Source organism: Prunus avium, chromosome 6 (assembly GCF_965620075.1).
Source record: "Prunus avium chromosome 6, drPruAviu1.hap1.1, whole genome shotgun sequence".
In the NCBI taxonomy this organism is placed as follows: Eukaryota; Viridiplantae; Streptophyta; class Magnoliopsida; order Rosales; family Rosaceae; genus Prunus; species Prunus avium.
Window position 1 is genome coordinate 28670080 of NC_142289.1, and position 66685 is coordinate 28736764.

At 39.7% G+C, this 66685-nt stretch overlaps 5 protein-coding genes across 6 annotated transcripts; all 5 read right to left on the reverse strand.

The window, feature by feature from the left end:
- Window positions 1-277: 277 nt before the first annotated feature.
- On the reverse strand, window positions 278-3682 carry LOC110763290 (fatty acyl-CoA reductase 3-like). Its single transcript, XM_088254069.1, has 10 exons — window positions 3472-3682; window positions 3277-3380; window positions 2956-3158; window positions 2701-2801; window positions 2232-2427; window positions 1797-1958; window positions 1363-1444; window positions 1008-1274; window positions 796-923; window positions 278-706 (listed from the first exon to the last, which is right to left on the reverse strand). The coding sequence occupies exons 1-10, from the start codon at window positions 3590-3592 to the stop codon at window positions 547-549; spliced, it is 1524 nt and encodes a 507-aa protein (XP_088110195.1). The 5' UTR covers window positions 3593-3682; the 3' UTR covers window positions 278-546.
- Window positions 3683-5709: 2027 nt separating this feature from the next.
- On the reverse strand, window positions 5710-11786 carry LOC110763289 (proteinaceous RNase P 2-like). The gene is made up of 6 exons (XM_021966043.2): window positions 11075-11786; window positions 9944-10045; window positions 9654-9829; window positions 9181-9301; window positions 7395-7463; window positions 5710-6431 (listed from the first exon to the last, which is right to left on the reverse strand). The coding sequence occupies exons 1-6, from the start codon at window positions 11618-11620 to the stop codon at window positions 6147-6149; spliced, it is 1299 nt and encodes a 432-aa protein (XP_021821735.2). The 5' UTR covers window positions 11621-11786; the 3' UTR covers window positions 5710-6146.
- Window positions 11787-14640: 2854 nt separating this feature from the next.
- Window positions 14641-18097, reverse strand: LOC110763292 (fatty acyl-CoA reductase 3-like). Of its 2 annotated transcripts, none has more exons than XM_088254909.1 (11): window positions 18031-18097; window positions 17815-17902; window positions 17624-17727; window positions 17320-17522; window positions 17128-17228; window positions 16648-16843; window positions 16255-16416; window positions 15836-15917; window positions 15408-15674; window positions 15187-15305; window positions 14641-15097 (listed from the first exon to the last, which is right to left on the reverse strand). In XM_088254909.1, exons 1-11 carry the CDS (start codon window positions 18034-18036, stop codon window positions 14938-14940), a joined length of 1488 nt encoding a protein of 495 aa, XP_088111035.1. In that variant the 5' UTR covers window positions 18037-18097; the 3' UTR covers window positions 14641-14937. The 2 variants fall into 2 exon arrangements, with proteins under 2 accessions (XP_088111035.1, XP_088111034.1); XM_088254908.1 differs by having other exon boundaries at window positions 14643-15097; window positions 15187-15314; window positions 18031-18094.
- A 1958-nt stretch (window positions 18098-20055) lies between these two features.
- LOC148293983 (proteinaceous RNase P 2-like) lies at window positions 20056-26607 on the reverse strand. The gene is made up of 6 exons (XM_088254907.1): window positions 25414-26607; window positions 24282-24383; window positions 23992-24167; window positions 23510-23630; window positions 21720-21788; window positions 20056-20754 (listed from the first exon to the last, which is right to left on the reverse strand). The coding sequence occupies exons 1-6, from the start codon at window positions 26317-26319 to the stop codon at window positions 20470-20472; spliced, it is 1659 nt and encodes a 552-aa protein (XP_088111033.1). The 5' UTR covers window positions 26320-26607; the 3' UTR covers window positions 20056-20469.
- A 10589-nt stretch (window positions 26608-37196) lies between these two features.
- Window positions 37197-38175, reverse strand: LOC110763300 (alcohol-forming fatty acyl-CoA reductase-like). Its single transcript, XM_088254672.1, has 4 exons — window positions 37931-38175; window positions 37664-37802; window positions 37439-37566; window positions 37197-37356 (listed from the first exon to the last, which is right to left on the reverse strand). Exons 1-4 carry the CDS (start codon window positions 38173-38175, stop codon window positions 37197-37199), a joined length of 672 nt encoding a protein of 223 aa, XP_088110798.1.
- Window positions 38176-66685: the final 28510 nt, after the last annotated feature.

The window sequence follows — 66685 nt, forward strand, 5'->3', positions numbered from 1 at the left end:
AGCTTGATTGTTTTCTTCAAACTCTCATCTACAAATATAAATAAATAAATAAATATCGAAGGAGAATGGATATGGTTATAACTGCCAAAAAATTAATGAAGAATATACATGTATATATTCTATATATAGCAAAAGGTAGAGAATGGTAAAACATTCAAAATACCAGAAAATGCCTTTGGTTAATGCAAACATTAAGAATTGAAATTATTAATTAAATGAGTATAATATGGTAAATTCACACTTTTTCATATTTAAAAAATTAAAATTAAAAGAAAAATCAGATAATGGATTCTATTTTTATAGAACACAACTACATATTATCTTTTTTAATTCTAAAAAAAAATAATAATTTTAAAAAAACCAATTGGCACACGTGGGTGCCAAGGGGCTAGTACATATGATGCTTCTTCAATACAACTGTCCACGTCCTCTTCTCTAGTAATCATTTTTGAGTGAGAAAGAGACTAACAGCGTTTAGCTTAACGCCATGTAGAAACTTCAATATGATTATTGTGTACAAGTACAATTAATGCGTGAACCTCTCCATTATCGTTTCAACATAACATGTTTCTGGAGGCCAGGTATGTGTGTGTGCATAATGTAGTCTTCCCAATCAATGCATTTTGGATCAAAATTGAAAGTTTCCGATTCGACGAAACTCTCCCTTGTTATCCTTCGCAGATCCTCGGCATTGTTGTCATCAAAGCTGCATTAAATCAAAGTAATTAACTTAAATGCATTATTACTGATAAAAGTACTTATGTTTAATTGACAGCCAAAATAATGCATACGTACATGCCCTTGAATAGCATATAGGGCTCGTATAGCTCAACCAAGCGCATCACCAATTTGAGTTTCTGATTATAGTTGACATACAGATCTTGGAAATATTCGCCAAATGCTTTGTTCACGAACTTTAAACCCTTCAAACAAGAATTAAAAGTAATATATATGAATATACATATACATATACTATATATATTCTGTTAATGGTGGAAATTACAAACCTCCAAAGGTAGCATGAAGCGAATTTGCATATACATGCGAAAAGTAGCCATAGTCTTGAATATTTTACCCTTGCCAACCTTGACAGGCTTTCCATCCTTGTCAATCCATGGATCTTTTGTGAAGTATCGGAAGACAAAACTGTGAATATTAAGGAAATTGATAGGATTTCTCAAAGAGCTTCCCACATGGTAAATGATACTAGACGGTTTATTTGCATTTGCCACCATTGCTACAGTTATTGAATTTACCACCATATCAACAGGAACCTGCATAATTTCAAAATCGATAGTTTTGATTGTAAAATTACTGTTGTGTGCTTGTACCTATGAGTGTTTGGAGAACCATGAAGTTTACCATATCAAATACTGACATAGGATCCACAAGCAAACATGTCAGCTTCCCTTTACAATAACCAGCAATTACACTATCAATGGTTCTGCAACAACAACAACAAAGATTGCACACATGTTGAAGTTTAGTTATAAGACCCTACCAAATAAAAATCATTGTACCATTAAATTTTTCTGAATCTGCACAGAGACCTATATTAGTGCACACAATTAGCCTTTTCTTTACCCAAAATAAAATAAAATTCGTAGCCTTTAGTTTTCTTTCCCACTCCCCGATGAAAAATTGAAAATTTGGGAAACAATATAATTAACCACTGATCTATTGTATCAGTTCCAGTGTCTCATAATAAGCTTATAATTTTGTTAACAAACAAACTGAGTTATGCGTGTTTTCTGAGTAAACCTAGTCAAATTTTACAGTGCTTGCAAGCTTCATACCTGAAACCTTGGACCCAACCTGGAAATGGCTCTTTGTAAGTACTGGTGACTACAGTCGGACGTATGATGACGACGGATAGATTATCTTTTGAGTGTCTTAGAAGTATTTCTCCCATCGCCTTTGTGAATACGTACGTGTTTGGCCATCCATACAATTTAGCCCTGAAAGAATATAAGAAATAATAATGAGAAAATTCTGTAAGGATATTAGCGAAAAGCCCCAGAGAAAAATAGACCAACAATTTCACACTGCAAAAAAATTATTTTGGCACTCATTTTATCTCAATTCAATGAATGAATCGGTAGAGCTAGAGAACTGCAGAAATAACTTCTTCTTTTTTTGCTTATTGATAAAATTTGGAGAAAAATAAGTCCGAAACTGAGAATCGTGCTTGTGGTTTTATAGGGCACAGTTGGATGAATGCTCGAAAAAACCTTTCAATGCCAAAATCCTTCATCGTGGTTGTAATAACTTCTTCTGTCGCATTTTGTGCTTTTAGTTCATTCAGTTTCTCTTCCACCAAATTCTTCTCTTGCACTTTGAAATCAAATTTAGTGATCTCCTTTTCCATCTCATCCATGCAAGATGAGTCCTCTAGTATAAGTCCATCCCTTTCACCACATACATAAGCTGAAAAGCAATCAACATATCAGTGAAGCAAATCAAAGGAAATTGAGACCAGGAAAAAAATTCTGAGATGATAAATAAAGATGAAACTTAGAGAAGAAAAAAAAAAAAAACATGTTGTGGACGCTGTAATAGTACATAACTCTTCTCCTCTCCTTTTTTGACATGAAATTTGAGCATATAAAGTTTAGGATATGGAACGGCTATATATATATATATACTATATGGTAGCCTTGTAGGCCATGGGAAACCAAGAGAAGAAAAACAAACACTAACCAGTTGACACATGGAGCAGCATCTCTAGCTTTAGACATTTCTTTGCAAAGCTCAGTACGTGTTGAACTCCAAATGTATTGACACTTAGTGCAATATCATATCTGCAAACCAAATTTATGGTCAATTGTAATTACACGTTTCTTTTGAGTAGTTTTGGGTAACATATAGGGATCTGCAACTGACACTTCGAAATAATTATCATGCGTACTTGTCTTTACTATTTATATATGCATATATTATATAACAGCTATATACCTTTCATCAAAATTTGTGGTTCCTGCAGAGTTAAGTATGATTTCAATGTCAGTGCACATTTCTTCTCTCAACTTGAACTCTTTCACTCCTAGGTCATCAAAAGTTACGTCTCCTGGTACAGCCACAACTTTTTTTGCTATGAAAGAATCAAACTCCGCACCCCATTTCTCTCTAAGAACGCTAAACAACTCCTTCCCTATTATCTTAATATATATATATATATATATATATATATATATATATATATAAATAAGTAAACATTAATAAAATGTACACAATAAAATTATTTGGCTATTATGAAATACGTATTTATATATAAACCTGATTATGCAGGCGATCTGTGGCTGACTTGGTGTCCGAAGCTCTTAAAAGAAGATAAAGCTTTTTCACATCTGGTTGAACCCTTAGTATTTTCTCCACAAATACTGCATGTGCATTTGTAAATTAAGTTACTATGAGAGAGAGAGAGAGAGAGAGAGAGAGAGAGAGAGAGAGAGAGAGATGGAATTAATGTACCCATTCCAAGGAAGCCAGTGGCTCCGGTTACTAAGATGGTCTTGTTCTGCAAATATCCTAGTATACTCTTCAACTCCATTGTGAAAATCTGAAGGATAGGTTGGGTAATATCAGAGTGCATATATATATATATAGAGAAAGGCTTGCCTACTTATAAAGGTTGTACTTTTTCTTTTCCTTTTTTAATTTTTTTTTTCATGAGAATGACTTTAACCTACATGCATGAGCCATGTGGTTGGGTTTCTGTTTGTTGTTCACCGTCCCTATAATTTATAACTATTAGTAGATTCATGCAGGTGAGCTAGCCGTAAGGTATGCCTTAAACATGAGAGAAAATGAGGGGAGCGTACATTATTCATCAAACATATCTTCTGGGATATGCACTATTGCTAAGCACACATTGAATACGTACACAGTGGGTAGATAGTAGATGGAGCAGACTGATGTAGACATAAGGTTTCTCTTCACATGGGTGGCAGATAGGCATTATTAATGTGCAAAAACTAATTTTGCTTCCTCTAGTTTGTTATATTTTTCACTTTCGACTATGTTGTTTTAATTTTGGCAATTTGACTCTTGTAATTTGATGTCCTCGTAAATTAAGGATATGTCCAAATTTTCATTCAAATTTGTGATTAGGTAAGTACATGTCACTGACGTGGAGGTGTATATTTTGGATGGCATTGGAAAGAATTTGATAGAATTTATAAAGTGTCCTTAAATTGCAAGGAATTTGAAACTACATAAAATTAACATAATTGAAACTACGGAGACCAAAGTGATAAAACAGACAAACTACAGAGACGAATAATGACATTTTGCTTTATATTAACCACAAAGAAGTCTCACCAAAGAAACAACGGTTAAAGTGGTTATAATTCAAATGGTGAATAACATTTTATGTATAAACAAAAATTTTGTTTTTTGTTTTAGCAGAAATTTTTTGCCTTTTAAACATAGTTATGGAGGTGGTTGATTGGCTATCATTTTGGGAGCGGCTGGTGTAGAGTGGACCAGTGTTTCCTTCGTAAGCTAACCTAGTGCATCGTAAAAGGAAAATACTTGGCTACCTACACGTGAAAACTATTATTCTTTGCTTACCAAAAAAAAAAAAAAAAAACTATTATTCTTTAAAGACAAATCACAATCTAACATTGCATCTATAAATTTTTATTTTTATAATTTTGATGCGTTTTTCTTAATAAACAAATAACAGTTTGACATATATGCATAAAATTTTCTTTTTATAACATTAATAATTTTTTTTGTTTTTATATATGTTAAACCGTGATTTATCTATGGAGTGAGTGAGATGTCTAACAATGAATACTTTTTTCTTTTCTTTTTTCAGCACAGCCGCCCATTGTCTTAAATATCACTTGTTTCGAGAAAATAGAAAAAAGAGCAACACCGCCCATACACATGCAAGTAGTCGCGTCCGCCGTCCATCATGAAACTTGATTTGGCAAACTATGAACGTCTCTGGGGGAGTGACACCCACGTAGGCGACGTATTTGTACAGTGTACCTAACAAAAATTCAAAGACAAAAAAAAGGCATTAACTGTTGAGCTACGCAACCTTTTTCCCACCAAACGTTACTTATCCAATTTGGAGGTAGCCTGCTGACATAATCGGATACATGTCGACGTCAGCTCCTAACGATCCACGCGTTTGAAACAAATGTTAGGTTTGAACTTCGAACAACCCTCGATTTAAGAATAATGAAGGACCATACTTCGGAAGGTGCCAGTTGGGTTCAAACATAAGATCACTGTTCTGCATATTATGGACCCGTTATATTTATAAAATAAATGCATTCGATACTATGTCAACAACAAAACGTACCCGATAATATCACTGCCGTTAATATATCAGCAACAAAACGTACCCTATAAAATCACCGCCGTTAACATGTCATGTTAACAGACATGTTAATGGCAAAATGTACCGACACTTTACCCATGCATTATCAATAATAGTGCTATCCGCGGTGCTGACACTTTGTGAGAGCTTGTTACAGCTATCAGGCAATTTATGTCCTACACCAAGAACAAAACCCTAACTTTGACCATTGGATATGAACGCATTCATGTGCGTACCACTAAACACACAGCGACCTTAAAATTGAATGAAACCCATATCTCAGTTTAGCTGAATCTTACCACTTAACCACATAGCTGCCTGCCGACAACTTCTATTCTTCTCGCAGGGTTAAAAATTACAAGATAGAAGAAGGGTTAACCTTGAACAAAAAGATCTTCATTCAATTAACCAAAGAAAAAATCTTTTATTCAGCAAACCAAAGAAAAAGTTTTTCTTCAGCAAATAGTGAGGGCAGGAAATATGAATCCGATTTGTTGCAATTTCTCACTCAAATCACACCCCGGCCCTAACATTCGTAACAATCAAGTCCACTATCAATAATGCGCCAAAATCTACAAAACTTCGTAGGGAACAAAGCTTGCAGCATGTTGGTGATACAGTATAACATCAGAGACACTGCCCCTACAAGGGAAAACTGGGCTGAAAACTTGAGTGTTACAGCGAGGGGTCGTTGTCATAACTCATAACAGGCCATCTTGCTTGTCCAAGACTCATATTACTCAGCCACAACCATTTCCATAAGTTATGATCTCCACAAGCAGCACGGAAATGAAGACTTGTGCAAACAGTACTAGGCAGAAGAAAGATTTAGCTGGGAAGGAGATGGGGACCTCTCTTTTCTTTTACCTGTCACAACTATGGTTTTCTCATTGTGACTGGCAACAAACTCTGCCGTACATGTGTTTAGTGATTCAAGGTTCCTGCAGACACCGCCATTTTGAGATGTTTCCAAATTATGTGAGACTTCACCAGAAGCTTTAGAAACACTTGGCCGGGTAATGCAGAGCCAGGTTCTTGCAGGCTCCTGACAGCTGTCATCTGCTACAGGCACATGCCAGGATCCAATTTCTGATTCCTGAAAAAGATTGGCATCTCAATACTCTATAGTATAAAGTAAAAGGGATCAGCTTCACACGAACACTAATCACCACTAAGAATTGATGCACTTATAGGCCTCGCTCTGCCTTCGAACATTTAAAACAATCCCGAACTCGTGAAGATTATCATTTTATTACACAACTAATTTTTATTTAAAGAACATTTGAATGAAATATTAAGCACTCAAAACAGCTTAGATAAAAAGGCAAACTAATACAGAATTTTACGATTCAGGCGACATTTTAGAGGGAACTTAGGGAACATAGACATCTATAACAAGGTTCAAGCCCGGCATAAGTTCACTTAAACCAAGGGGCCATTTTCTTAAAGCATCATCTGTAATTGATAACTATATTCCTATTATCTAACTGATGCTCAATAGAAGACTAAACGAACTTTACCAAAAGAACTATTTCCTTCCAGCTTGAGCACAAAGACATGGTTGTCTTCACAACTTTCACATTAGCATGACAGAAAGATTATGATCACAGAAATAGACACCTAGAAGCATTATATCCAACGCAAGATAAACTCTATAAATGTATTCCAAGCAACATGCATATGAATCACCCGAGTTTTCATAACATTCTTTAGATTTTAGGTTTACCCATACAAGTGTTTCTCCAAAATATCTGGAATGATTTATCTTGTACAATCTGACAAGAACTTATCTATTTCGTATGTAATATATTTCTATATTCAACATTTTCTGTTTTTTGTCCCCACATTAATTTCCTATTTGCACCCTCAAATTCCACGCCTAGCAAAGGTGCCCCAGCATAGCCAGGGCCACTGTCCTTTTTCCTCCCTTCATTTTTTATTTTGAAGAACAACAGTGCTCTATACCACACTAGATAAACCAGATTATATAGAAATGGAAGAAGGTCACGGTTAGAACATGCCAACAGAATGAACCAATATGAAATATTTAAAAAAGTACCTGGATGACTGAAGAATATGGGGGCGGCATCTGAAGTTTCAGATTGCCTTTGACAAAAGTATATCGAACCTGTACAACAGGATACATGAGAACTTATAGCATAAAAGATAGGCGTGCATGGATCAATTTCACATTTGAAGCAACCACAGACCACTCAATCAGGTTTCAAAAAAAATTAAAAAGATTAAAATCAATAGAAACCATCCAACGTATCACAAAACCAATTTGCAGAGACATCTGGTGGTATTGATTTTGTTGATTTTATGGCAGAATGGAACTTTTCTTTTTAATATAAGGAGTGATTCTTTTCCACAAAAAGTTTAATACAAGTTTCATTATTTTCCTTTGACAATAAATATCCAATGCCATAACAAGGATTTTCCCTTGTTATCATCCTTTGAGATTGAACAAAATTATGGTAATGTAGAATATGGGGAGCACAAAAACTCTGGCTAGAGACGGAAATAAAAAGGAAAAAACATCTCTGCATGTTTTCTAGAGAGGAAGAGTTGCAGGCAAAGAGATTGTCAGAGGTAACAGAAAAACTTGAAAGAGAAAACTATTTGAAGTTGCTTTTAGTTTTTAGTTTTTGGTTTTTACTTTAGGTGCCATTCCAAATACATTTTGTCACTCCATCCCTCCCCTTACCTCCTCCCTTCTTTGTCCGAGTATTTCCTCCCTATCTTTTACTAAAAAATAAAAACTGAAATCTTAAAAACAATAAAAAGTTCAATTTCTGAGAGGCTGCCTTGACACTTACTTAAACCTTGAGCCTCACCTTATTATCTCTAAACCAAACTCTTCAGGCATGCACCCCTATTAAATAAACCCCACTCAACTTTCTATCGAGTGATTTGACTCATCAACAGGGTCCATCTACACGGCCCTTTTATACTTTGTGTTAGCATGTCATGTGATTTTAGGATTCGTCTAATGCACCAGTTAACGCTAACTCACTAATTTAGTGTTAGGTGTTTCAAGACAATACAACAGAAGCAATCGACAAGTTTGACAATTTGGATTAGAACTGCAACTGTGGAAAATCTTCCTTCTGCTGAAATGAACTGACAGCCACTGTTTCTCCGTATAAGAAAGTAAAAAGGGGTGCTATTCGTACTAGCTTACTCAAGTCATAGAACCAACCTGATCCGATTGGTTCAGATCTCAAGCCTCTGAATTTACAAATGGTGCATTTATGTGCATTTGGGTTAATCTAAACCATTACAACAATCCAATGGTTAGAGTTGTTGCCACATGAGCTACCTTGATTATCTTCAGTGTTGGAAATAAAAATGCATTAAAATCAAGGTAGCTCATGTGGCAATAAGTCTAACCATTTGACTGTTGTAATGGTTTAGATTAAACCAAATGCACATAAATGAACCATTCGTAAATGCCGAGGCTCGGAATCCAATTGGTTCAGATGGGTAAGGAAGGTTAGACACGCCTAAGACTTCTGAATGAATACAAGTGCCAGCACTGAAAATGAAAAAGCTCAAACTATGAAGTCATGATAGAGATGGACATACAGTTTTTGATAGAACTAAAAATATGACAGCAATACAAAGAGTTTCATATCATCATGCAAAACCACATGAACTCTTCCATATTAGGAAATAACTATTTTCTAGGTTTTAAAATGTAATTAAAACGAGGATAGCATCTATACTGATACGTTGGATGAGATTGTGAAAGAGCAGAACGAAATAAAACTATGAAAAAACAAATAAATAAGTTTAGAACATATGAAATAATATGTTCAATGAGGTCGTCCAAGAACACATACTTGGTGTCTGTCTTTCCACTTAAGAAAGAAGCTGCTTCCTAGGAGTTCAAAAATGTGATCTCGCATTTCATCATTTGTAACGAGCAAGCACTTGAGCTTCACAGCAGCATAGAGCCAATACCTGAGTCATATCAAAGAATTAATTTGTGTGTTCCAAGCACAATAGTAGTGATGTTTAAAGTGATGAACACACAGGCCACTGGAGGGAGAAATGGTACTTCATAAATACATGTTTTTTTTCTCAAAATATTCCATGTACATGTTTCTTTCTTCTTTTTTTAAGAGAGCACTTAAAAGGGGAATGTTGTTGGTGTCACTGTTTTGAGCAACCAAAGTCCGGAGAGAGAGAGAGAGAGAGAGAGAGAAACTTTCAACCAAAAGCTTGCACAATCAGCGGAGCTGATATAGTTCATCAACATAAATGTAGGAAACAAGTAATAACATTTAGTAAGAAATGGATCGCAGGCTCATACCAATCGTCATTGGAACCACTTGGTGTGGCATAAAGAATGCCTTTATCCATCCACTCCTCAATCAGTTTTCTGTGGGAAGGATTTTCCACAAGTCCCCGGAAACGTCTATTATGCATGACAACAAGTGGCCATTTCTCTCCACTCTTATTATACAATTCTTTCACAACAGCATCAAGCTGCTCTATATAGAACAGAAATATAAGTCATGATTAAACGTGACTAAAGGGCCTATCAAATAAAAGTATAAATTGACAAAATAAGAGAGCAACAATCCTCTTCAGATGTACAACCTGAGAAAGACTGAATCCACCATCTGCAAAATTCTGCTGGTAGAGCCCAATATTAGCTCCATCCACTATAGCTTCATACTCAGCATGTTTGTCCAGCCAATCCTTTATTAGACATTGGGGAAAATAAGAATTACAATATGTTTGCAAAGTAACGTTGACCCAAATATAATCAAATTGAACACATAAAACATTGGATTTGCTACTTTAATCTTCTTCATAGCCTCAACAACTCTAAATCGCCTCATTAATTCTGATTTCTGTCATTTCAAGGCAAAACAAATGTGCAAGACTAAATGCCAATGCAATCAAAAATTAAAGAAACACCACCACAGATTTTGCAGCAGCATCTCGATGGGCAATCAGGCCCACATTAAAGTTTATAACCAGACTAAGAAAAATTGAATACTCGGCCCAATTGATCTGGTGGGACCATGGTACAGCAGGCCCAAGCTGGGAGTTCAAGTAATACCCAGCCCATAGGAATGAATAAATGCTTCAGAGAGTTTCAAGAAAAGGAGTCACATAAGTCTAGAGGTCTAGAAGCTTCAAATAATTATAAACTTTGCTGTACCTAGGAAAGGGTCATCCTTAGGAGTTTAGGAAGTTAGTTGGGACAATAAAAGAGGTCTAATTAATGTTATGAATTTCAGTAATGTGTGGAAGGCTACTAGTCATCGTTACACTTGATGTGAGTCTGTCATTTTGGGGTAATGAGAAGTACTACGAAAATCACATAAACCCTGTTATACATTTACAATTATAGTAAATCTATGAATCTACCACTAATATGACAACCTAACAAACAGGAAAGCATCCCAGTTCCTGCATGTTTTATTATTAAAATCCCAACTTATCTATCAGAAATAAGAATGTCCTTATACATTGAGGGGAACCAGCATCAAAATATAACATGTTCATCCATATCTGCTGAAATCTTGAACTCTGATCTCAGTTCCCCAAATTTGAAACCATGAAATTCACTATCCCGTTACCAGCACCCCAAACAAAAACAGAACATTCGCATTATAAAGCTAAAAACAAATGTGATACTATAGTCTCTGTCCATTACATAAATTCAAATTGGAAAAACAAAAACACGGCAAATTTGACTAATCAAAATATTTGGCTCACCTGGAACTCACTGAAATTTGACTTAACCTCCCGTTCCATTGCCAAAGCAGCAACCGACTCCGCAAACCTCTGGGTCTCCCCACAATCAATGTCAACACAAACCAAACGCTCACCACAAGAGCAACACTGGCTGCTGCTCATATCCGCATTGGCTCTCCTCACATCCCAAACCCCCTTCCCAATGCATCCCTGCCCATGCCACCCTCCTCCATTCCTCAAAACCGCCTCTTTCACCCCACCCGAATCCCAATTCGCTTCACCCAGCTCACAAGCCACTCCACCCAACTCAATGATCTTAGCCGTTGATTCCCCAACACACCTCACTACATTCCTCAACTTATGCAAATAACCATAAACCCTCTCCCCATTCCCTGTCTCCGCACTCACCTTCAGCAACGCCGCAATCTCCGGCTCCTCCAAGCTCACCCCCACCATACCCATATGCTCCTCCACCTCATACGCCTTCTCCGCCTCCAATTTCTCACAAAAGCAAAACAGCGCCGGGTCACACGTGCGCAACCTCGGCAACACATTATACTTATCCATACCCTTCACCAGGCCAAATGCGTGAACGCCGTCCCCTTTGGCGGCCGCGAGCCGGCCACGGCGGTAATCGTGGCCTCGTTCGGAAGGGTTCCGATAGACAACATCTGGTCGAAGACGCGGAAGCCATTGTCCAAAGCCAATTGCTTCAGAGAGGGGTTCTGCTGAAATGAACTGACAGCTAGTTTTATATTTTATATTATTATATTATATACTTATATAATTTATACAAATCTTAAGCCATACTATTTATTTATTTAGTTAACTTCCAATACATGTATAAACATTCTTATATTGTCTTATAAGTAGGGGTGGGCATCAATTCGGCCGATCCGGTTACACCGGCCGAACCGATTATATTGGTTTGGTTTGATTTGGGTTTGACCAAAGAAAAAGTCAACAGTTTCAAAAACCGATCCGAACTGATTTGGTTTGGTTCGGCTGCGGTTTGAGCATTTTGTAAACTGTCCTAAACCGAACCGGACTAATTAAAAATAAATTTATTATTTGTTAAATATATTTTACATGTGGCAAGACTTGAGTGGTTCTTTGTAATTGTTATCATGCACCATACCGCACATGATTGGACTCCAAAAGCCTGAAAAACTCATACAAAACTAAAACTCACGGATCTAGTCTTTCTCTACCTCTCTCACATTTCTCTCACCCTCTCCTTCGTTTCCTAACCCTAGCTGCACACAACACTCACTCACTACTCTCATCTCATCTCATCACATCATTCATCTCCATCTTCATCACCTTTGGCAGACAAGGTCATCACCTTTGGCCTCTTCGTCTCTCCAATGTAACCTCTCTCTCTCTCTCTCTCTCTCTCTCTCTCTCTCTCTCTCTCACACACACACACACACACACACTCACTCACTCACTCACTCTCATTCTGTAGATTTGATGGTTTTCTTGTTCAAGTTTCTGATTTGGGTTCATATCTCTCATGGTTTTTTATGATTTAGATACATATGGGTCTTCATTTTGTCTTTTTTTCTGATGAAATTAGTGGGTTCTGCTATGGTGATGTGTGGGTGCAATGGGGTGGGGTGGGTGGGATTTGCAGAAAGTTAAAAAAGAAGATGGGGTATTTGAAGAGATTTGGCTTGCTTTTGACTTTTGCTTTCCCTTTTTTTTTTCGTGACTTCCCTTTTGTTGGCTTGGCTGTGCAAAGGAGTTCTCTTCTTCAGGTTTGGTTGGCTGCGTTTTTTTATCTTGGCTTTACTCCTTTTTTTTTTCTTTTTTTTCTTTTCGCTGGTTTGTCTTTTTGGTTGGCTGGAGACTTCTTTTGTTGGTTTGTCAATTCAAGGGAAAATTATCTTCCTTTTGAATCTTGTATAAACCTGAAACCAAAAGAACTTTAAGAAAAATAGAAACAATAATAATAAAATAGGGGAAATACGGTTTAAGTTTGTTTTTTTTTTTTCAATTGTGTGTTTATTATGGTTGAAACTAAATCTGTGATTGTGTTTCTTATGTAGAGATGAAGAAATCAAATGCTATGGGGCCTTTACATATTTCTTGTGATTGAGAATGGAAATGAAGACATGCTGCTTATTGTTTTTTCGTTTTTTGGTGTTTGAAAATTCTAATTTGATTTGTATTAATTAGTTGGATATTGAAGTTTATTTCTATTTGTATGCAAATGTGGGATTGTATGTTGAACTTTGTTTTACTGGAAATTTGGTTAACTTTCCATGTTTGATGTATTGGAGATTTGGATTATTTCATGAAAATGTTGATGTATGTAGCTGTATCAGTTTCTATTTAAGGATGTTTGTTAATAGGTTCTTTGTTATTGTAAGACGTTTTCTTTTATGCTTAAACCGGCCGAACCAAACTGCACCAAACCGGATATAAATGGTTTGGTTTGGTTTGGTTTTCATTTTGTTTTTAGCTCAAACCGAACCACACCGGACCGTGAAAGTTTAATTGGTTCAGCTGTGATTTGAGGGTGAAACCGGACCAAACCGGACCGTACCCACGCCTATTTATAAGTATATACTAGCCTCTCCACACGCGTTTCCGCGCTTGCGAGAGGCTTTTTTTTAAAAAAATTAAATTTATTTTAGAAGTAAAAAAGATAATGAGTAGTTGTGTTCCATAAAAATAGGATCCATTATCTGATTTTTCTTTTAATTTTAATTTTTTTTAATATGAAAAAGTATGAATTTACCATATTAGCCTCATTTAATTAATAATTTCAATTCTTAATGTTTGCATTAACCAATGACATTTTCTGGTATTTTGAATGTTTCACCATTCTCTGCCTTTTGCTTTATATATATAGATTATATATATTTATTATCTTGAATTAGTACTTTTTTTTTTCAACAAAGTAGTTATATATTGGTTTTTTCTTCCGTAATGGGGCGGGTCGAGGAACCCATTCCCCAACAAAGGTGGGGATGGGGAATCCCCGATATGAATATTGTGGGTATGAATGCGGGGATGGGGGAAAAAAGCTTAACGGGGATGGGGATGGGAATGTCATACCCACCCCCGATTCGACCCATTGTCATATATTATTTGTTCAAAACAAAAAACCTGCAATTTTTTTTTTTTTTTTTTATACAAAAGACCCCTTTCCTTTGTTTCTACATCCCTATCCTGAAAGAATGAATTGAGTTCGTATAGGCATTTTGGATGCCGCTATTGAAATTGCCCTTCTGGCTATATTTTCTGCTACTCCGCTCATTTCATAAAGTATTCTACCGGGACAGCCACTGTTTCTCTATATAAGAAAGTAAAAAGGGGTGCTATTCGTACTCAAGTCATAGAACCAACCTGATCCGATTGGTGCATTTATAAATTTTAAATTTATAAATTGAAAAAAAAAAAAAAAAAAAAAAAGCATCTCGCAGGCGCGAAAGCATGTGCAAAGAGATTAGTATCCATATAAAGAGCAAAAGTTAGAGAATGGTGAAACATTCAAAATACCAAAAAATGCCCTTGGTTAATACAAACATTAAGAATTGAAATTATTAATTAAATGAAGATAATATGGTAAATTCACACTTTTATATATTTAAAAAAATTTAAATTAAAAACAAATTCAGATAATGGGCCCTATTTTTATGGAACACAACTACCCATTATCTTTTTTTATTCTAAAATAAAATAAATAATTTAAAAAAATCAATTGGCACACGCATGTGCCAAGGGATGATGCTTCTTCAATACAACTGTCCACGTCCTCTTCTCTAGTAATCATTTTTGAGTGAGAAAGAGACTAACAGCGTTTAGCTCAACTCCATGTAGAAACTTCAATATGAATATTGTGTACAAGTACAGTTAATGCGTGAACCTCTCCATTATCGTTTCAACATAACATGTTTCTGGAGGCCAGGTATGTGTGTGTGCATAATGTAGTCTTCCCAATCAATGCATTTTGGATCAAAATTGAAAGTTTCCGATTCGACGAAACTCTCCCTTGTTATCCTTCGCAGATCCTCGGCATTGTTGTCATCAAAGCTGCATTAAATCAAAGTAATTAACTTAAATGCATTATTACTGATAAAAGTAGTTATGTTTAATTGACAGCCAAAATAATGCATACGTACATGCCCTTGAATAGCATATAGGGCTCGTATAGCTCTACCAAGCGCATCACCAATTTGAGTTTCTGATTATAGTTGACATACAGATCTTGGAAATATTCGCCAAATGCTTTGTTCACGAACTTTAAACCCTTCAAATAAGAATTAAAGTAATATATATGAATATACATATACATATATACGTATGTAATTTGTAATTACTGTTAATGGTGGAAATTACAAACCTCCAAAGGTAGCATGAAGCGAATTTGCATATACATGCGAAAAGTAGCCATAGTCTTGAAGAATTTAAGCTTGCCAACCTTGACAGGCTTTCCATCCTTGTCAATCCATGGATTTTTTGTGAAGTATCGGAAGATAAAACTGTGAATTTTAAGGAAATTGATAGGATTTCTCAAAGAGCTTCCCACATGGTAAATGATACTAGACGATTTATTTGCATTTGCCACCATTGCTACAGTTATTGAATTTACCACCATATCAACAGGAACCTGCATAATTTCAAAATCAATAGTTTGGATTGTAAAATTACATTGTGAAGTAAGCTCAAAAGAATAGTAAGTACGATATCGCGCGTTGTGACTTAAATATTTTCCGTTGTGTGCTTGTAGCTGTGAGTATTTGGAGAACCATGAAGTTTACTTGAACTTACCATATCAAATACTGACATAGGATCCACAAGCAAACATGTCACCTTTCCTTTACAATAACCAGCAATTACGCTATCAATGGTTCTGCAACAACAACAACAAAGATTGCACATACGTTGAAATTTAGTTATACCATTAAATTTGTCTGGAATCTGCACAGAGACCTATATTAGTGCACAAGATTAGCCTTTTCTTTACCCCAAAAATAAAAAAAATAAAAAAATTAGTAAACTTTTGTTTTCTTTCCCAGTCCCCAATGAAAAATTGAAAATTTTGGAAAAAATATAATTAACCACTGATCTATTTTATTAGTTCCAGTGTCTCATAATAAGCTTATAATTTTGTTAACAAACAAACTGAGTTATGAGTGTTTTCTGAGTAAAATCTAGTCAAATTTTAGAGTGCTTTGCAAGCTTCATACCTGAAACCTTGGACCCAACCTGGAAATGGCTCTTTGTAAGTACTGGTGACTACAGTAGGACGTATGATGACGACGGATAGATTATCTTTTGAGTGTCTTAGAAGTATTTCTCCCATTGCCTTTGTGAATACGTACGTGTTTGGCCATCCATACAATTTAGCCCTGAAAGAATATAAGAAATAATAATGAGAAAATTCTGTAAAGATATTAGTGAAAAGCCCCAGAGAAATTCACACTGCAAAAAAATTATTTTGGCATTCATTTTATCTAAATTCAATGAATGAATCGGTAGAGCTAGAGAACAGCAGAAAAAATTTGGTGAAAAATAAGTCCGAAACTGAGAATCGCGCTTGTGGTTTTATAGGTCACAGTTGGATGGATGCTCGAAAAAACCTTTCAATGCCAAAATCCTTCATCGTGGTTGTAATAACTTCTTCTGTCGCATTTTGTGCTTTTAGTTCATTCAGTTTCTCTTCCACCAAATTCTTCTCTTGCACTTTGAAATCAAATTTAGTGATCTCCTTTTCCATCCCATCCATGCAAGATGAGTCCTCTAGTATAAGTCCATCCCTTTCACCACATACATAAGCTGAAAAGCAATCAACATATCAGTGAAGCAAATCAAAGGAAATTGAGAACAGGAAAAAACATTCTGAGATGATAAATAAAGATGAAACTTAGAAAAGAAAAAAAAAAAAAAAAAACATGCTGTGGACGCTGTAATAGTACATAACTCTTCTCCTCTCCTTTTTTGACATGAAATTTGAGCATATAAAGTTTAGGATATGGAACGGCTATATATATATATATATAGTATATGGTAGCCTTGTAGGCTATGGGAAACCAATTAAGAGAAGAAAAACAAACACTAACCAGTTGACACGTGGAGCAGCATCTCTAGCTTTAGACATTTCTTTGCAAAGCTGAGTACGTGTTGAACTCCAAATGTATTGACACTCAGTGCAATATCATATCTGCAAACCAAATTTATGGTAAATTGTAATTACACGTTTCTTTTGAGTAGTTTTAGTATTTATATGCATATATTATATAACAGCTATATACCTTTCATCAAAATTTGTGGTTCCTGCAGAGTTAAGTATGATTTCAATGTCAGTGCACATTTCTTCTCTCAACTTGAACTCTTTCACTCCTAGGTCATCAAAAGTTACGTCTCCTGGCACAGCCACAACTTTTTTTGCTATGAAAGAATCAAACTCCGCACCCCATTTCTCTCTAAGAACGCTAAACAACTCCTTCCCTATTATCTTAATATATATAAAAATAAGTAAACATTAATAAAATGTACGTCATTACAAGATACATTAAAATTATTTGGCTATTATGAAATACGTATTTATATATAAACCTGATTATGCATGCGATCTGTGGCTGACTTGGTGTCCGAAGCTCTTAAAAGAAGATAAAGCTTTTTCACATCTGGTTGAACCCTTAGTATTTTCTCCACAAATACTGCATGTGCATTTGTAAATTAAGTTACTATGTGAGAGAGAGAGAGAGAGAGAGAGAGAGAGAGAGAGAGAGATGGAATTAATGTACCCATTCCAAGGAAGCCAGTGGCTCCGGTTACTAAGATGGTCTTGTTCTGCAAATATCCTAGTATACTCTTCAACTCCATTGTGAAAATCTGAAGGACAGGTTGAGTAATATCAGAGTGCATATATATATATATATATATATATATATATATAGAAAGGTTGTACTTTTTCTTTTCGTTTTTTAATTTTTTTTTTCTTTAGAATGACTTTAACCTACATGCATGAGCCATGTGGTTGGGTTTCTGTTTGTTGTTCACCGTCCCTATAATTTAGTAGATTCATGCAGGTGAGCTAGCCGTAAGGTATGCCTTAAACATGAGAGAAAATGAGGGGAGCATACATTATTCATCCAACATATCTTCTGGGATATGCACTATTGCTAAGAACACATTGAATACGTACACAGTGGGTAGATAGTAGATGGAGCAGACTGATGTAGACATAAGGTTTCTCTTCACATGGGTGGGAGATAGGCATTATTAATGGGCAAAAACTAATTTTGCTTCCTCTAGTTTGTTATATTTTTCCCTTTCGACTATGTTGTTTTAATTTTGGCAATTTGACTCTTGTAATTTGATGTCCTCTAAAATCAAGGATCTGTCCAAATTTTCATCCAATTCGGTTATTAGGTAAGCACATGTCACTGACATGGAGGTGTATATTTTGGATGGCATTGGAAAGAATTTGATAGAATTTGTAAAGTGTCCTTAAATTGCAAGGAATTTGAAACTACATAAAATTAACATAATTGAAACTACGGAGACCAAAGTGATAAAACAGACAAACTACAGAGACGAATAATGACATTTTGCTTTATATTAACCACAAAGAAGTCTCACCAAAGAAACAACAGGTGCAAAAGGGGTTATAATTCAAATGGTGAATAACATTTTATGTATAAACAAAAGTTTTGTTTCTTTTTTTAGCAGAATTTTTTTTGCTTTTTAAACATAGTTATGGAGGTGGTTGATTGGCTATCATTTTGGGAGCGGCTGGTGTAGATTGGACCAGTGTTTCCTTCGTCCGCTAACCTAGTGCATCGTAAAAGGTGAAAACTATTATTCTTTAAAGACAAATCACAATCTAACATGCATCTATAAAATTTTATTTTGTATAATTTTGATGTGTTTTTCTTAATAAACAAATAACAATTTGACATATATGCATAAAATTTTCTTTTTAAAACATTAATAATAAATTTTTTTCATATATGTTAAACCGTGATTTATCTAGGGAGTGAGTGAGATGTCTAACAATGAATACTTTTTTCTTTTCTTTTTTTCAGCACAGCTGCCCATTGTCTTAAATATCACTGTTGGGTTCAAACATAAGATCACTGTTCTGCAGATTATGGACCCGTTATATTTATAAAATAAATGCATTCGATGCTATGTCAACAACAAAACGTACCCAATAATATCACTGCCATTAATATATCAACAACAAAATGTACCCGATAATATCACTGCATGTTAACGGCAAAATGTACCATGCATTATCAATAATAGTGCTATCCGCGGTGCTGACACTTTGTGAGAGCTTGTTACAGCTATCAGGCAATTTATGTCCTACACCAAGAACAAAAACCCTAACTTTGACCATTGGACATGAACGCATTCATGTGCGTACCACTAAGAGCAAGTCCAGCAGCTAAGGCTGAACTCGGGCTGGGGGGTTTTGGGAGAAAAATGGGCTCCAGCAGCTAAGGCTGGCCCGAGTTTCATGTGGGGGCCACGAAGAAGGGCTGGCCCGAGGGCAGGTTCAGCTCCAGATCCAAAACTAGGGGGCTGACGTCAGTGATGACGTCAGCAACAAAAAAAATTTAAAAAAATTCAGATTTTTAAAAAATAAATACTTAGTCATATTTTTCACTTCCCACACCAAAAATCTTTTAAAATAATATTGTCTAAATTAATTGTTTAGGTAAACAAATATGTGAAAAAAACAAAAAAATGAATAGTATTTGCCCAAAATTAGGGCAACTGGTGGAAACCAACATTGCTTTTTGCAAGGGCAGCCACTATTCACGTGAATAGTGGCTGCCCTAGCCCCCTTCCTTGCCATGGCTAAAGGCAACTGGTGGAATTGCTCTAAACACACAGCGACCTTAAAATTGAATGAAACCCATATCTCAGTTGAGCTGAATCTTACCACTTAACACACAGCTGCCGACAACTTCAATTCTTCTCGCAGGGTTAAAAATGACAAGATAGAAGAAGGGTTAACCTTGAACAAATAGAACTTCATTCAATTAACCAAAGAAAAAATCTTTTATTCAGCAAACCAAAGAAAAAGTATTTATTCAACAAATAGTGAGGGCAGGAAATATGAATCCGCTTTGTTGCAATTTCTCACTCAAATCACACCCTGGCCCTAACATTCGTAACAATCAAGTCCACTATCAATAATGCGCCAAAATCTACAAAACTTCGTAGGGAACAAAGCTTGCAGTATGTTGGTGATACAGTATAACATCAGAGACACTACCCCTACAAGGGAAAACTGGGCCGAAAACTTGAGTATTACAGCGAGGGGTCGTTGTCATAACTCATAACAGGCCATCTTGCTTGTCCATGACTCATATTACTCAGACACAACCATTTCCATAAGTTATGATCTCCACAAGCAGCACGGAAATAGACTCATGCAAACAGTACTAGGCAGAAGAAAGATTTAGCTGGGAAGGAGATGGGGACCTCTCTTTTCTTTTACCTGTCACAACTGTGGTTTTCTCATTGTGACTGGCAACTAACTCTGCCGTACATGAGTTTAGTGATTCAAGGTTCCTGCAGACACCGCCATTTTGAGATGTTTCCAAATTATGTGAGACTTCACCAGAAGCTTTAGAAACACTTGGCCGGGTAATGCAGAGCCAGGTTCTTGCAGGCTCCTGACAGCTGTCATCTGCTACAGGCACATGCCAGGATCCAATTTCTGATTCCTGAAAAAGATTGGCACCTCAATACTCTATAGTATAAAGTAAAAGGGATCAGCTTCACACGAACACTAAACACCACTAAGAATTTATGCACTTATAGGCCTCACTCTGCCTTTGAACATTTAAAACAATCCCGAACTCGTGAAGATTATCATTTTATTACACAACTAATTTTTATTTAAAGAACATTTGAATGAAACATTAAGCACTCAAAACAGCTCAGATAAAAAGGCAAACTAATACAGAATTTTACAATTCAGGCGACATTTTAGAGGGAACTTAGGGATCATAGACATCTATAACAAAGTTCACGCCCGGCATAAGTTCACTTAAACCAAGGGGCCATTTTATTAAAGCATTATCTGTAATTGATAACTATATTCCTATTATCTAACTGATGCTCAATAGAAGACTAAACGAACTTTACCAAAAGAACTATTTCCTTCCCGCTTGAGCACAAAGACATGGTTGTCGTCACAACTTTCACATTAGCATGACAGAAAGATTATGATCACAGAAATAGACACCTAGAAGCATTATATCCAACGCAAGATAAACTCTATAAATGTATTCCAAGCAACATGCATATGAATCACCCAAGTTTTCATAACATTCTTTAGATTTTAGGTTTACCCATACAAGTGTTTCTCCAAAATATCTTGAATGATTTATCTTGTACAATCTGACAAGAACTTATCTATTTCGTAAGTAATATATTTCTATATTCAACATTTTCTGTTTTTTGTCCCCACATTAATTTCCTATTTGCACCCTCAAATTCCACACCTAGCAAAGGGGCCCCAGCATGGCCAGGGCCACTGTCCTTTTTCCTCCCTTCATTTTTTATTTTGAAGAAGAAGAACAGTGCTCTATACCATACTAGATAAACCAGAATATATAGAAATGGAAGAAAGTCACAGTTAGAACATGCCATCAGAATGAACCAATATGAAATATTAAAATAGTACCTGGATGACTGAAGAATATAGGGGCGGCATCTGAAGTTTCAGATTGCCTTTGACAAAAGTATATCGAACCTGTACAACAGGATGCATGAGAACTTATAGCATAAAAGATAGGTGTGCATGGATCAATTTCACATTTGAAGCAACCACAGACCACTCAATCAGGTTTCAAAAAAAATTAAAAAGATTAAAATCAATAGAAACCATCCAACGTATCACAAAACCAATTTGCAGAGACATCTGGTGGTATTGATTTTGTTGATTTTATGGTGGAATGGAATTTTTCTTTTTAATATAAGGAGTGATTCTTTTCTACAAAAAGTTTAATACAAGTTTCATTATTTTCCATTGACAATAAATATCCAATGCAATAACAAGGATTTTCCCTTGTTATCATCCTTTGAGATTGAACAAAAATATGGTAATGTAGAATATGGGGAGCACAAAAACTCTGGCTAGAGACGGAAATAAACAGGAAAAAACATCTCTGCATGTTTTCTAGAGAGGAAGAGTTGCAGGCAAAAAGATAGTCAGAGGTAACAGAAAAACTTGAATGAGAAAACTATTTGAAGTTGCTTTAGTTTTTGGTTTTTACTTTAGGTGCCATTCCATATACATTTTGTCACACCATCCCTCCCCTTACCTCCTCCCTTCTTTGTCCGAGCATTTCCTCTCTATCTTTTACTAAAAAATCAAAACTGAAATCCAAAAAACAACAAAAAGTTCAATTTCTGAGAGGCCGCCTTTACACTTACTTAGACCTTGAGCCTCACCTTATTATCTCTAAACCAAACTCTTCAGGCATGCACCACTATTAAATAAACTCCATTCAATTTTCTATCGAGTGATTTGACTCATCAACAGGGTCCATCCACACAGCCTGTTTATACTTTGTGTTAGCATGTCATGTGATTTTAGGATTCGTCTAATGCACCAGTTAACGCTAACTCACTAATTTAGTGTTTCATGTCAATACAACAGAAGCAATCGACAAGTTTGACAATTTGGATTAGAACTGCAACTGGAAAATCTTCCTTCTGCTGAAATGAACTGACAGCCACTGTTTCTCTATATAAGAAAGTAAAAAGGGGTGCTATTCGTACTAGCTTACTCAAGTCATAGAATCAACCTGATCCGATTGATTTGGATCTCAAGCCTCTGAATTTACAAATGGTGCATTTATGTGCATTTGGGTTAATCTAAACCATTACAACAATCCAATGGTTAGAGTTGTTGCCACATGAGCTACCTTGATTACCTTCAGTGTTGGAAATAAAAATGCATTAAAATCAAGGAAGCTCATGTGGCAATAAGTCTAACCATTTGACTGTTGTAATGGTTTAGATTAAACCAAATGCACATAAATGCACCATTCGTAAATGCCGAGGCTCAGAATCCAATTGGTTCGAATGGGTAAGGAAGGTTAGACATTCCTAAGACTTCTGAATGAATACAAGTGCCAGCACTGAAAATGAAAAAGCTCAAACTATGAAGTCATGATAGAGATGGACATACAGTTTTTGATAGAACCAAAAAAAAAAAAAATAGAACTAAAAAGATGACAGCAATACAAAGAGTTTCATATCATCATGCAAAACCACATGAACTCATCCATATTAGGAAATAACTATTTTCTAGGTTTTAAAATGTAATTAAAAAGAGGATAGCATCTATACTGATACGTTGGATGAGAGTGTGAAAGAGCAGAATGAAATAAAACTACGAAAAAACCAATAAATAAGTTTAGAACATATGAAATAATATGTTCAATGAGGTCGTCCAAGAACACATACTTGGTGTCTGTCTTTCCACTTAAGAAAGAAGCTGCTTCCTAGGAGTTCAAAAATGTGATCTCGCATTTCATCATTTGTAACGAGCAAGCACTTGAGCTTCACGGCAGCATAGAGCCAATACCTGAGTCATATCAAAGAATTAATTTGTGTATTCCAAGCATAACAGTAGTGATGTTAAAGTGATGAACACACGGGCCACTGGAGGGAGAAATGGTACTTCATAAATACATGTTTTTTTTCTCAAAATATTCCATGTACATGTTTCTTTCTTGTTTTTTTAAGAGAGCACTTAAACGGGGAATGTTGTTGGTGTTGCTGTTTTGAGCAACCAAAGTCTGGAGAGAGAGAGAGAGAGAGAGAGAGAGAGAGAGAGAAACTTTCAACCAAAAGCTTGCACAATCAGTGGAGCTGATATAGTTCATCAACATAAATGTAGGAAACAAGTAATAACATTTGGTAAGAAATGGATCGGAGGCTCATACCAATCGTCGTTGGAACCACTTGGTGTGGCATAAAGAATGCCTTTATCCATCCACTCCTCAATCAGTTTTCTGTGGGAAGGATTTTCCACAAGTCCCCGGAAACGTCTATTATGCATGACAACAAGTGGCCATTTCTCTCCACTCTTATTATACAGTTCTTTCACAACAGCGTCAAGCTGCTCTATATAGAACAGAAATATAAGTCATGATTAAACGTGACTAAAGGGCCTATCAAATAAAAGTAGAAATTGACAAAATAAGAGAGCAACAATCATCTTCAGATGTACAACCTGAGAAAGACTGAATCCACCATCTGCAAAATTCTGCTGGTAGAGCCCAATATTAGCTCCATCCACTATAGCTTCATACTCAGCATGTTTGTCCAGCCAATCCTTTATTAAGACATCAGGGAAAATAAGAATTACAATATGTTTGCAAAGTAACGTTGATCCAAATATAATCAAATTGAACACATAAAACATTGGATTTGCTACTTTAATCTTCTTCATAGCCTCAACAACTCTAAATCGCCTCATTAATTCTGATTTCTGTCATTTCAAGGCAAAACAAATGTGCAAGACTAAATGCCAATGCAATCAAAAATTAAAGAAACACCGCCACAGATTATGCAGCAGCATCTTGATTGGCAATCAGGCCCACATTAAAGTTTATAACCAGACTAAGAAAAAATTGAAAACTCAGCCCAATTGATCTGGTGGGACCATGGTACAGCAGGCCCAAGCTGGGAGTTCAAATAATACCCAGCCCACAGGAATGAATAAATGCTTCAGAGAGTTTCAAGAAAAGGAGTCACATAAGTCTAGAGGTCTAGAAGCTTCAAATAATTATAAACTTTGCTGTACCTAGGAAAGGGTCATCCTTGGGAGCTTAGGAAGTTAGTTGGGGCAATAAAAGAGGTCTAATTAATGTTATGACTTTGAGTAATGTGTGGAAGGCTACTAGTCATCGTTACACCTGATGTGAGTCTGTCATTTTGGGGTAATGAAAAGTACTACGAAAATCACATAAACCCTGTTATACATTTACAAGTATAGTAAATCTATGAATCTACCACTAAATGACAACCTAACAAACAGGAAAGCATCCCAGTTCCTGCATGTTTTTTTATTAAAATCCCAACTTATCTATCAGAAACAAGAATGTCCTTATACATTGAGGGGAACCAGCATCAAAATATAACATGTTCATACATATCTGCTGAAATCTTGAACTCTGCTCTCAATTCCTCAAATTTGAAACCATGAAATCCACTATCCCGTCTCCAGCAACCCAAACAAAAACAGAACATCCGCATTATAAATCTAAAAACAAATGCGATACTATAGTCTCTGTCCATTACATAAATTCAAATTGGCAAAACAAAAACATGGCAAATTTGACTAATCAAAATATTTGGCTCACCTGGAACTCACTGAAATTTGACTTAACCTCCCGTTCCATTGCCAAAGCAGCAACCGACTCCGCAAACCTCTGGGTCTCCCCACAATCAATGTCAACACAAACCAAACGCTCACCACAAGAGCAACACTGGCTGCTGCTCATATCCGCATTGGCTCTCCGCACATCCCAAACCCCCTTCCCAATCCATCCCTGCCCATGCCACCCTCCTCCATTCCTCAAAACCGCCTCTTTCACCCCACCCGAATCCCAATTCGCTTCACCCAGCTCACAAGCCACTCCACCCAAAAACCAATCCTCAATGATCTTAGCCGTTGATTCCCCAACACACCTCACTACATTCCTCAACTTATGCAAATAACCATAAACCCTTTCCCCATTCCCCGTCTCCGCACTCACCTTCAGCAACGCCGCAATCTCCGGCTCCTCCAAGCTCACCCCCACCATACCCATATGCTCCTCCACCTCATACGCCTTCTCCGCCTCCAATTTCTCACAAAAGCAAAACAGCGCGGGGTCGCACGTGCGCAACCTCGGCAACACATTATACTTATCCATACCCTTCACCAGGCCAAATGCGTAATCGCCGTCCCCTTTGGCGGCGGCGAGCCGGGCCACGGCGGTGATCGTGGCCTCGTTCGGAAGGGTTCCGATAGATAACATTTGGTCGAAGACGCGGAAGCCATTGTCCAAAGCCAATTGCTTCAGAGAGGGGTCGCTGACGGAGTTTGAGCAGAGGTAGAGGAGAGTGTTGAAGTGGTGGTGGTTGAAGTGAGTCTTTTGGGAGACGGCGGATTCGTATAGCGAGATTGCGCTGGGCAAGTCTTTGTGCTTCGAGCAGAGAGTGAGGGAGGAGTGGAATTGGTTTTCTGGAGTTTGCTTCTTCTTGATATTCTTTGGGGTCCCCATGGGAGTGTGTAGCTGTGTTCCGCCGATACGTTAGTCTTGAGGGGTATGCTCGTATCGCATACGGCGATACGCGTGCGATACGTATCCGATACCGCTATGTATCGTCCGAAAGTTTGACCGTCCGATACGTCTCCGATATACGGTCCCGATACGGCGCTGCTGCGAGAAGTCGGTGGGGCAGGAAGATGAAGAAGCGTCGTCGTCTGTGAGGCTCTGCTGCGCGAGGAAGACGAAGAAGCGGCGCTGCTGCGCGAGGAAGAAGAAGAGAGCGCGTATTTGTTTGTTTTAGGTTTTCTCTGAGACGACGTCGTCTCATTGTTGGGCTTTCAATTTCACTTAAGTTGGAACGCACGTTTTAAGGAATAAAACCTTTTCTTTCTTTTTTCTTTTTTGAGAGAGCAAACCCATTTTTTAAGGGGCAAAAAAAAAATTTGGGGCAAACTATGCTGTACATTTTTTTAGAAGCAAAACCTTTATTTTTTTTTTTATAATTATTTTTTTTTTGGTCTGAACCATGAGGTGGTCCTGGATGGGCCCTAACTATGGGTGGCACCTTTAAGCCTTAACCACAACCCAGACTAATCCCCACTCACACCGGGTCGGCCCGTAAGGGGTAAAGTGTTGGCCAAAGTGGTGACTCCGTACGAGAGCAGGGATCGAACCCCTGACCACTCTTAAGGAATGAGAGTGCCGAACTACTCACACCAACCACCTTGGTTAACCTTTATTTTTTATTTCAAAACATGCAGACTTACACACAATCAACTCTAACCCTTTTTTTTCTTTGTAGCTAGCTGCTGTTAGTATTGGGTTATATGTATTTGATTCCTTTTTTTGTTATCAAAATGCATTTGATTCACAGGATGGATGATTGTATTGAAATGTATATGTTATCAAAATGCATTTAATTTGGTCACTTGTATTTTTTGGTTTTTAGTTTTAGTTTTTTTTTTTAAAGACATTTCCTATTGAGATGGGCGATAGCATTCTAAACTCACACACTAGTAGGTCCTTTGCATAGGTTTTTAGTTTTATGTTTTGAACTGAATGGATGACTATAACATGATGCATGCAATATTAGTTTTTATTATTTATATTATTTTTTAAATGTGTATTATTTTAATGACCATAACTGTATCGGCGTACCCGTAACTGTATCCATGCTACATATGTGTAGGGTTTTGGGAAGAGAAAACCTGCAGTTTCTGGTTTTGAATGTTTAAATAAGTATGGGCCAGGCTTAAATTTAACATATGCAACAAATGCATATCCAAGGCATATTCAACAAATGCACTCTTTTGGTGCATATTCAAAAGAGGCAATTCGTATAATATATACTAGGCTCTTTGTACGCACTTCCGCACGTGCAAGATACCTTTTTTAATCACGCATGCTGCATGCAACTTACAAATTTATTTTTATTTTTTATTTTTGCAATTATATTTTGCTAGATGCCCGTAAATGTTTTCCTTTTGTCGCCTATATTTTTCGAAATATCCGCCTCAATAGTTTATGCACAATAAAAGAAAGAAAAAAATAGTTGAGACGGACATCTAGAAAAATACGGGTGATAAAATAAAAACATTAAAGACGAGCATCTAGCAAAATATAATTGCAAAAAATAAAAAAATAAACTTTGTAAGTTGCGCATAGCCCGCTTGATTAAAAAGGCCTCTCGCATGTGTGGAAGCACGTGCAAAGAGGCTAGTCTAATTAATGTTCGGGTATGAGCTAAGGCAATTCATATTCAAAAGCATGATGAAAATGCATAAATGGAAACATTGTAGACGATGATGAAAACAATTTTAGGTCTAGAGAGGCTTTAACAATGTCTTCTCTAAACTTTATATTATGTTCCAAGTTTAGTTGTGATAAAACTATTATGTTTCCTTTTAAAGGTTTTAAGAGGTCTTTACAACATGTTCTCTAGGCTCTCTTATGTTCTGCTCATCTACTGCACATTGTATGTTATTACTGTTGTGTATAAGCCAACATATTTTGAGTACTCAAATTAATTGTTAGTATTTCTTTAAGTTACAAAAATTGATGAACAATAAATAAATAAAAACATGTATTGATTTTAATTTAACTATGGAATGTTATGTCATACAGGGAACTATGCATTAATTTTCTTTTGGACATATGAAGACATCATTCTTTCACAATAAATAGTGTTGTTTGTATTGTCAATTGAATTCAACAATTTGATTTACAACTATTAGAGATTACAAAATTCCAATGCCCCTTGTGTATGCTATGAATCTATGATTCATTTTAAGACAGAGCTAACGGCAGTGGAAGATAGGAGTGCTTCCGACATTGGAAGAGACAGATAAATAGATCATAAGGGCCTCTCCATACTCCGGTTTAGATAGGAGTGCTTCCTTACTCATGTAGTTCTTAAGCTCATTAAAGTCTTTGTCGCATTTGGGAGTCCAGACGATGTTGTGCTTGTTACCATTGAAGAATGGGGCACACCGATCGATAGCCTTAGAAATGAATTTGGTAAGAGCGGCAACACGTCCGGTAAGGCTCTTGATGTCCTTCACTATTTTCGGCACCTTCATATCCAGGATGGATTGGATTTACTCAGGGTTGGCTTCAATGACGTATGTGTGTGCCTGATCTGCAGTACAGGCCCATATCGTTGATGAAGGATGTGTGCGACTGATCTGTCGAATGCATGAAGATCTTATTGTAGCCGAAGTAAGCATCCACGAAGTTGAGTAACTCTTGGCCTGCCATAGCGTCCACAAGCTAATCAATCTATGGCAAGGGAAAGTTATATCTCGAGCAAGCACAATTAAGGTCGGTGTAATCTACACACATGCGCCAATCGGCTCTTAGCTTCCGTACAAGAATTACATTGGCCAACTAGGATGGGTAATCAACCTCTCTAATGAAGCCAATACCATGGAGCTTCTTTACTTCGGTTTTCATGGCTTCATATCATTTAGGATCATAAGCTCATCGCTTTTGTCGAACGAGTCGTATAACAGGTTCAATGCTAAGCCGATAAGAGATGACTTCATGGGATATACCAAACATGTCACTATAGGACCAGACAAATACTTCAGCATTATGTTGCATGAAGGCAATGAGATTAGTGTGGAGCTTGTTTTCCAGCCAAAGGATAGCAATTGCGAGCGCTGAGTTGGTTACCCCTTACTGTTTTTGTCTCATAGAGTACGTCATCATCAACTTGTGTATGGAGATGAAGATGCACATCTGTGCCAAGACTGTGCGCCCTAAGATTACATTGTAAGCGATAGAACAGTCAACGATGGCGATAGGCAAATTGATGATGTACCAATGGTGATAGGCAAGTTGATGTTGTCGATGGGTTGGACAACATCGCCAGAGAAGCTAATTAAAAGTGTAATGTGCCGATTAATCAAGTGATAATCCACTTGGAGGGTATTGAAAGCTTCAGCGAAATGAAACCAACTTTATTTGAACACACATGAAATGAACAATTGGAATCTAAAATCCAAAATAAGGTAGAACTCTTACCCGAAGAACTGTCCATGACTTCACCGTTACACTCATATATAACCGTCAAAAGTTCATCACTAGTGTCACCAGTAGACACGTTGGATGCGCTTGAAGTTTCAGCATTCTTCAAATTGTTCCGCTTCTCCTTCCATATCGTACAATTCTATTTCCAATGGTCTTTGGATCTACACTTAAAGCAACCATCATTGTCCTTGGATTTAGAATTCTCACCACAGTCTTTCTTGCCATCACGCTTGTTTAAGAGACCCTTATCTCCGGTCTTTGGAACTAGACCTTTACCTGGAGAGTTCTCTCCAGATGTTGAGACATCCGGTGGTGGGAGATAATGTCTTCACCTGGAACTAGACCTTCAACTGAAGAGTACTTTTGCCGAACATAAGCGTTGTTTGAAAGTGTCTATATGATGAAGGTAAAGATGTTAACAACATAACTTCCATCCTCTGCAAGTGCGAAATGCACCTATTGAAGGTGCAAAGATGCCACATAAGATTTCCTCGCTCATCCATCCGAGGATTTAGAAGTTCCTCTTTCAGGAAGAGTTTGTTTGATAGTCACTTTCGTGCAAACATCTATTCGAGCTTGTCCCATCTTTCTTCACGGTGTCTCTTGTCATATTGAACAACACCTCGTCTGAGATGAAGTTCTTGATGGTCCCCTAACCAAATCGTCGAGCGTGTCCCACTCATTAGATATTATGGTTTTTGACTTTTTCTCTTGCCTAACAAGACAACGTTGAGAGGTTGCTGGTGAACGACTTCAACTCGATCTTCATGCTACCCGTATGTGGTTGCTTCGGCTTCATCTCTTTAGCCTTCTTGTCATCTGCCATCTCAAACACTCAAGACCTTGTTATCGACGAACTATACAAAAACACTCACAAACTTGAAGAAGAATCAAACATACACCAAAGCAATAAAGCAAAAAAAAAACACAAAACACAAAAATTTATGCAGGATCTGCGAACACGAGAATTATAGAGGTTCAGCATTGTGCCTACGTCCTCTTTGGTGATCACCCTAAGAAATTTCACTAGTACGTAATACGAATACTCAAGGTTTACTAGAAAACCCCTTTCACTCTTAAGATCCGTAGATCTTAATTTCTCTCACACCCTTGCTCTAATCAAATTTGATGCCCTTGTGATCTCTCTCACACTTTGATCTAGCCCTAAAAGCCTTATTTATACTCATACGCTTTTGGGTTACAAGTCTACATGAAATAGGAAACATAGCAATAAAAGAAATTGGGCAAAACCCATTAAAATTAGGTATAAACACGACAGAATTAGGGACCATGCACAAAATTCGACATATCGCTAGCCTCAAAAGACTAACAGGAGCTCTCTGTGGTTTCCGACCAGTCGGTTTGGCCACATCGGCATGTCACCTCTTGAAATTGCGTGACCTACCCCTTACTGCCAAAACTAACATGTCGCCTAGGATTTCTAATAAGTCTGCTTTGCTTCACTTCCTTTGCATCCTTTTGGTGCCCTAACTTCAACATGGTGTTCGTAGCCGCGGTAATGAATGTGGTGTTGGTTTTCCATCCAATCATAATGGTTATTTTCAGTCTGGTCAAGGTACATGAAATCAACGGAGTGTTCAACCGCAAGAATGGTTTGTTAGATTTGTGATAGGCCCCTTCGTTAGATTGTTACAATTGAATGAATATGGCCTATGGAGGGAGAGTGCCTACCCAAAGTCTATCTGCAATGGCGTCTTCCTTGTCCAATTCTCCCCGATCTGGAAATTCTTGGCTTGTGGATAACGATGCTAATGCCCATGTTACACCTGATCTTATGAACCTCTCTGATCCTAGGTAATACAATGATAATGAACAAGTTGGTGGGATAGGTAAAGATTCTAACTTAATGATAACTTATACTGATTCAGCACAATTTCAATCCAATTCTAATTCGTTTAATTTATCTGATGTTTTATGTTGCCCATATGCATCCTCTAACTTGCTATATGTCCATCAGTCTCCTTTGTAAAATAATTGTTACATTCTAATTTTTTCTGATTCCTTTGTTATTAAGGACCTCAAAACAGGGATGACTCTTTTCCGCGCTTTGATCAACCAACCTTCATGCCTTTGTTTCCACTATTGTCACCAAAACTTCAGCTCAAACTTGATATTCAAGGCTAGGTCATCCAGCTTCATCAATAATAAAATATTTAATTTCAGATAATATTGTGCCTATTAAGGCTTCTACAACTTTACCATTATGTCATTTGTGTCCATTGGGAACGAGTGTACTCGGATGTGTGGTGTTCTCCTGTTGTTTCTACAAATGGATTAAGGTATTAAGTGTTATTTGTGGATGACTATTCTTGGTACACATTGATCTTTCAAATGAAACAAAAATTTGAAGTTCATGAAATATTTGTTAAATTTAAATTACAAGCTGAGAATTTTTCGCAAATAATGGGATCCATCAATGATTTTTGTGAAGACCCGTATTTTAAAAGGATAAAAGAATATATTTATCTTTTGGATAAACTTGAATGATATTATCTTTTAAAGATATTTATCTTTTGGATAAACTTAAATGATATTATCTTTTAAACATATTTATCTTTTCAATAAACTTGAATGATATTATCTTTTTAAGATATTTATCTTTTGGATAAACTTGGATGTTCTTATCCTTTTAATATTTAAGTTTATCCTATCCCTATAAACACTATAAATAGGAGCATAACCTTATAGTTTCAAAACTTGAGAAATTAGAAAAGAAATTGAGAGAGAGAGAGAGAGAGAGAGAGGTGATTCTTGGAGGAGATTTGGGGCTTAGCTTGTATTTTCTTAACTTGGAGCAATGCTTTGGAATCGAGGTAGGGATTTCTTAGGGGCCCTTTACGGGGATTGATTTAATTAAATTTCGTGAGCACTATATTATGCATGATATTATTATTTGAAAGGCATAATTATATCATTTCATGGGAATTGGCTGGAATTCTTGGGTAAAGAAAGTATGGAAAAGAGGGTAATGGGAAGGATCTTTTGTGTAGTTGAGTCTAACTCTTTGTAGGTACCAAGTCTCAGGGATCCCACAGTGCACATGGTTTTTATTGGGTGATTCGGGACTGGCGAAAGGGAGTTAGACAAGATGACTAACAAAAGGGGAAATTATGGGATGATTGAGATGGATGTTAGTTCATATAAATGGGCATTCGGGACCAAGTGGTACAAGCATGGAATGAGACGTGCAGGTCTGCTTGTCCAGTTATATGAATTAACGGGAGTAGATGAAGAGCATTCATTCATTCATGTATTATTAATAATGTGATATGTAACATCCCAACCCAAAATATTAATAAGTTTGGATTTAATTAAATTAAAAATGGAATTTCCCAATTTTGCCCTTGAAGTGGGGACAAAAAGGTCAATTTTTATACGAGAAGATTTTGGGACAACTAGTGGTATTTCTAGGAAGGTGGTACTGAACCGAGTCCGTAGACACGCGGTAGGCTCGATTCGGACTTGAAACGAAGAAGATACGATTGAAAAATCATCGAGGGCCTAATTGAAATTATTTCAAAATTTAATTTGATTAAAATCAGATTTTATCCCTCAATTTCTCATTTCTCTCTCTCTCTCTCCCCCGACTTCTCTCTCTCGCACGCGAAACCCCCTCCCCTGTACTGTTCACCGACGGCCATTTTTGGCCAGCACCGCCGCCACATAGCACCACCGGTCGCGAGACCAGCCCAGATCTAACCGCCGCCTCTCCCTCTTCCTTTCCCGACCAACCCTGACGCCAACCGTCGCCGCCAGCCACCGGAAATCGCAGAAAACTCACCGGAACTGTCGCGATTTTTCAGCCGCTCGTTCTCCGCCGTCCGGCCACCGATTCCGACAAGTGAGGTATGGTTTCTCATCTACTTTTCGTGCTCTAGCTGGCTGTTGGATAGGTTTTGGCTGATTTTTAGTTTTAGCAACTCAAATTCGAACCCTAAAATCTGCCGATTTTCAATTTGAAATTCCGGCCACTTCCGTCGAGAATTTAGAGTATGCCCAAGAACAAAAGTGACTCCAAAATAGGGGTATTACCTAGGGTAGGAGTTTGGAGCCAAGATTCTAAGTTTTTCCGGTCATCTGAATAGTGATCAAGCCACCCACGCGCTGCCGACGCGTGGGCTGTCCGAGAGAGGTCACATTTATCCTAAAATGATCCTTGTGTTGTCACGAGCGCGTAGGAGTTTACGGATCTCAATTTGGATATCGTTTGGGCCTCGAACGAATTAGACATATTCTTTGATTTTCGGGTTTGATGTGTTTGGACCGTTGGATCAAACCCAATTTCACGTATGTTGTTCCTGGTATTCATAGGATCGTATGGGAATTCGCGGATCGTGAATCGGAGCCCCGGATGTTCCGAATCATCAACTTAAAGTTTTGACCGTCCGGTTGACCGAGTGTCTTCCGAGACTTTTCCAGCGCTTGAAACCTTTAGTCGGACCGTAGAGACGTCTCGTTCCTCGTACTTAAGGGAAACCCGGGAATTTAGGATTTTACTTTAAAGTCTTATTTTGAAGAGTTGGATTTTAATACCGTGTTCCTATTCTGAAATAGGTAATCCGACTCCGCCTTCACAGCAGGCAGGACCCTCTCAGGGTCACGCAGCTTGGGATTACTTGTGAGTGGACTTTGTTTTCAAATAAATAGCATGGTTTTATCTTGGAATTTGCATGCATAAGAATTTAAGGATTTATTTAAAGTCAATTTGTGCTTTAAAGTGAAACTATTATGTTCGTAAAGCATTTGGTATATTTTCTGGGTTTTGACATTCTAAGTATCTTGAGTATATAAAATTGATATTTGAGAAATTGCTACCTATCTTTGTGGGCTATGTGTGGGAAGTACGGGGTTGTTTTATAAGATGTGGAAAGATGTGAGTATAGATTGTCGGTTTGAGGTGCTATAAGCACTACTCCGTGTACCTCCCCCTGGATTTGTGAATGGATTATGGAAAGGTGTGATACTTGGAAATGTCGGAACCCGGGGCATGCCCTAGCTGGGTGTCGCTGTAGACCCTTGATTGGGTAGTCTGCGCGCGTAGGACGGTTCTAGGCGTACGGGTCTTGATTCTTCATCCGTACGTGCTAGGTTAGAGTGTCAGTCCCCCAAGTGGACGACTCATCCCTAGCCACATGGATGTTTGAGGACGGATAACTGTGAGCTAGTCAAACAATCCCCTGTTGGATTGTTTCCCCGGTACAATTAGGTGTGTCGTATACCTATATTATATCTCTATTTTATATATATATAGCCATACATTTGTTCTTGTTTTTGAGCGAGGATACTTCCCCGCTCGTCGTGCCGGTGGGCACGTGTTTCGAGAGTTTGTTTTAAGATTGGTAAGGAAGGGTTTGGATGGGTTGATTGTTTCACTAGATTTCGGATTTAGCTCAGGTTTGAGCAAACTATATATATATATATATATATATATATATGATTATGATGGTTTTTAATGCATGGTTTTCTAACGGTGGGGTTATATTACTTTGGTTTAAATTGAACTAAACTTTGTTTTGTCCACTCACAATTTTCTGTTTTGCGCCCCACAGCCAGTAGTGACTGGAACGAGCCGCAGTGCCGTGTTTTGTGCTCCTGTTTTCACGAGCTTCAGTACTTGAGCCTTCTCAGAGCCTCTGTGCTATGTAAAAATCGTTAAACTTCCTTCCTACTTGTAAATTTTTGAATTCTGTTAGTTGCTCTGTTATTGCCCTGTTAGGATGTGATTTTTGAGGCCGGAGGCCATGGTTTGTAACACTATGCTTTGTGTAATGCATGCTGGCTGTTGGGTTGTTTTTATCTGTGTTTTTGACAGGTTTGGAATTTTGGGATTTGTCATGTTTACAGGGGAGACTCTGCCAAATTTTTGGTAGAAAGTCTCGGTTTTTAGTAAGTGGGCCCGGCATCTGCGGAATGTCGGATTTTTAGACGGGATCCGTCCCGATTTCCGAGGAAATCCGGGGCGGGTCCTGTCATGATATTTGGCTGTGTGATTGCATGACGCTTAATTTAGTTATATCAATCTACTGTGGTAAGGTCTCATGTTCCTACTGAGCGGTGGTTGCTCATCCCTCACCCTGTTTAATTTTTCAGATGAATTAGTGGGAAAGACAAGGACTAAACCAGTTGAGGCTGAATTAGATGAGAGTAGTAGAGCTTTATTTATTTTTTGTAAAGTTGTAAGATTTTGGATCTATTTTTATAAGAAAAAGTTTATTTTAAACCCTGTTTCGGCTTTCTTTTTATTTTATTTTACTTTTATTTTCTCACGCACCGGGCGCGAGGTTTCCACCTACCCCCGGGTCCGGGGCGTGACAATTTTCCTATCCAAAACATCTTGAGAAAAATGGGTTGGTTGAGAGAAAGAATTGTCATTTAGTTGAAACAGACAATAATGGAGGAGGTGACCTTGCCATCCTCCAAATTTGATGTGGCTGGGATAAGATCTAGTGGACACTCTCCCTCTGTTTCTATGCTTTCGTGCTGTTATTGATGGAGGCCTTTTTTTAAGGAGTGGATAAAGATTTTGGGTTGGTGGGTTGTGCTGGGAAAGAGGGGGTGGGTTTGAAATAAGGGGCGAGGGACAGGGGTGGTCGTGGTGGGGTGGGTGACTGTATGGGTGTCAGGGATGGGCTTGGGAGAAGAGAGAGAGAGAAGTGGGGTGTCTTGAGAAGTTTTGTGGCGGGAGCATGGTAAGGGTCGGTTGCTTGGTGGGTGATGTTGGGCAGTGGCTTGTTGGGTGAGGTTGGAGTGGTTGTGTTGAGGGTGGCTTCGGGTTGGGTGGTGGTTGTGGTATGGTGGTGAAGTTAGGGGAAAGGGAGCGGGAGGGGCCGGGAGAGAGAGGGAGAAGAATATATATTTTTTATTTTTTATTATTTATTATTTTGTATTGTTTATTTTTAAAAGGAAAGAATTTTTTAATAATATGATCGAATTGCCCCTCCCCAAGTAACGAAAGTTTAAAAAATTTGACATAAATTGAGGATTGTCCTTGAATTGCTTCAAAATTAAAACTAGATGGCCCTTAGTGGTAAAAGTGATAAACAAGGACCAAAGTGACATTTTGCCTAAAAATTATGTTAGTTTTCTTAATTATAGAAAAATTACTCTAATCAAGGAGTTTGGATATAGTGAGTTTCCTAATGTTTTTATTAAATCTAGTGAAGGAGATTGTGTACGTATTGAGATTTCAACAATGTACATTATTTTGAATATGTAAGTAATTCCAAACACAATTATATATCATTTAATTACGGTACAAATATATATATATAGGTACATTAAAATATACCTATATTTGTATCAATATTTTATTTTCTCAAGGACAATGCACCTCTCGATTATCGTTTCATCATAACATGTTTCTGGAGACCAGGAATGTGAGTGTGCATAATGTAGTCTTCCCAATCAATGCATCTTGCATCAAAATTGAAAGCTTCCGCATCAACGAACCTCTCCCTTGTTATCCTTCGCAATTCCTCAGCATTGTTGTCATCAAAGCTGCATTTAAATCAAATTAACTAATTCAATGATAAAAACAAATGTTTAATTAATAACCAAATTGGAGCTAGCATATACGTACATGCCCTTGAATAGCATATAAGGTTCGTATAGCTCTACCAAGCACATCACCAATTTGAGTTTCTGATTATAGTTAACATACAGATCTTGGAAATATCCGCCAAATGCTTTGTTCATGAACTTTAAACCCTTCAAAGAAGAATTAAAGGTAATATTATGCATATAAATATATAAATATAATATGTAATTACTGTATAACATTACTATTAACGGTGAAATTACAAACCTCCAAAGGTAGCATGAAGAGAATTTGCATATACATGCGAAAAGTAGCCATAGTCTTGAAGAATTTAAGCTTGCCAACCTTGACAGGCTTTCCATCCTTGTCAATCCATGGATTTTTTGTGAAGTATCGGAAGACAAAACTGTGAATATTAAGGAAATTGATAGGATTTCTCAAAGAGCTTCCCGCATGGTAAATGATACTAGACGGTTTATTTGCATTTGCCACCATTGCTACAGTTATTGAATTTACCACCATATCAACAGGAACCTGCATAATTTCAAAATCGATAGTTTTGATTGTAAAATTACTGTTGTGTGCTTGTACCTATGAGTATTTGGAGAACCATGAAGTTTACTGAAACTTACCATATCGAATACTGACATAGGATCCACAAGCAAACATGTCAGCTTCCCTTTACAATAACCAGCAATTACACTATCAATGGTTCTGCAACAACAACAACAACAACAAAGATTGCACACATGTTGAAATTTAGTTATTGTTAAGCTCATAATTTCATACGTATACATGCCCAATTTACTTACTTCTTTTGCTTAGTTTCCTATAATTCTGAGTTATTTGCCTCTATTTGTGTGTTTTGTAGGCCAATAGAGTAAGAGAGCATAATTCATGCAATTCAAGCATGTTTAGGCCTGATTTGGATGAATGGATGAAGAGCTTAAAAGACAAACTCATTTTGGCTACAGCCCCCTGCCAGTCCAGTTCCGTAGGTCATATTGCAAGCTTTGTTTCAGCAACCTACACAGCTCGGATGAGGCAGCATTCTTCATGAAAGTTGTTCCAATGGGTGTGTACTATAACATATCCAAAATTCAGCCTCATTGGATAAATATGGAGTCTGTTACCTAGCAAACACAGAGCCATGCTCAGGATGGATTTTATCAGCGCGCAAAATGAGTTAGCAATTTGTTTTAGCCTTAACTTCCTCCTCTGACCTTGGATTGGCCCAAATGATATATGGCTGGAAAGAAGACATTCTGAACTTCAAGTTTGAGTGATTAAAGTCTTAATTTGCTTAAGGGAAGCCTAATTCGTAAGCCCTTGAAGTTGCTGGTCATGCTGACCTCAGAATGAGCTATTGTTTCTGGTTGGAAGCTTGGTCATGGTGAGCTAGGCATGAGCTATTGAGCTGGTTGGAAGCTTGGTCATGGTGACATGAAGATGAGCTAGGGCTGCTAGTGGGATTTATTGGTGAAGTGCATCAACCAATTCAAATTTTCTAATACAAGTGCATCAACCATTTCAGATTTTATAAAACAAGTGTTGTATGCATTAGCCATATTGAATTCAGATTTTTCACTTCCTTAGGCCTATAAATAGGGAGGTTCTCTAAGCTTGTAAACACACCCCAAGGGGGGGAGCTCTCAAACACTTCTCTAGAGCTCCCCTCCCTTCTCTCCCTCAAATTCTCTTAATTTTGCTTTCTAGTTCTCAATTCTAGCTTTCCTTTTGCTTCTTAGTTGTAGTTTATTTTTCTTTGTAATGTAAATTCTTTTCTTAAGTTTTCAAGTTGAATTAGTTTCCAAGTTTCAATTATGGTTTTTGTTCTTATTCATTATGCTTATAAGTTAATATGCTAGTTTGAGTTCAAAGTTCGTGAGGAGAGGCTAGTATATATATAAAGCAAAAGTTAGAGAATGGTGAAACATTCAAAATACCAGAAAATGACCTTAGTTAATGCAAACATTAAGAATTGAAATTATTAATTAAATGAGGATAATATGATAAATTCACACTTTTTCATTAAAAAAATTAAAATTAAAAGAAAATTAATGTATCATATTTTTATGGAACACAACTACCCATTATCTTTATATATATCTATATATATTCAAACATTAAGAATTGAAATTATTAATTAAATGAGGATAATATGGTAAATTCACATTTTTTTAATATTAAAAAATTAAAATTAAAAGAAAAATAATGTATTCTATTTTTAGGGAACAAAACTACCCATTATCTTTTTTAATTCTAAAAAAAAATTAAATATTTTAAATAAATAAAAAAGCCTCTCGAAGGCGAGGAAACGCGTGCGAAAAGGCTCGTATATATAAAGCAAAAGATAGAGAATGGTAAAACATTCAAAATACCAGAAAATGCCCTTAGTTAATGCAAACATTAAGAATTGAAATTATTAATTAAATAAGGATAATATGGTAAATTCACACTTTTTCATATTAAAAAAATTAACATTAAAAGAAAAATCAGATAATGGATCCTATTTTTATGAAACACAATTACCCATTATCTTTTTTAATTCTAAAATAAATTTTTTTTTTTTAAAAAAAAAGCCTCTAACAGGCGCGGAAGCGCATGCAGAGAGGCTAGTATATATAATTCATAAAATAAGTTTATTCAAAAGATACTCATTATTGTACTTTAGTGATTCGACCGTTTAGTTTTTAAGTCTTTTTTCATAGATCGTCTCTACAAATATATATTAAAATTACTTAAAGGTTCCAAGTTTAGTTGTGGTAAAACTATTATGTTTCCTTTTAAAGGTTTTAAGAGGTCTTTACAACATGTTCTCTATGCTCTCTTATGTTATGCTCATCTACTGCACATTGTATGTTATTACTATTGTGTATAAGCCAACATATTTTGAGTACTCAAATTAATTGCTGGTATTTCTTTAAGTTACAAAAATTGATGAACAATAAATAAATAAAAACATGTATTGATTTTGTTGAGGCCCAAAAAATCCACGGTTCGGCCCAAATAAATCCTCAGCCCAATGCAATACCTTATCGAGAAGAAACCCGATTTGGGCAAGCGAAAGTTTGTCATATGCGCTTGAACACATGCCACGCCAAGCAAATAAGCAACACGCCACGCTACAAGCTTAAGTGGGCCCAAGCCACGCATGATGCCTGGGGCTTGCTTGAGTGGGTTGTGGTATGGATGGTAATAAGTTGACATGAGGCCTATTGATGGGCCAAGAAAAGGAAGTCCCGGGGTTGCTTGGGAGCCTCGGAACTCAGGCCCATTTATTAGGCCCAAACATGTGGGTGAGCACAAAAGAGAAAATATCCCAACCAAAATATCTGTCTGCCGCACAATTCTCACGGCCTGGAGTTCCGGGCCGAGGGGATATGCGTTGACACGTGGTTTCCTGCTTTTGGGTGCGGTGCAGTTGTGCGCGGGCGTGCCAGCACGGTTTACCGTGCGTCGAGATGTTGATGAGTGTAGGATGGATAAGTGGTGCGCCTGTTTGAACTCGTCTTCTAATCAAACGATTGTAGCTGAGAGAGGAACTAGTCTCGGCTGTTAGGTGTTGCATTCCTAAGAGGACACAAATTAATGTGCAAACAACCAATTAAAAATACCCGCAAGTGCACGAATCTATTGAAGTATAGATTATGTAAGTACGGGGTCGATCCCACGAAGAACTTGTCGGCTTCCTATAAGTTCTAATTTGAGTACGTAAAGAACACTTAATTGACACACCACAAATGCACAAATGCAAAATGGAAACTAAAAATGAGTAAAGAAGTGTAAAAGAAATGAAACAACACAAGAAAACTAAACAAAAACACAAACAGCATTTTCTATCGCCATTTTATCACCACTTTATCACCTGTAAACAGTGCTGTGAACAGTGAACAGTGCCGTGAACAGTGAACAGTGAGACCGGTCGCTGAACAGTAACGACCGGTCGTTTTTGGGCAGATTCGTTTCTCTGTTTTTCCAGTTTCGACCTCTGTCCAGTGTTTTGCCTATAACTTTCCAACCGTATGTCCAAAATTCAAGTTCTTTATACGGTTGGATTCAGCACAGAAAATGCAAGAACACAACGCGGACCAAAAGTCCAAAACAATTACAGAAACAAATAAAATTCAGTAACAAAGACACAAAACGTGTCAAACACGCAACTCACACACACATTTGGGGGGGGGGGGGGGGGTTTGATTTGTTTCAAGTGACCTATTTCTATTGCATGAATGTAAATGAACTCTAAATTTAACAAGAATGGCATAGATGAATTATCAAGATGTGAAATTAAAATGTAACACACACTAGGGTTTCGGAATCCACCCTAAACAATTCTACCAAAGTTCATGAATACTCAAGTGATGAACTCTCTAAACGTGTTGATGAAGATGTTCGCAATCAAGACCATGGGTCGTGGCTCAAGACGCATTGATTCTCTCTAATATACGTAAAGTGCATGGTTCGTGCTACAATACTTGTGCTCTCCTCATAACCGAACCTAGGTATGGTTCGTACTTCGATTCGATTACAAGGAAAACCCATTAAGTTCAAAGAGAATATGAACATCACAAGAATCCTAATAGCATGGTGTTTACATTAGGTATTCAAGAAACCAATTCACATGGATGGTTCTTACTCCATCCATCTATTGCTTAGGAAAACATGAAGATACACATAATCCCAACAATCTCAAGAGGCATGCTTTCAAAGATGGCCAACCAAGGAAAAACACACATCAAGGATAGATTAATTTGGTGAATTGGAATTCATCAACAATATTTAGAAATTCATACACTCAAGCATCAAAACAATAAGGTAATCATGTTTAGGGCTTCAACCTAAGCCCTAGCTATGGAGTTTAGTTGCTCATACTTATTCCAAATACAAACTCAAAATAAAATTAGAAAGAGTTTACAGATTTTCAGAAAATGATGAAAGCTTCAAGATCATCAATGGTGGAAGTCTTCTTCTCCACTTTTCTTGGCTGCACCTTGGCTTTCTCTTAGCTCCAACTCTCCCAAAATCTGCTCTCAATGTGTAGACTGATGGAATAGCCTCTCTCTCCCGTTGCAAAGCTCCCCCAAATCAGATTGCCCTTTGACTTCTTCTCCCTCTCTCCTCCTTTCCAGCTTTTACCTTTTAATATAAAACTACCACCTTTGATAAAGCCTTAGCCCATTGTCCCCTTGCCATCATGAAGCTTTGTCCTCACAAAGATGCCAATTGCTTCAGAAATTATCTCAAAGCTAAGGTAACTTCTTGTTACCAAGAGTTATGGTAACAAGAAAATCAAAATAACACAAAGGAGGTAAAAGCTGGCCAAGTTCGGATTTTCAGAGCTGTGGTAACATGCTGGATTGGTTGGATGGGCAATACTTGTCCAATGGAGCTCAAATTTGGATATGTTGTAGTTAACATCCATTGGAACAAGTCTCGTGAAGATCATGACCTCATCCGAGCACCGGAGCATGTTGATCCCAGGCCAAGAAGTTGACCTACGAAAATGAACAAAAACAGAAATTATAACAAATAGTGCACTTTTAGCTCATTTTCATTCCAACCAAGGTAAAATCTAAGAAAACACAAAAAGGAAGTAAAAAGCTATAAAATGTCAAGAACTAACTCAAAATAGTGGGTGAATAACATGAAAAATCATGTGTAAAAATGAACCGAACATTAGGTTCACGGCCTGAACTACAAGGCCGTTGAGTGATGGTGTTGGTGGTGGGTTTTGGGCGGTGCTCCGGCGCGTTGCTCAGGGAGCGACGGTCGTATGATATATGGGGTGAGTGAACGAACAACAGGGATGGTGCTCCGGCGCCTTGAAAATCAAGGGTCGTATGATATATTGATGAATGAAATTTCCTTACAGTCTAACACTACTCCTAGGAAAGCAAGTAAAGATATTGAAAGTGCATTACAGGAAAAAATAAGTTGCTCCGTGGGAGGCTTTGGTTTGGTGTTTGAACCCTTTGAATGTAGCTTGAGCCTTGTATTTATAGGAAGAGTTCCTGGAGGAGTAATCGAGGCTGAAAATCTGCATGGTGGAGCCTGATTAGAGCAAGTGGGTAGTCCAATCGACATTTGGGATCGTGAAGTATGGTGGTGTGACCCCATAAATCCCGGTGAATCTCGGCCACCGCTCTTGATCGTGGGTTCTGAGCTTCTGGCCGTGGAGACGCATTTATGGCCTTGATAGCTGGTGACCTAATATCTCAAGCTGTCAGAATTCTTATGAGAATGTCTACGTCTAATCACTCTGATCCTCATCACCAAATCCTGACTTCAATCACTTCCCACCTTCCCTCATGCTTTAAATGCTTATTTGTGGCCAGTGGGTTTGCTGCATTAAACAGGCACTACTTCATTAAATGAAGCATGGGTCCCTGCTATCACGTGATGATCTGACTTTAATATTTCTGGCCGCGATTTTGCTCGGCCTCGGCATCGGCCCGTAATCGAGGCCGAGATGAACATGCCTTAGCGTTTTTCTTTTGTCTTCAGGAAGGCAAAGCACCTTGGCGAAACGCTACGTTTTAGCTTCTGGCCGTGATTTATTAGGCACAAACATTGCCCCCACATCCCTGGATTCTTTGGCCTCGGCATGGGTAGGGGCCGAATGGATTCCAAGGGATGGACCCTATGCATTCCTTCTGAAGTGATTGACAACTGGGGCATTAAATGCCCGTTTGGCATTACTTATTTGTGGTGATAAGTGATTTTAAAAAAAATTTGGGAAGCCCAGCCCGTTTGGTAAACTATGAGAAAATCACTTATTGTTAAAAATTGCTGTGAGAGAAAGCTATAAGGGAAAGCAGCTAATGAGGTGCTTTCATTTTCTGATTATGCAGGAATCAGTTTCGAAGAGGTGCTGGGTTTAATGATTATGCTGCAATTATTTTTTCTAATTATGCGGGAATCAATACCAACAACACTTTTAATAAAAAGTTTACCAAACGCCAAACTGTTTTATCTCACAGCTGATTTCTCTGACAGCAAATCTGACATCGATTATTTTCACAGCACAGCAATGCCAAACTGGCCCTAAATGCGCAGGCCAGTCGGCGCATTTAATGCCTCAAGCACGTTGTGTAGGCCATCATTGCCCAGGGCGTCGCTTCGCCTCGTCAAGTGAGACGACGGTCTCTGGATTTTCGACGCGTCATCGCGCTCTCAATTCGCACGAGCCATCATTTTGCCCTGCTAATCGAAACGTCGGCCGCCATGTCTCTGTCATAATTTCGCGTGCTCTGAGTGCGCTGTCAGGCCGTTTTATCTTTCGAGAATCATACTTCTGTGTTTTGAACTCCAGTGCCAGTATAAAACTCAAACTCCTTCGCATTTTCTTTCACACTCCCAAAATCTCTGAGTTCATGTTCTTCGAAGGTTCAAACTGACTTTCCCCAGTTTTCTCAGCCCTCTTTCCCCAAATTTGAAACTCTTTTATTATTCAGTGAACTTCCTTCTCGCTTTAATCACTCTGGAGCCCTTCTTCGATTCCTGGGCTTCGTCCTCCCTTATTTCAACCTGCCCTAATGATCCTCATTGCAGCCTCTTCAAAACCAGGGAACCATATCTGCTGAGTCTCATGACTTGGCAATTTGGCCTGGTCCAGATGACTTGGCAGTTTGATGAGGGCGAGAGGACCTGGGATGATGACCCCAACGTGGCCGAATTTATGCGGCTGAGTACCCTGGTCACATCCATGGCCGGAGTGACGGCCCTTACCATGGCTGGAGTGATGGCTCCTACCATAACCGGAATGACGACCGCTTACCATGGCCAGAGTGATGGCCGCTACCACGGCCTGAACGACGGCAGCTGCCACTGCCACTGCCGGAATGGCGACTGCTTACCATGGCTGGAGTGGCAGTTGCTTTCCATGTCCGGAGTGACGGCCCTTGCGCTTTCCATGGCCTGGAGTGAATCCCTGGTTTTAGGCTGGCCGTGGCTGATGATGATATGGGTGGCGGAGGTCCTGCCTCGGGGGAAAGCGTCTGATTGTCTAGCAAGAAGACCATGGAGCCGAAGCGCGTAGATTTAGGATGTGATTTTTCTTATGTGTGTTTGTACTCGGCCATGACCTGGCCGTTTCCTTGTAAACGTGTCCCCCTTTTTAAACTAAATGAATAAAATGAAGTATGATTTCCTTTAGTTTGTCTTTGTCGTGTTGCATACTCCACTTTTGATATTTGTAAATCTCATAACTCTTTCACGGTCGTCTCCCATAATGACGAGGCATATCTCTTCAAATATTGGCCGTTGATCGGCAGGTTGTGCCACTCCCCATCTCTATCTCTTAATTGAAATGCTCCTCGGCCAAGAATTCGTTCGATAATGAACGGCCCTTCCCAATTGGGCGAAAATTTGCCGAACCGAGGGTCCTTTGTCCCAATAGGAAGCACGGCTCGCCATACTAGGTCGCCTTCGGCGAAAGCTTTTTGCTTAACCTTTTTGTTGTAAGCCCTCGCCGCAATTTGCTTCTGTGCCTACATTAGGTTATAGGCATCGAGTCTAGATTGCTCCAAATCTTCCAACTCCTGAACCATGGCTTGTGCATAATTCCCCCTTTCTTGTTCAGGCTGTTCGGCCACGCGAAGAGACCGAACCTTTAACTCCATTGGGATGATGGCGTCGTGACTGTAGGTTAAGGCGTAAGGAGATGTGCCCGTGGCCGACCGCTTTGAGATTCGGTAAGCCCAAAGAGCTTTGGGGAGCAAGTCGTGCCACGCCCTAGGTTTTTCCTCGATCATCTTCTCAAGGATGCCCTTGATTACTTTGTTACTTGATTCGGCCTGTCCGTTAGATTGAGGGTAGTAAGGTGTTGAGTGGATCAATTTGATCCCCATTTTCTCGGGGTACTCCCGCGTTATCGGCCGTGATAGTTTCTGGAATACCGAACCGGTGAACGATGTGATTCTCAAAGAATTTGACCACCTGTGCGCTGGATATTGACCGATAGGACTCGGCCTCGACTCATTTGGTGAAATAGTCGGTCGCCACCAAAATCCATGCGTGTTGGTTGGATGCAGTTGGATGGATTTTGCCGATGATATCCACGGCCCACCCTCTGAACGGCCACGGTTTGGTAACCGGGTGGAGGGCTTCGGCCGGTACCCTTTGTATGGGGCCGTAGATTTGACACTTGATACATCCCTTCGCATATTCTATGCAATCTTTCAAAATGGTCGGCCAGTAATAGCCGTGCCTCCGAACCAACCACCTCAACTTGACCCCAGACTAGTGAGCACCACAAATCCCCTCGTGGGATTCAGTCATGATGACCTTGATGTCCTCGGCGCTGGGACTTAGGAGTAATAAACCATCTGATCCCTTTCGATACAGCTCGTTTTGAGAAATCAAATAACACCGAGCTCGGAAACGTGTATTCCTCTCATGGCTGCCAGAAGGGTTACGCAAATACTTCACTATGGGGTAGCGCCAGTCGGCTTCGGCCGTATTGATCTCGTCAGTGATGTCGGCCGAAGACACTTGCGCTGCCATTCCACGTTCGGCCAAAGCTGGCAAGGTACGCCTCTCAATCCTTATCACGCGATCGTGGTCGGTGTTCGGGATGTTTACGCCTGATGCTACCTGGGCCATCTCATTGGCCTCGCCGTTCTCGGCGCGCGGTATATGAACAAAGGAAATTCTAAAAAATCCATCAGCCGTGTTGAGGGCTGTCACATAATACATGGCTAAATTCTCGCTCGTGCATTGGTATTCCCCAGTCAGTTGGTTAATCACCAGCTGAGAGTCGCCGTAGACCAAAACACGGGTTGCCTTCATTTCTTTCAAAATCTCGAGACCGATGATGAGCGCTTCGTACTCAGCCTGATTATTAGTGCATTTGAAGTCGAGTTGGAATGCGAACTGCCATTTTTGCCCTTGAGGGGATTCGATCACGACTCCGGCCCCTGACCTGGCCTCGGTACTGGAGCCGTCGAAGTGCATGGTCCAGTAATTCTTCTCCATGCGGGCCATGCCGATCTCGACCTCCAACTCCTCCTCTTGCCCCTGGGCCGGATGATGAGCCAAGAAATCGGCCAACGCTTGACCCTTGACCGACTTCTGAGCCACATATTGAAAGGTAAATTCGGACAATGCAATTGTCCACTTCCCAATTCGGCCGCGTATGATCAGCCGAGTAAGCATATATTTGATGAGATCGGTCTTAGAGATGATTTGAACAACCGAAGGAAGCATATAATGCCGCAACTTGGTGGCCGCGAAATAAAGCGCTAGGCATAATTTCTCGATCGGTGAATAGTTTAGTTCGGCCGTGTTCAGGGTGCGGCTCAGATAATGCACCGCTTGTTCTCGCCCAGACTCGTTGTTCTGAGCCAACAGACAGCCGATAGAGCCCTCTGAAGCCGAAATGTAAAGCCTCAAGGGTTTCCCTCTTTTTGGCGGCATAAGGACCGGTGGTTGGGACAAATATTTCTTGATGTCGTCGAGGGCCGCCTGATGCTCTGTCCCCCATACGAACCGTTCCGTGTCTTTCAGTTTGAGCAAGGGAGACAACGGCCAGATTTTCCCCGCCAGATTGGATATGAAACGCCGTAAAAAGTTCACCTTACCGAGGAAGGACTGGAGCTCCTTCTTAGTCCTCGGCGGAGGGGCCGCCATAATAGCCGTAGCCTTATTTTTATCTACCTCGATTCCTCGTTGGTGAACCAAGAAACCGAGGAAATTCCCGGCGGTGACGCCGAAAGCACATTTCTTCGGGTTCATTTTTAGGCCATGTGCTCGCATTCGGTCAAAAGCTTGCCGGAGATGTTCCACGTGGTCGGCCCTGGATGGGGACTTTACAACTACGTCGTCGATGTAGACTTCGACGGTATGGCCAATAAGGTCGTGGAAAATCAAGTTCATAGCTCACTAGTACGTTGCGCCGGCATTCTTTAGGCCGAACGGCATGACTACCCATTCATAGGTTCCAATTGCTCCTGGACACCTAAACGCCGTTTTGTGGACATCCTCCTCGGCCACAAAAATCTGGTTATAACCCGCATGGCCGTCCATGAAAGACAAGAGTTCGTGCTTTGCGGCCCCATCCACCAGGAGGTCTGACATAGGCATGGGGTATTCGTCTTTGGGGGTTGCGAGGTTCAGATTTCGGTAATCGGTGCAAACCCTCAAAGCCCCAGTCCTCTTCAAAACCGGTATAATGTTGGCCAGCCACTCAACGTACCGGTCCGTTCAGATGAAGCCAGCTTTAAGGAGCCGTTCAATTTCCTCCTTGACCCTGAGCTGTACCTCGGTCGAGAAACGCCTCGGCGGCTGCTGGAAAGGCTTGAACTCATCCTTGATTCTCAATTCGTGTTCGACCAAACTTCTCGGCAACCCAGGCATCTCGTGATAATCCCAAGCAAAACAATCATTATATTCATGGAGCAGGCCGATAACCTCGGCCGCTAACTTAGGATCCAAAAGATCGCTTACAAAAAGAGGCCGTGGTTCGGCCTCCGACCCTACATTTATTTCTAACAAAGGATCCTAGACTTCAGGGTAGTCATCCTCCATCTCGGCGGGCGCCGTTTCCAGGTCGTCCAAAGTTAGAGGGTCCGTCTCGTCTGATTCGTGGAGGAATTCGATCAGGTTGATTGGTGAGTTTGGTCGTAAAGATTCCTCCGCCCAATGTTCCAGCAGCCTTACTAGTAGATCCTTCAAGGCTGCTGCCCCTTCTTCTTTAGTGGCCTTGTCCGTCATCTAAAGGCTGGTGAGGTCGATCAAAACTTCGCGTGCCGAATCCTGTCGGATATTCTCGGCGCCTAATTCCAGTACTTTCTGGGCCGTTGTTCTGGTTGGTCGGCCGTTTGCATCGTGGCCGGTGAGAACAACCTATCCAACGTCGTCGTCATAAATCCGAGCTTGTACGGCGTTGGCCTCGAAAGGCTTTTCGTCGGCCGGGTGTATAGACACCTTCTGGCCGTCCCAAAAGAATAACAATTGGAAGATGGAAGACGGTATACACCCAGATTGGTGGATCCAATCACGGCCGAGCAATATGTTGTAGTCGACGCTTGATTCGACCACGTAGAAGGCCGCGACCCTTGTCTGGTCGGCCACAGTAATCTTTAAGGGCAATACGCCAATGGTCTTAGACTTATCGCTAGAGCTGGCAAACGGGTCGTTTTAGCGGGTTCCGGGTCGTTAACGGGTCAACTCGTTTTCTTAACGGGTTGACATGAACACGACCCGTTAAGCTAACGGGTCAGAAATACTAAACCCAAACACGACCCGCACATATTCGTGAATAACACGACACGACCCGTTATGACTAATGGGTCGTTTTTCACCCGTTTCACCCGCTTCACCCGTTTCACCCATTTAAAAAATAAACAATATTTTTGCTGGAATTATTAAATAAAAACACCTCAACTTAGATATATAATACAAATAAAGCTGAAATCCTTAAATAAGTCTTCCACATTACACATTGGCAAACAAAAAAACTCTTAGACAACATGAGTTTCAAATTAATCTCAATTCAAACAAGTTTTAACCAAAATGTCAAGGAGAAAAAGAATAAGTCTAGTGCCTCCTCCATGAACCTAATCTCAAAACTTCAATCCTCCATGAACATAATCTCAAAATTGCAATTTTCACTAATTATGCAATCTCTGTGAAGAAAAAAAACATAACAGACAAAAATGAGAAAATAACATTAAATTATGGAGGGATACAATATGAATAAAATATCAATTATTTATAGTTACCTTTCATCAATCATCAAGGGAAATACTATTGGAACATTGTCCTGATCTAGTCTCTTCACAAGTAAGATTGAAGATATCTTCAGTAAGGTTTTCCACTTCTGTACTTCCTTCATCTATTGCTAAGCATAAAAAAAACAGAACTTACAAAGAATTCACATGATGGAAAAACATAAAAGAAAAAAACCGCTACTAGTATTAAGTTATATAAATATACCTCCATTTCCAAAAAGCCAATCTCGAGTGCACAACAAAGCTTGAACAGTTTCTGGTAATAATGAACTACGATATTGATCTAATACTCTACCGCCAATACTAAAAGCCGATTCTGATGCAACGGTAGAAATGGGAATTGTTAACACATCCCGAGCTAACTGTGAAAGTATCGGATAATGAAAATGCTCCATTTGCCACCAAGAAAGAACATCTATATCTTGCTTTCTATCTAGTCTTTCCTCATCTAAATACTTATGCATTTCATTTTTCTTACATGAATTTGAACCATTTTTGTAACTGTTATCAAAATCCTACACCATAAAAAATAAAAAACACAACTATTAGTTACATGCAAATGCAAATATACAATATGAAACAATACATAAATAAAATAATAAGAAATATTTGAATTTACCTCAAGAATGGTGTCTCCACCTTCATTATGACTAGCTATCTCATTCGTTGGATAACTTGCATGAAGAAAAGGAGATAAAGTATCCATGTACACATGAAAAAGACAAGTCAATGTGTCTGTAACACACTTGAATTCTCGAGAATCCTTATCATGAAGCTTAGTATAAGCCCACTCTACAAAATGCAACTTATAGCGAGGATCCAAAATAATTGCAATTGCAAGAACTAAACTATACTCTGACCAATACTTCTCAAACTTCATGTTCATATTAGTTCCTATCTTGTTCATGAAACTATCATTATCTTCCATGGCTGCCTTGATTTGGTGTTGGATTATGAAGATCTTAGGGAAGAATAAATTTGATGTGGGGTACTTTGTCCCAGAAAATAAGCATGTAACTTCATAAAAATACCCCAAAAACTTGGAAATCTTCTCTACTATAATCCACTCTTGAGGAGAAGGACAATTACTAAAATTGGAATCAATCAACCCTAAATTAATAAATGCACGATGATAGAAAAGTGCACTATCAAGCATGGTATAAGTTGAGTTCCATCTAGTAGGGACATCTTGTCTCAATCCTCTCTTACTACCCACAATCCCTACTTGTGCAACACAATCATAGAATTTTGTTTCCTCGCCTCGGATCCCTTTATATACTTGACACATTCCCGAATCTTTGTCACTGAAGAATCAATTTCTTTAAGTCCATCTTGGACTATCAAGTTTAAAATATGGGCACAACAACGCACATGAAAAAACTGACCACCCATCAACAAAAGAGATCTAAAGTTCAATTGATTCTTCAAAATTTCAACAAAAGCAGTATTTGCAGAAGCATTATCAAGAGTAATAGAAAACAACTTCTTCTCAATCCCCCACTCATTTAATAATGCATTGATTTTTTCAGATAATGCAACACCAGAATGTGGAGGAGGCATATGACAAAAGTTGATAATTCTTTTCTGTAATCTCCAATCTTTGTCAACAAAGTGGGCAGTAAGAGCAAGATAGCCATCAGTACATACAGAGGTCCATAAATCTGATGTTAAACAAATTCTTCCCTGAACTGAGCTTAACAAACTCTGAAGTTTTTGTCTTTCACTTTTAAACATCCTCAACACACATGCTTTAACAGTATTTCTACAAGGCAACTTAATATCCGGCGAGACATAAGCAAACAAAGCCCTAACTCCCTCATATTCAACAAAGCTAAAAGGCAAGTTATGTTTTATGATTGTCTCTATTAACAAGTTCCGAAATCTGATATGATCAAATTTAGGGGAACGCAATCCAGATGATGACATAAGTAACTGTTTCACATCACCATGTGATTTCTTAAGGCAGTTTTTAGCGTGATTCAACAAATTTCCAGTCCCACACCTACTATCACACACATAAACTGTCTCACAATTTTTACATCTAGCACGCCTTTTTTTATCTTCTCCAAGAGGCAATAAATCAAATGTTTCCCAAGCAGAAGATCTCAATTTTCTCTTACCAATATTGATGCCTCTAGGCTTTTTGCTTCTAGGGCTTGACTCTTTATCTTCTACATTTGCAGTACTTGTATCCCCACCCATTGAAACATCAATAGACTCCTCATCTGTGAGTCTCATAGCTTCGGTACTCTCTGTAACATCCATAAGCTTCAAAAGAAAAAAAAAGGACATAAATTCAATATCAATTACAGTAATATAAAACTCACGGATGGAGTGTTTCAAGAATCAAAATAATAGCCTAGTGTGCAGCAAATCAATCATTATCATACCCATTGAATATCCAATAAACTATCTTTCAGCAACTATCTTTTGCTGTTTCCGTATGGATATTGTTTTACCTCTTTTCAAGTTGCAATTGTTTGGTTTTTTTAAGTAGCAAGTCTTCATCTAAACCAATAAATAAATCAAACAAAGAAAATAGGAAAGTAGAAATTAATAGTGCAGCAAGTTGACAAAATAGGTAGAAGCCACTAAACTAGTAAAGGATTGGATTGATCGGTTGGTGTTTTATTATATTCCCCAATTTCTATGAATCAATGAATCTTAACCTGAGCCTACTTTGCTAAGAGAAAGACAGAGAAGGAAAAGACATACGGCATAAAAGAAAGCAACCGTTCCAACTCAATTTCATACCTTTTTTCGTTGGAGAAGAGGAAAGGTAGTTGATGTTGATCCTTGATCGTTTGGTTTGGATCTATGGAGAAAAAGAGAGAACTTTTTTTTCTCTTGAGAGAAAGACAGAGAGCGGCGTGAGGAGGAGGAATAACAAAATTGAAGCTTCCTTTCAAGTTCAACCTAGGTTAATTTTATAACAAAAATTACAAAAATGCCCTTGCTCTTAACGGGTTAACGGGTGATTCGCGAAAAATACTAACACGACCCGTTAGCTTAACAGGTGACTAACGGGTCCACCCGTTTTCAACCCGACCCATTAAGCTCGACCCAAATACTGTTATTTTCGTGCGAATTCGTGTCGTGTTAACGGGTCGTGTCCGATATTGCCGGGTCTACTTATCGCCGACAAAGCTGCTCATGACCACGTCGCTGGGGATGAGGTCCTCCTTTGACTTGTCTAGCTTTCTCATCAAGGAATAAGGAAGGATGTTGACCGTCGCCCCACAGTCAACGAAAACCTTGGATATGGGCACACCCTCTATGTGAGCCGAGATGTACAACGGCTTCAAGTGCCGGTATTTGTTCGGCTCGTCTCTTGGTATCACCTCGTTAAACGCTACGGCCAACAATTCTTCCTTAGTCTTTGGTCTCTGATCAAGCTGCTCCTCGGCCACGTCATCATTCAGGCCGTTGGTCTGCCCTCCTGGGGCTGAAAACTCAAATGGTAGCACCAAGACCATGTTGATGCCGACCTCCTCCAGTTCCCGCGGGTTTCCCCTTCCAGCTTCCTCTTCGGCCTTACAGCCGTCTTTGGCGAGGAGGTTTTCCTCGACCATGCCGAGGATTCCCTCATATTCCTCATCGGAGATTCCCAAAGCGGGGTCATCTTCGGCCTCATGCCAGAAAAAATGATCACCGAAACCTTCGATCACAGGTCTTGCGGTCCCCGGGCTATCGGTTGTGGATGGTTTGATCTCAGGGGGGGTCTGAGGCTTCGACCTCTTCCTTGAGGGCCCGTCTAGCCTTTGCCAATGTGTTCCTGGCGGTCAAGTAATCGTCTAACCAGCTTACCCGAGCTTTTTCCTCAGTCGTCAGGCCAAAGATAGTGTCCGCCGGAGTCATAGTAAAATACTGGCGGAGATATTCCAAATCGCCCTTGCTGAAAGGGACTCTAGCCTCTGATCCGCCGAGTTCGGGCTCGTAACTTGACAGACCTCTCGCTCTGGCTTCCCTGTTTGCCTGGTATACGGCCTTAATGGCCGAGTCAGAACTGCTAGTGATGAGGAGCGCTTCCGCCTTTGTGTTCTTGAGGGCCAATTCCACGATTTCACGGCTCTCAGGGGTCATGCCGTACAGATCCGTGGCCGAATGGTCTTTATGGAATTCTATGAGAAAGGACAAACCGTTGGCCGAGAAAGGGGGGTCCCTCCCGCGGTAGATGTCGACGACACCTTCGTCTGTTCTCTCCACGACCGCGGCCTTTGGCCGAACTGAAATGGCCGATGATCCATGGGGACTCTTGTCCTTCCTAGCGCGCCATGTCCTCAAAGGCTTGGTGCTGGCCGTTTTCGCTGTTGAGGGAACAACCGGTTTGGATGATGGCCCGTCTGTAGCCGCCATTTTTCTTTGGCGCTTGAAGCCTTCGGCCTCGGTCGTCTGAATTCTGGCCTGCTGAACCTGTCTCTGCATTCTCCTCAGCTGGGTTTTCGTTAGTTGTTCGGTCCTGCCCCCAGGCCGTGCATGATACCAACGGTCATCTTGTATGACCGGTGGTTTGAAAGTTTTCAATGGCCTAGGGGCGGCCTCGTCTTTGTAGCCCACCGAGGTACCGGGGGTTTGTGGCCCCAGTCGGCTGAAAATGGCTCTGCTGGCCGGTCGTTGGTCGTATTGGCCGCCGAATTTCTTTATGGTCGTTTGAGATGGCTTGGCGGCCTTCCTCTTGTTTTCCTGCGGCCTGGGCTGGCCAATCTCATACTTGCATTGCTCACAAAGCAATGGTTCTGATTCTGTCTGCCGCGCAAATCTCACGGCCAGGAGTTCCGGGCCGAGGGGAGGTGCGTTTAACACGGGGTTTCCTGCTTTTAGGTGCGGTGCGGTTGTGCACGGGCGTGCCAGCACGGTTTACCGTGCGTTGATGTTTCGATGAGTGTTGGATGGATGAATGGTGCGCCTGTTTGATCTGTCTTCCTAGTCAAACGATTGTAGCCGAGAGAGGAACTGGTCTCGGCTGTTAGGTTCACGGCCTGAACTACAAGGCCGTCGAGTGATGGTGTTGGTGATGGATTTTGGGCAATGCTCCGGCGCGCTGCTCAGGGAGCGACGGTCGTGTGATATATGGGGTGAATGAACGAACAACAAGGATGGTGCTCCGGCGCCTTGAAAATCAAGGGTCGTATGATATATTGATGAATGGATTCTGCTTACAACCTAACACTACTCCTAGGAAAGCAAGTAAAGATATTGAAAGTGCATTACAGGAAAAAATAAGTTGCTCAGTGGGAGGCTTGTTTTGGTGTTTGAACCCTTTTGAATGTAGCTCGAGTCTTGTATTTATAGGAAGAGTCCCTGGATGAGTAATCGAGGCTGAAATTACGCATAGTGGAGTCTGATTAGCGCAAGTGGGCAGTCCAATCAACATTTGGGATCGTGAAGTATGGTGGTGAGACCCCAGAAATCCCGGTGAATCTCGGCCCCCGCGCTCGATCGTGGGTTCTGAACCTCTGGCCGTGGAGACGCATTTATTGCTTGGATAGCTGGTGAACCAACATCTCAAGCTGTCAGAATCCTTGTGAGAATGTCCACGTCTAATCACTCTGATTTTCATCACCAAATCCTGACTTCAGTCACTTCCCACCTTTCCTCATGCACTAAATGCTACTTTGTGGCCAATGGGTTCGCTGCTGTAAACAGGCACTACCTCATTAAATGAAGCCTGGGACCCTGTTGTCACGTGATGATTTGCCTTTAATCCCTTTGCCGCAATTTTGTTCGGCCTCGGCCTCGGCCTACGTTTGAGGCCGAGATGATCATGCCTTAGCATTTCTTCTTTTATTCTTTAAGGAAGGCGAATATGCCCTGGCGAAACGCTGCGTTTCAGCCTCTGCGAACAAGTGCCATGGCCGAAAGAAAGGGCTCCTTCGGCCAGCTCATGGCCGTGATTTATCAGGCACAAACAGATTCGGCCAATGGCCCCTTTTCCTTCGCCGTCCAACGAGCCTCCCTTTTTCCAGTTGGGAGTTGGGCGTCGACCATGTTGACGACAGGTGGAGGAAACGGCTTGGAGTCAACTTGCATGGCCGCCTTCTCCGGAAACTGAAGCTTCTTTGCGTCTATTAATTTCTAAATGACGTCTCGCAGGACAACGCAGTTATTGGTATTGTGAGACCAAGAACTGTGGTATTTGCAAAACGTCTTCCCTTTAAGCTCATCGGGTTTCGGAATTTTATGGCCGAAAGATAATTTGACCATTTTCTCGGCCAACAGTAGGTCGAAGATAGCCTCGGCCCTTGTTAAGTCAAAAGTGTAGGCCTTCGTCTCCCGCGTTGCGAACTTAGCGTCTAGGATTTTTGTGCGGCTGTTGTCAGTTTTGACAAGCCCTTTGCAAATGAAGGGTTTATCTATGTTGGCTTCAACCGATCTCAGCTCTACCTCATCGCTCTCGGCCCCTGCGGAGCCGTCTGTTTCGGCGTAGCTAACGATGGGATTCCTATAGTAGGTCCCTTTTGAGGCCATCTTCTTCTGCATCTCCTCTTTCAACAAGGAAGCATACCTGTCCACCTTGTTGGTCAAGTCATGCATGTCCCAGAATTCGATTCCCTTGAATTTCTTCCGGTATTCGAATTCCAGTCCTTCCTCGGCCATCTTGACGAACTCCCTCTCTGGTAGGCTCGTGCGGCACCAATTCCTACATGTTTTGAATCGTTGTAAGTAATCGCGAGGTGATTCGTCCGACGCCTGGCTCATCCTTGCCAGCTCGGCGACCGTTATTTCTCGGTTGGTCTGATAGAAATGTTCGTGGAAAACCCTTTCCATATCACCAATCCCTTATTGAATTCGGCGGAAGGTTTATGAACCATGAGAACGCCGCGCCGGTCAAAGAATGGACAAATAAACGGAGCTTCTGGGCGTCCGAATCGGCCTCTCCACACTGGGCCGTGAAACGGCCTATGTGTTCAACGGAGGAGGTCTGCCCATCCCCAGAAAAAAGCATGAATTCCGGCAATCGATAGTTCCAGGGGAGAGGGGTCCGGCCGCCTCTGAGCTAGGCCTCGTATATCTTGGCGCGTCCGGTCGCCTCTGAGCTAGGCCGTCTTCGATCATCCGCCGGACATCTTCGAACCGGATCCCTTGAGGTGGTGCCTCCTGCTGGGCTGCATACGGCCGCGTGACCTGTAGCACCTCGTTCTGTGGCCTTATCTGCTGGGCCACTTGAACAAGGGGCTCGGCCGGGATGACCGAGCTGGTTGACGCCAGATGAGCACCGTGGGTTTGGCCAAGGTGCGTATGCGCTGTCGTTGGAACGGCTGACCCGTAGTGAAGGTGAGAGCCCAACGGACACGATGACGCCTGCAGTGGTGGTGAGACGATCGGATTGCCCTGACCGTACTGTTGTGATGATACAGCGGTCGCGTTGCTTGGGCCAGGATGGGTGTGGACGGCCGCAGTATGAACTGGGCCGAGCGGGTGGATCGCAGAATGCGCGAGGTTGCCGTGCCCTAGTGATATGGCCAAAGCATGGAGCGGTCCGGGCGCTGTCTCTGCCGAGTAGGTTGGCCCAGAATTCGCCCATGTGGGCTGAGATTGCCCCCAGCTGTTTGTCGGCGGCAAAGAATGCTGGCCGTAGCCTGATGCTTGGGTGTGGGCCGATACACCGAGGCTGCTGCTTTCGCCGTAAGGCTCGATTCTCTCGCGCTCTTGGCTCCTTGGTCCGGCTGTAGGAGGTGTCACGGGTGAGGTTACCGGCATCTTTTCCTGGAAAAGCGTTCGCAGCTCTGAGGAGAACCTGTCCATTGAGGCCATGAAGGATGTTTCTATCCTGTAGGCCTGCTTGGACATCAGCTCCTCCACTACTGCCTGTTCCTGCATGGACTTGGCCGTACGATCCGTCGTTACTGGAACGCTGGCCGAGATCCCGACTATATGTTCGGTCTCGGTGATAGTGATTGGCGAAGCGGACTCAGAGTCTCAGAAGTCATTTCGACTGCTTTGTTTTTGAGCTTTGCATGTGCCCTAGTTTCCACCATAAGTTTTTGACAAGTATCCCACCGGGCGTGCCAAAAGTGTCCGCCGCGCAAATCTCACGGCCTGGAGTTCCGGGCCAAGGGGATATGCGTTGACACGCGGCTTCCTGCTTTTGGATGCGGTGCGGTTGTGCGCGGGCGTGCCAGCACGGTCTACCGTGCGTCGAGATGTTGATGAGTGTAGGATGGATAAGTGGTGCGCCTGTTTGAACTCGTCTTCTAATCAAACGATTGTAGCCGAGAGAGGAACTAGTCTCGGCTGTTAGGTTCACGGCCTGAACTACAAGGCCATTGAGTGATGGTGTTGCTGGTGGGTTTTGGGCGGTGCTCCGGCGCGTTGCTCAGGGAGCGACGGTCATATGATATATGGGGTGAGTGAACGAACAACAGGGATGGTGCTCCGGCGCCTTGAAAATCAAGGGTCGTATGATATATTGATGAATGAAATTTCCTTACAGTCTAACACTACTCCTAGGAAAGCAAGTAAAGATATTGAAAGTGCATTACAGGAAAAAATAAGTTGCTCTGTGGGAGGCTTTGGTTTCGTGTTTGAACCCTTTGAATGTAGCTTGAGCCTTGTATTTATAGGAAGAGTTCTTGGAGGAGTAATCGAGGCTGAAAATCTGCATAGTGGAGCCTGATTAGAGCAAGTGGGTAGTCCAATCGACATTTGGGATCGTGAAGTATGGTGGTGTGACCCCATAAATCCCGGTGAATCTCGGCCGCCGCTCTTGATCGTGGGTTCTGAGCTTCTGGCCGTGGAGACGCATTTATGGCCTTGATAGCTGGTGACCTAATATCTCAAGCTGTCAGAATTCTTGTGAGAATGTCTACGTCTAATCACTCTGATCCTCATCACCAAATCCTGACTTCAATCACTTCCCACCTTCCCTCATGCATTAAATGCTTATTTGTGGTTAGTGGGTTTGCTGCATTAAACAGGCACTACTTCATTAAATGAAGCATGGGTCCCTGCTATCACGTGATGATCTGACTTTAATATTTCTGGCCGCGATTTTGCTCGGCCTCGACCTCGGCCCGTAATCGAGGCCGAGATGAACATGCCTTAGCGTTTTTCTTTTGTCTTCAGGAAGGCAAAGCACCTTGGCGAAACGCTGCGTTTTAGCTTCTCGAGAAAGTGCTAGGGCCCAGAAAATGGGCTCCTTCGGCCAGCTCATGGCCGTGATTTATTAGGCACAAACAATATCCCAACCAAAATATCCTAACCAAAATAGCCCAACCAAAATAGCCTATTGACTCAACCAAAAAAAGCCCAATGCTTGATAGAGATAGCCCACTTACTCAATAAACCAACTTGGCCCATACAATTACAATAGAAGAGCTGCAAAGCTCCAGCACCTGGCTGAAGAACAAAGCCACGAAGGGAAGTCTGGAGGTCCACTATGTAGAGTTGCTGGGAAAGTTCCAGCACATGGGAGGAACAAGTTTCAAGTAAAAACTTCCAAAGAACCAAGGGATATTGGAGCGCAGATCACCGTTTGAACCAGCATGCATACCCATTCTCTTTGCCTCATCAGACCTGGCCATAAAAAAATAAAAATAAAATAAAGGAAAGGAAGGAGATTGCTGAAAATGGGAGTTCTGAGGTAGCTGCGGGAAAGGGCCTTGAGCTCCCAAAAATCCCTGATTTTGTGCAAATAGACTGAGGAAATTTCACCAAGATGGGAAAAGTCAAGGGAGGAGAGAAGAAAGGAAGGGAAAGACTTGGCCAAATTGGATAGAAGCCATTAGGGTTTCTTGAAAAGGGTAGCTTCCAGAGCCTATAAAAAGAGGCATTTCCTACCTATCATCACAACACACATCCAGAGAGCAAGCTTCCTCTCTTGCATGCAAAACCCATCAATTTCGTGCTCCATTCTCCCTTCTCTCCCATTTTCCCTCTTCTGGCAGACTATTCTCACATTTGACAGAACCTCTGTCAAGCTGCCAGAAGAACACTTAAGACACCCATTTCTTTCTCCCCCCTTTTTCTCAGCCAAACCTGCTTGCAAACCTTCCCTTTCTTACCTTAACACTCCCCTTTTCCCCTAAGTACGCATAATTTTCTCTTCGGTGCTCAACTCATGTCGATTTTGCTCCCATGCCACAAGCTTCTCATGCAAAGCCAAGAATTTATCTATAAGCAATCATTATTTTCGTTGGTGAAGTTATCCAAGGTGTTTCCTAAGGCTTTACAACCCTTTCGAAACATTTTGGGGTTTGATCTTTGAACTCAGACACAAGGGGGATATTTTCTTTAGTTTTCTCCTTACGGGAGCCCAGGCCAGCAGTAGCTGCCGAAACGAAAAAGCCCCTACAGATTTTAATTTAATTATGGAATGTTATGTCATACAGGGAACTATGCATTAATTTTCTTTTGGACATATGAAGACATCATTCTTTCACAATAAATAGTGTTGTTTGTATTGTCAACCTCAATTGAATTCAACAATTTGATTTACAACTGTTAGAGATTACAAAATTCCAATGCCCTTTGTGTATGCTATGAATCTATGATTCATTTTAAGACAGAGCTAACGGCAGTGGAAGATAGGAGTGCTTCCAACAGTGGAAGAGACAGATAAATAGATCATAAGGGCCTCTCCATACTCCGGTTTAGATAGGAGTGCTTCCTTACTCATGTAGTTCTTAAGCTCATTAAAGTCTTTGTCGCATTTGGGAGTCCAGATGATGTTGTGCTTGTTACCATTGAAGAATGGGGCACACCAATCGATACCCTTTTGTCGAACGAGTCGTATAACGGGTTCAATGCTAAGCTGATAAGAGATGACTTCAGGGGATATACCAAGCATGTCACTATAGGACCAAACAAATACTTCGGTATTCTATTGCATGAAGGCAATGAGATTAGTGTGGAGCTTGTTTTCCAGCCAAAGGATAGCAATTGCGAGCGCTGAGTTGGTTACCCCTTACTGTTTTTGTCTCATAGAGTACTTCATCATCAATTTGTGTATGGAGATGAAGATGCGCATCTGTGCCAAGACTGTGCGCCCTAAGATTACATTGTAAGCGATAGAATGGTCAACGATGGCGATAGGCAAATTGATGATGTACCAATGGTGATAGGCAAGTTGATGTTGTCGATGGGTTGGACAACATCACCAGAGAAGTTAATTAAAAGTGTAATGTGCCAATTAATCAAGTGATAATCCACTTGGAGGGTATTGAAAGCTTCGGCGAACATGACGTTGTTGGAACTGGCAATGTTAATGAGCACTCCTGCAACATCAAAATTAGAAATGTATGCCTGAATGATCAGGGGATTGTCATTGGGAAAAATGACACTGCGCTCTTCCTCCTCTCTTTGACATTTTCGGCATACGCTCATGCTCGGCACTGAAGACCTAATGTGCAGAGCAAGAGCAAATGTAATGCTTCATGAATCAGTAAGAGGTGACAACTAAAATCGGTCCACCACTGATAGTGAAAATCATGTTGATTTGTTGTCGGTGAGTAGGTTCGGCAGAGTGGTGTGGGTCACATACATGTCGAGCTTACCCTCCTGACTTCAGTAATGTTTCACAGGGCAATGCAAGACTATGTCGCGCCAGTTAAACTAGTTGAAAAGGCAGAAGACACCAGTATCAGCCACGGGTTTGTTAGTTGGCCCTCTGTTAGGAGGCTTAGGTATCATCCGTGCCTTATTGACCAAGACCTGCTCATAAGTGAAGTTGAGTGTGGTGAAGATTTCAAACTGTGGCTTGGGTTCAAATGATAAAGGTGCAAGTTCGCCATTTTTTTGTAACGTGTGGCCACCAGAACCATAAGAGTTGAAGAAAAATCTGGTTTGATAGTTCTTTACCATGCTTGGTGTTGTCGAAAGACAGTTGATAACCCTCATTCCTTTTAAAATTGTGACTGCGTGGTGCATAATTGGAAGAACAATAGCGGTTAGTCCTTTAAGAGTTTTGTGGTTGTTTGGGGTACAGATGGTATGTGAGTCGTCATATGTAGCACGTTCCCGAATGTGGTTGTCAAATTTAATTTAATTTGGTGGGGATGAAGATGAGCAAAAGTTGTAACTTCATATATACACATTTTCTTTTTTTCAAGAAATTAGCAAGCACCTGTAAAACTCCGAGAAACATTGTAATCTTCATCTCCCATACCTTGGAATCACCACATTTCTTCAAAACCAAAAAAATATATAAATCAACTTTCAAAAATCAATACCATGGCCTCAAGCACTTCCACCAGGCCGGCCCAAATATTTTTAGGCCCACTTATAAAAGAAACCAAGAAAGAACTTTACTTCTCCAGATTTCACTTTTTGAGTTTAAAAAAAAGCCCTTTCACTAGAGAAACAACAAATGGGCCTCCCTTTTTTTTTTATAATCAATTTCCTGACCCAATATGATATCTGAATTTTTATTTACCTAATTTGTTGGAACGTGTTTTAATGTATACTACTGCTTTGATTGCCTAAATCAAATTGATGAATGAATATGATTAATAATCAATTTAAAAATCTAGAGAGTGGGTCTTTTGTGATTTTTTTTGCTTTGTATAATTATTTTTTTCCTTTGTATTATTATTATTTTCCTTTGTATATAAGAAAATAAATGCAATTGACTTTATTAAGTATCGGTTTGGTTCTATTTACGGATTATGAATTTTATTTAGTTGTATATTAGGGCCTCAATATCTTTCTTTGCACGGGGTCTCCAAAATCAATGGACGGCCGTGATTTCCACCCTCAAATTCTTCTCACTACTTATAATCTCTGCGTTCGCTGTCATTCAAACGGCAATGGCCGGCCCCGACATTGAAAGCGACTTCATAGTGGCTCCAACCACAACGGTAGATGCAAACTTCTTCACATTCACTGGCATGCATGCTCTTGTTGGAGGAGCCCCTCCCACAACCTTCAAGGTATTGAAGGCAAACTTGGCAGAGTTTCCAACTCTCAACGGCCAGAGTGTCTCATATACCGTCCTCCAATTCCCATCCGGCACTACGAACCTCCACACACTCATCCTCGCTCCTCTGAGCTCCTCTTCGTTGATTTGTTACATCATTTGTCACATCACCATTTTTCTGTTGGTGGAATCATACGTACTCTCTCTCCACTTTATGTTTTACAGAGAATCTATGCTGCTGCAGATTTTTCCTGGCCAGAATGGGTCAAGAAGGACTTGGGCCTTCAGATTCTGGCACGTATGCCCTCCCGGTGGCATCTCTAGTTTACTTGAGGATGATAAACTAGTTGCTGTGTAGAAAGAATACACGCATGTTGATGACTTAGTCAAATACAAGACAACAAGGGCGGATACAGGAATTTTAATAGGAGTAGACTAATTTTTCTTTCTTAAAGAAATTGGCATTCATGTCGCTAGTGTGGGAGACTTTTTTCCCATCACATGCATGGGGGAGACTTTTTTCATATCATGCATAGCGCAACTCAAACTTTAACAAACAAACCCTAAATCATAAAAACTTAACAATAACAATTAAAATTGAAAATTAAATAAAAATAAAGAGAGAAACTTACTAAGATTGAAGAACCCACTAAAGATATGTTGATACAATTTTGGAGAGGAAGAGAGTCACTTCTTCTTTGGTTCTCTCGTGCTTTTAGGCTTTTAGGCTTTTAGGCTTCTTTTTTTTTTTTTCGTTTGGCTTGGCTTGCTTCTTGGTTGGAGATTTTCTTTTTTCTTTTTTTTCAGTCAGATGGTTGGAGGCTTTTGTTCTATTATTTTCGTAGGTTTTTTCTGGGCTTAGTGGATTTCTTATCCACTCCTTGTTTGTGGGGTTAAAGATGGCTAAGTGGGTAGCCTTCTTTTTATATAGAATGCTAGGTTGACTTGTGTATAAAGAGGTAGGCCGGTTTATAAAATTCCTAAGTTAGCCTACACCTTTAAGCTTATTTACTAAATCAGGACTGGGCTGGAGTGGGCCGTCCTTGCATGACAACAACATGTTGATCATCAAAAGGAAAGTTGACCCAGAGATGAACTCTGAACCAATATTAATATATACTAGGTATATAGATGGAGCATTCAGAATATATCAGTGACACTTATTTCGTTAACAATAATTTTAAAGAATAATATTGAAATTTTTAATTTTTTTTGGTTTCAAGTTTTATTATATTCTACAGGTAATTTTCCGACAACCCAGTTAGAAAAGCTCTTGCAAATGGGAACAAATAACTCCTCAATTAATTAATAAAATGATTGGTAAAGGACTCAATAGTGTAGTGGTTTGAAGTAATTACTCTCTTAGACAAGGTCCTAGGTTCAAGTCCTATTATCCGTATAATGTGTGTGAGTTAAGTATACTATCGCCCCTCTCAATAGGAAAAGTTCTAAAAAACAATCGCACATCTCAAAAGCCATTATCTCGTGTTTTTCCTCACTATCCTTTTTTTTTTTTTTTCGGTTGACAACAAGTTGATTGGGTGTCGGCAGTTTCCATGTCTTGATAATGACCTGATTCACGATCAGTGGGAATGCCTCATTTAATTAATTAAATACTACATGATCAATTGAAGAATAACAGCTTCATATATATATATATATATATATAGTCTTCGTTTTGTATTATAAATTAAATAAACCGATTTTCATCATGATTTCACATGAAGAGAGAGAAAATCGTAAGGTCCCTACCACCTCATAGTTTATCCTGATTCCTGTGGGTAGGAAACCTAATCCGCCTGCGCATGTTTAAAAGAAAAATGTCTCCTATTGTAGTTGTGCGAAAGAAACGGTATGGTGAAGAAGACTTTCTCCAAAGATAATTCAATGTTTTCAGGTTAGTGCTTTTAGATGATTACGTACTTAGGATTTACAGTTCACATTGAAGATTACTAAATGTTACTCTTCTATAAAACCTGTAAAGCATCTTTGGGTAACAACAAATTGAAGAGAGCTATGGCCAAATGATAACCAGAACGAATTCTTCTTTACTACCCATAATATCTAAGGGATAGTTTGGCATTGCTATGCTGTGAAAATTATCGTTGTCAGATTTGCTATGAGATAAATCAATTTGGCGTTTGGTAAATTTTTTGTTTAAAATGTTGTTGATACTGATTCCCGCATAATCAAAAAATGATTGCTATATAATCATTAAACTCAACACATCTTCAAAACTGATTCCTGTATAATCAGAAAATGAAAGCACCTCATCAGATGCTTTGCCTTATAGCCTTCTCGTACAGCAATTTTTAATAACAAATAATTTTCACATAGTTTACCAAACGGGCTGGGCTTCCCAAATTTTTTTTAAAATCACTTATCACCCCAAACAAGCAATGCCAAACAGGCACTAAGACTAAATTCTTGCAGCTGTAAACTTTAAATTTTTAGAAACTCTGAATCTTCGGGCAGCCAACATTGTTACCGAGTTTTAGGCATAAATAGCGACAACATTATCAGTGTATTACTCGTCACTTTTGGGATTATTCTGCTTTGCCGTTGCAAATTTATTTTCATTGCAAAAGAAAAACAAAAAAGGAAGAAGAAAAACGAAAAACTCTATGTTTTCAACGTCAAAGAATGCAACTTAACAACTCATGCGACAAAAGAATAGTCCAAAGTGAAATGTACTCTGTATATGTAACCATATGTCAAACAGTCAAAGTAGAAAATAGTTCCTTGTACATCAAATTCAGCTCCACTCATGTAGAATAGTCTATAGATACATGAAAATGTCTAAAAACAAGTGATAAAGACTGAGAATACAATCCCATGGTATTCAAGAGCATTTTGTTTTTCAAATATCTTTCACAGTTTTGTTTCGTATGTGCCTGTCCTTCGAAAGACGGATCTATATACTAACGCAAGACTTAAAAATACTAGAGTTTGGTGCAAATTTTACAACGTCGTTCATACTCCCACAAATATCAGCCTATCCCTCCTTGCGACATGTTGTCCAATCAAATTCTGCTGCTTTTTCTTCCTCCTCATCATTTTCTCTTCTTTTTTTGTTTCTATCTGCATTTTTGTTTTTTTTATTCTTCTTTGTATTCGGCTTATTTTCTCTTCCTCACTCTAGCGCAATATAATACTTATCAAGGTTAGTAGGAAGGGGAGAGGAGGAGAAAGGGTTTTTTAGATTTATTTGTTATTTTTTGGTTGGTTTTAAAACATTTTAGAAGATGTTATGTTTTTTTTTTTCATTTGGAGTCCCCAAATCCAAGAAAAATATTAGCCCACTTTTGAAAAAATTCCTGGGTCCCTGATGCTGTCAGAAACTAACTGAAACATGATTTATGTATATTTATATTGAAGAAAATAAGGTCCTTGCATTTCCACTCATTCACTTATATATCAAATGGCAATCTCTTCTCTTGAATATATCATTCTATCTCAAATTTTAAGATTACAAGAAGATACCTAGCTAGGTTACATCACCAGCTAAGCAAAGGCACGCATGCACCTTGACATTTGGGCATTGTCCTTAAAAAGTGTCATCTGTTAAGAGATTTTGGAAAGATTTGTGCCGACAACTTTCATTTCAAGCAAATCGTTTCCTAAAATCGTAATCCACAATGAAATAAATGGAAAATATGGGTTTTGTTGAGGAAATAAAAAACGAGTTAAAACACAAAG

What these genes read in the sequence shown, in the direction of transcription:
- LOC110763290 (XM_088254069.1), bottom strand. Translation starts at nt 3,592, where the DNA reads ATGCACTCTGATATTACCCAACCTATCCTTCAGATTTTCACAATGGAG. An exon ending in GCTGCTCCATGTGTCAACTG is followed by an intron (nt 2,428 to 2,700) that starts GTTAGTGTTTGT and finishes ATTGCTTTTCAG; the next exon opens with CTTATGTATGTGGTGAAAGG. An exon ending in GGTTGGGTCCAAGGTTTCAG is followed by an intron (nt 1,445 to 1,796) that starts GTATGAAGCTTG and finishes TTGTTGTTGCAG; the next exon opens with AACCATTGATAGTGTAATTG.
- LOC110763289 (XM_021966043.2), bottom strand. Translation starts at nt 11,620, where the DNA reads ATGGATAAGTATAATGTGTTGCCGAGGTTGCGCACGTGTGACCCGGCG. An exon ending in AGTGGTTCCAATGACGATTG is followed by an intron (nt 9,302 to 9,653) that starts GTATGAGCCTGC and finishes GATATGACTCAG; the next exon opens with GTATTGGCTCTATGCTGCTG. An exon ending in CATATTCTTCAGTCATCCAG is followed by an intron (nt 6,432 to 7,394) that starts GTACTTTTTTAA and finishes AATCTTTTTCAG; the next exon opens with GAATCAGAAATTGGATCCTG.
- LOC110763292 (XM_088254908.1), bottom strand. An exon ending in CTATGTCAGTATTTGATATG is followed by an intron (nt 15,675 to 15,835) that starts GTAAGTTCAAGT and finishes GAAATTATGCAG; the next exon opens with GTTCCTGTTGATATGGTGGT. An exon ending in GCTTCATGCTACCTTTGGAG is followed by an intron (nt 15,315 to 15,407) that starts GTTTGTAATTTC and finishes TCTTATTTGAAG; the next exon opens with GGTTTAAAGTTCGTGAACAA.
- LOC148293983 (XM_088254907.1), bottom strand. Translation starts at nt 26,319, where the DNA reads ATGGGGACCCCAAAGAATATCAAGAAGAAGCAAACTCCAGAAAACCAA. An exon ending in CAAATTTCAGTGAGTTCCAG is followed by an intron (nt 24,384 to 25,413) that starts GTGAGCCAAATA and finishes GTCTTAATAAAG; the next exon opens with GATTGGCTGGACAAACATGC. An exon ending in AGTGGTTCCAACGACGATTG is followed by an intron (nt 23,631 to 23,991) that starts GTATGAGCCTCC and finishes GATATGACTCAG; the next exon opens with GTATTGGCTCTATGCTGCCG.
- LOC110763300 (XM_088254672.1), bottom strand. Translation starts at nt 38,175, where the DNA reads ATGAGCTTAACAATAACTAAATTTCAACATGTGTGCAATCTTTGTTGT. An exon ending in TCGATTTTGAAATTATGCAG is followed by an intron (nt 37,803 to 37,930) that starts GTTCCTGTTGAT and finishes TAATATTCACAG; the next exon opens with TTTTGTCTTCCGATACTTCA. An exon ending in TCTTCATGCTACCTTTGGAG is followed by an intron (nt 37,567 to 37,663) that starts GTTTGTAATTTC and finishes TCTTCTTTGAAG; the next exon opens with GGTTTAAAGTTCATGAACAA.